This window comes from Rutilus rutilus (genome assembly GCF_951802725.1).
Source record: "Rutilus rutilus genome assembly, chromosome: 16".
NCBI classification, from domain to species: Eukaryota; Metazoa; Chordata; class Actinopteri; order Cypriniformes; family Leuciscidae; genus Rutilus; species Rutilus rutilus.
Window position 1 is genome coordinate 3,370,631 of NC_140224.1, and position 72,089 is coordinate 3,442,719.

At 37.9% G+C, this 72,089-nt stretch overlaps 5 protein-coding genes across 5 annotated transcripts; all 5 read right to left on the minus strand.

Moving 5' to 3' along the window:
• Positions 1 to 5,267: 5,267 nt before the first annotated feature.
• On the minus strand, positions 5,268 to 38,172 carry antxr1c (ANTXR cell adhesion molecule 1c). The gene is made up of 18 exons (XM_084434768.1): positions 37,553 to 38,172; positions 28,380 to 28,451; positions 28,148 to 28,219; positions 27,984 to 28,065; positions 27,858 to 27,888; positions 27,679 to 27,752; positions 27,529 to 27,597; positions 26,395 to 26,475; positions 25,399 to 25,459; positions 24,489 to 24,587; positions 24,301 to 24,370; positions 18,904 to 18,982; positions 16,971 to 17,066; positions 16,654 to 16,692; positions 14,341 to 14,439; positions 11,490 to 11,657; positions 11,302 to 11,382; positions 5,268 to 5,672 (listed from the first exon to the last, which is right to left on the minus strand). Exons 1-18 carry the CDS (start codon positions 37,696 to 37,698, stop codon positions 5,397 to 5,399), a joined length of 1,695 nt encoding a protein of 564 aa, XP_084290894.1. The 5' UTR covers positions 37,699 to 38,172; the 3' UTR covers positions 5,268 to 5,396.
• Positions 38,173 to 41,390: 3,218 nt separating this feature from the next.
• rbp3 (retinol binding protein 3) lies at positions 41,391 to 47,772 on the minus strand. Its single transcript, XM_084435077.1, has 4 exons — positions 43,113 to 47,772; positions 42,824 to 43,014; positions 42,546 to 42,688; positions 41,391 to 42,260 (listed from the first exon to the last, which is right to left on the minus strand). Exons 1-4 carry the CDS (start codon positions 44,298 to 44,300, stop codon positions 41,935 to 41,937), a joined length of 1,848 nt encoding a protein of 615 aa, XP_084291203.1. The 5' UTR covers positions 44,301 to 47,772; the 3' UTR covers positions 41,391 to 41,934.
• On the minus strand, positions 44,942 to 47,766 carry irbpl (interphotoreceptor retinoid-binding protein like; the record flags this gene model as incomplete). The annotated part of the gene is made up of 1 exon (XM_084435076.1): positions 44,942 to 47,766. Exon 1 carries the CDS (start codon positions 47,696 to 47,698, stop codon positions 44,942 to 44,944), a length of 2,757 nt encoding a protein of 918 aa, XP_084291202.1. The 5' UTR covers positions 47,699 to 47,766.
• A 3,429-nt stretch (positions 47,773 to 51,201) lies between the features above and the next one.
• Positions 51,202 to 52,811, minus strand: gdf2 (growth differentiation factor 2). The gene is made up of 2 exons (XM_084433780.1): positions 52,335 to 52,811; positions 51,202 to 52,249 (listed from the first exon to the last, which is right to left on the minus strand). The coding sequence occupies exons 1-2, from the start codon at positions 52,657 to 52,659 to the stop codon at positions 51,402 to 51,404; spliced, it is 1,173 nt and encodes a 390-aa protein (XP_084289906.1). The 5' UTR covers positions 52,660 to 52,811; the 3' UTR covers positions 51,202 to 51,401.
• Positions 52,812 to 53,204: 393 nt separating this feature from the next.
• Positions 53,205 to 58,602, minus strand: gdf10b (growth differentiation factor 10b). Its single transcript, XM_084434825.1, has 3 exons — positions 58,257 to 58,602; positions 56,340 to 57,211; positions 53,205 to 54,680 (listed from the first exon to the last, which is right to left on the minus strand). The coding sequence occupies exons 1-3, from the start codon at positions 58,495 to 58,497 to the stop codon at positions 54,489 to 54,491; spliced, it is 1,305 nt and encodes a 434-aa protein (XP_084290951.1). The 5' UTR covers positions 58,498 to 58,602; the 3' UTR covers positions 53,205 to 54,488.
• Between the last annotated feature and the right edge of the window lie 13,487 nt (positions 58,603 to 72,089).

Sequence of the window (72,089 nt, forward strand, 5' to 3'; positions counted from 1 at the left end):
GGATATATATATGATAAAAGACAGACACCTTCAATATATCCAAAAAAATGTGTTCAGGTTACTTCATATTACTCCTGATTCTCCCATTATATTATGTTTCCATCAGGGAAAAACCTTATTTGATTAACATTCACCCTTAGCTCACTTTTCATTTCCCATGGATTATTCTAAAAGCCACAAGAACAAGATTTGTACAGACCTCGCTGGGAGACCCAAAGTAGCTCCTCTGTAGCTACGGGGGGCAGTGAGAGGTTTATATATTTTATATTATAGGTACACTATAGTAGCAGGATGAAGCCCGTTTTACATTCAGAACTGCCTTCATTCTTCATGGCACAGATTCAACAAAGATGCTGGAATCAGAGATTTTGCTCCGTATTGTCATGAAAGCATCACGCAGTCGCTACAGATTTGTCGGTATGTTTTTTTTTTTTTTGACACTTAGTGCCAATTGAGCGTCATTTAAACACCACAGCCGTCCTGAGTAGTGTTGCTGACCATGTCCATCCCTTTATGATCACAATCTTCTGATGGATACTTCCAGCAGGATAACACACCATGTCACAACGCTCAGATCATCTCAAACTGATTCCTTGATCATGACGGCCTCCACAGTCTTTGTTCTGGTCCCCTCACAGTGATAGGGCTTTCTCAGGTGTGAAACACATCAATATTCATGATGATGTCTTACAAATTTTAAATCAATATATTATATGTGAATGAGTACGCAGGATGATTTTCACATAGGTTTGAAACAAAAACCCTAGGCTACGTGATACAATTTTCAAAAGTCTTGTGAACAAATAGTCAGTATGGGTTTTATGGCCTTATAAATATTTAGTTTTTTTACATACATGCTGCTCACGTATTATTGTAGCAGAGTTTGTGCTGGATAGTGTAATCAGACTTTAGTCACAAGTAACAGGCTTCTCCATTTCGGCTTTATTTTTGTTAAAGTGTGATATGTCATGTGTGGTTGCTCATCCGAGGTTGTATTTACCTCATTTTAAGACCAGATGATTTTTTTTTTTTATTATGTTCTGATACGTAAAACCTTACAATTCTAAAGGATGTCTTTTCTTTTTCACATGACTGTATATAAACACACTTCGGACAACAAAGTCACTGAACTGAGCAGCTTGCATTACAAAAGCAAACTATTTCCAAAGGCCACAAAAGCAGCTTTAGGTGCTTAATTCAATCCTAAGACCCTCGTGAGCCGTTACACGTCACTTTTCACACGTAGACCAACCAATAACCAGACAAATGCAGTAAAAGCTTGAAAGTCGACCTTTATTAATACTGTGAAAAAAGTAAACTTTATGAGCCTTTCAATAGATGCATCAGTATTGTTGTTAATACACTTATTACATCATAACACAATATAATTGTGATTTATAATTCTGGTATCAACTTTTTTGTGTGGAATAGTACAGATCACAATGTTTCAAATGATTGCCACAAGCAAATAAAACAAAACAAATCCAAACAAAAGCACAAACCCATAGCATCAAACTGCAGTTGTCGGCATCAATAGCTTCGGTTTGGACCGCGTTATACCTAATGTGAAGAACCGATGAGGGTGAGGTGAAAGTTTTAGCTTGTTCACAGCTGAACAATGTTTCACTTTTAACGACAAAAAGGGGAAAACAGAAATTCATGCACCAATCTTCTTATTAAAACAAAAGTATAAACAGTGCTACTGTCTCATACTTGAATGACGTAAAAAAAGAAAGGTAATTAAAAAACAATGAAACACACAGAAGGCACTGGCTGTTATCTGAGGCAAAGTGATTTTTTTTCTCCGTTTTAATATTTTTTGGTTTCATGCACAGTGTCCTGCTTGTAACAGAGGACACCTTGTCATATTCAAGTACCTTCCTTCAGGCGTGGGGATAATAAATTAAATGCTGTGAACTGCCCTGCAGTTGCAATATGTTTGACGATGAAATGCAAAGAAAACATGATGAATATCAACATACGTACAGTACAGCTGCGGAATACAGAAAACATGACAAGAACTGACCTGACTTTGCATTCGCTTAGAGCTTCGACCTTTACAATGAACAAACTTGAAACCTGCCAAGAACATGCCTGATCGTAAGAAAACACAGGAAAAAAAAAGAAAAGAAAATGTATTAGTTTGCTTAGAGAAAAAGAAGCCTGCCTTTAGGACCATTTAGGATGCCGCCCTTTTCTCATTACTGTAATGAAAACAAATAATAATAATAATAAAATAAATAAAACTACTCTACTGTATGTTATAATGATAAATTAGTTTAATTCTATTTAGTATTTTTACATAATGGTAATATTGGTTGTGCCTCCTTTAATTTATGCTGATATAAATGAAAAGCAAATATTACTTATTTCTTCAATTTATTACATAGAAAATATAGGAATCATTAGGTGTGTCTAATATAAACTGAAACTTGCATCGTTGCTAATAAAATTGACTAATGATGCAAGTTTTAGTTTTTTGCGGGATTCATACTTTTTTTTATTACGCAACATTACATAACCGTATTGTACTACGATGCTGATCATCTAATGAAGATCGCCACTGGAAATAATGTAAAAAATATATCTTTTTTTATTATTAATTTACAAAAAACTAATCTTGATGCATTATGCTAATGAGAATGTGATGGTGATATGTGCTTAATTGTGATGAAAATAATGTTACAATGCAAAACAAATCTTAATGTTAGAGCTGCACGATTCTGGATAAAGAGATCACGATTCTGAACAGACAATTAAACAAAATAACATGTACTAGAGGTAATGCTAATTGCTGCAGTCTATTTAAAATGTTTAATAAAAAAATGGGTTGAATGAATGATTCAATGACTCACTCATAAATAATTCACTTGTTTCATTACTGGATGAATCAGCATGGTTTTTGTTTTGTTTTTTGTTTTTACAAATCTCTTGAATGAATGATTCAATGACAAATACATTTCTTAGTCATTTGTCGCCACCTACTGGTGTAAAAATGTAATCCATACAATCGTTATTTGAAGCGTCAAGTTACTTTTAAAAAGGTGATTTGCTTTATTTTAATCGCAATCATAAACTTTTATCCCAGTTCTTCTGTGATAATTTGAAGGACTGCAACACAGAAATAATGATACAGTGTGGCTGAGAAGACTGTTAATGAAGCTGTTTCATACCTATCCATCTCTCAGCAGAAGCGCGAACACAGATTTGAATCTTCCAGTGTGATTTTGTCAAAGGTTTAATATTTGTTACGTTGTGATTTAGGAATGAGATCGTGTGGGTGTTTGAATCGAGATCACAAATCTCGTACATTAATCATGCAGCTCTGCTCAATGGTCCTTAAAATAGGTTTCATTTTCTTTATGCAAAAAAATGAAAAAATGTATTTTTCATTTTGTGTTGAAATGTGACCTGTGGCCAGTTGCATAAACTTAGCCACTATAAGACTGTGTCTTACCAACTAGCAGTTTTCCAAGGAGTAATCAGTCTTATTCTACAGAAAAAATGAGATGACTAACATGTAAGAAGACGTCTAACAAGTAGCATTTGATGCAACCGGCCACAGGACATGTTTTCATGAGATTCACCCAGATTAAGATCTGGAATAGAGTTGAAAACATACTTTTGCACCTTCAAGAATCAGTCAAAATTCCAGCAACCGAGTGATTTGAGACAAATCCTGCACACCAGTTTTACCTAAACCAAAGATCTCGTGACATGCTAATGCCGGGTTCAGACTACACAATATTTTTTGTCTGTTACGATAGTCACTGGCTGCGTCTGATAACCGCCTTGTAGGCAAAAACGATGACGGGAAGCACACGTTCAATTATCGTTTGCCGTCTTTAAAGGATCACGACTTTTTGGGACTTTAGCTTATTCACCGTATCCCCCAGAGTTAGATAAGTCCATACATACCCTTTTCATCTCCGTGCGTGCCGTAACTCTGTCTGACGCACCCACCGCTAGCCTAGCTTAGCACAAAGACTGGAGGTAAACGGCTCCAGCTAGCATACTGCTCCCAATAAGTGACTTTGTTGTGATTTGTATAGTCACAGCGTGTACAAATAACAAGGTCACATGAGACACAGTCATCTTCTAACTGTATACATACTGGGAACTACATTAACTATATAGCTATAGTGCTGCGAGAAAATCACTCCGCCCAAGTAGCAGTGCTTCGCCTTCTGAGAATATAGTTCCCAGTATGTATACGGTTAGAAGATGGCTGTGTCTCATGTGACCTTGTTATTCGTACACGCTGTGACTATACAAATCACAACATGTAAATAGGAAAGTGTTGGCGTATGCTTCCAGTATGCTAGCTGGAGCCGTTTACCTCCAGTCTTTGTGCTAAGCTAGGCTAGCGGTGGGTGCGTCAGACAGAGTTACGGCACGCACGGAGATGAGAAGGGTATGTATGGACTTATCTAACTCTGGGGGATACGGTGAATAAGCTAAAGTCCCAAAAAGTCAGCGTGTTCCTTTAACGATGTGAGTGATGTCATCAAGAAGGGGGAACACGTGATTTACTTCACAAGAGTGTAAACAAACAAGGACTGTGGAGGACCAAACAAATTTAAACATGTTAAGTCTTTCCGTCGGGACGTTGCGGACTCAGCATCAGTTCTGTTCCACTATGTCTCACTATTGGAGATGAAACGATTGATTCTCGCGTTCCGGCACCCATTTCTGTACACGAATCACCACGACACCCGTTCATCAAATGGATTGTGCCAAAATCGGGCTGATGTTGTGTAGTCTGAACCCGGAATAAGACATTAATTGTGACACTACAGTAAAAGAAATGCCTTTCCACATTCATCACTTGCATTCATCTTACATTTTGACAGGCTATGATATTTCCCTTTGGCCATATTGACTCAGACCTTCGCACAGGGTCAGAGACTCACCTGAGAGAACCTGCAACTCAACAACTGTAAAATCCGTGACTCAACATAAAAAAATAAAATAAAAACTAATTAAATGGAGAGGCACAGGATGCTGTACAATATAACATAGCATCTAATACTGGTTATTCTGGACATTTTTGGCATGATATGGAAAGCTCATAGGATTCATATGTGCTTTAAACCACTTTTGGTTTAATGGGAATAATTACGACGATTCGTCCAGCCTCAATAAAAAGGAGCACTTCAGTCATTCTAAAGCTAAAAACGGTCCCTCTTAATCTGCGTATGGAAAACTCAGTAGTTGAATTTTTTGTCACGACTTTTTGCTTTTCTTACTTTTTTTTTTTTTTTTTGCTGTCCAGCAACAAACTACACACCGCATCCTAATCGAACCTGACTGATAAATACCACGTGCGTTTTTTGGCGAGAGGAGCATTTAGTTTGGCTGTAGGGATGAATTGCACTGGAGGCTGGATCTTTCTCTCATGGTCTGCCGTCGAGGTTGGGCGGGGCCCGTGACGGCGGGGGACAGGGGGGTCCGGGTGGGACTCGGGCGGGTGGGGGACCCGGTGGACCCGGTGGAGGTTGGGTCAGGGGTGGTCCTCTCGGAGGAGGGCTGTTCGGAGGAGAGGACACTGGACTGGGAACCGGCTGATAGTCTGGTGGAGGTGGAGGTGGGCTTTGAGCTCGTGGACGAGCTTTAGCTGCCGCTGCCGCTGCCGCCTCCTCCTTCACTCGTGTAAAGTTGATACATCGACCCTGAGGAGAGAACAACAAGAGAAACAACGTGAGGTAATCCGCTCTGTTGAAGGTGGCCACTTTCCAATACGCAAGCATTGCTTCGTCCTATTTTCCAGAATGACACCCAGATCTGAGGCGTTCTTGCTTTGGCTCTAAACTGCACACATACAAGATCTCGCAAGCTGGCTGAAGCGCTGTGAAAACCACAGATGAAATCACCCACAGTTGTAAATTATGCATCATGGAAAGTCCTCCATAACCCCCCCAAAAAAGGCCTCTTTAGCCTCTGGACTTCACAACAAAAAAACATATGAAAACCTTTTTTTTTAAACAGAAAAGTCATCTAAATAGTTCAACTTAAATAGCTATATATATAAAAAATTATATATACCAAAATTGCTAAAAATTCAACTAAAATTAACATTTGAAAACTAAAAGTAGAAAACTAAAAGTGAATTCAATATATCAATAAAACTATTTAACATTTGCCCATTTACGTTCTTAATAAATATTCCAAATCTTACTGTGCACAAATCACCAGTTCACATTTTTCTTATATACCTAGTTTTCACCATCCAATCAATTCCTGATGGATAAACTCAACTGTTCTGTTTCATTATACGTCACATTATGAAAGTGAAATGAGTTGACCTTAACGTCAAATCGTCTTTAAGGCTGCATAATGACAGGTGAAGTAGGTGTTTTGAAGGACGTTTGTTGTAATAGTCCTTCCCTCATGGCAAAGCAACAAATATGCCAGAGGAAAATGACCTCCTGACACAACTGCAATTATAGCTGGGTCATAAATCAGTCTGAAGTCAGTCTCAAGACCGTCGTAGATGTTTGATGTGGCCGTTTTATACATGACCTCATCCTCAAACCTCCACCAGAGCGAGGGTGTAAAGTGAGTGCTGCGCAAAACCGAAAGGCAAACTTCAAGGTTTCACGTCAGAGATTCTGGGACAGCCAGTGGAAAGCTGATCCCTGTGCATTATGGGATTGAAGACAGAGGCATGAGGAAGAGAGCTTAACCAGGGCACAAATGAGAAAAACAGACCGAGGAGAGATAATGATACACTATAGACGTCAGACAAACATATGCACACACACACACACACACTCCGAAACGAACCAGAAGAATTCAATCGAAACAACATTAAACCTTGTTTCCACACTAGGTAAAGCCAAAACCTGCGAGGAAAGCACAGAAAGATGAAAAGTGACAGGAATCTGTTTGTTTAAGAAAGAGAAAGATTGCATTAGGCGAGGGGGCGAAACTCGTAAAAGCATTGCCGTGACCTTGTCTTCAACTTATGGCGATGGTGCGAGTTCTTCATGCACAGTAGAGGCACTGCTGGATTCATTTTATGTCCTCTTAATGCAATTGTAGACAGGAAATGATGCCCGTTTCATTTGTTTTCCATACTCCCAAAGAACGAGAGAGAGAAAAGAGTCAGTCTGGGCATTTTTCAGCCCTCTCGTCACAAACCGCAGAGACCCATGCCATTACAGGACGAGGAGGTGAAAACCATTCCTCTGCATCATGCAACCGTTCGCTCGAGGCTATTGAAACCAGTCGGGTCAAAAACTTGACGAGAACCAGTGTATGCACAGAATATTAATCGGTCAACTGGTCTCAGTTACTGTACAGCTTGTAAACGACGTCATGCAACTTTACATTTACCTCAGAAAAGCCAGTCACGATGGAAATATTTACAGACCCATAATGTAAAACATTTGCCTCATCGGAGGATGTGATTGGATAGCTGGACTATCCAGCGGACCAACTGCATCGTACAGCATCTCAAATGTTGGCTTGTGGTTCTGAGCCAAAGTCTGTCATCAGAATTATTTGGTTTAACATGATTGTGTTCCCAAACACCAGCATCCGAACACAATTTTTATTGCGTTTCATATGCGCGCTCTGAAATACAAGTCATTTACGACGGAGGCTAAAAGAGCCACAGCTCACAGCTACTTCCATTTGTGTTACAGATATTTTGCACCAATTTCCTACCCTGGTAATCCAGAGTTCTCACGAGAGCACAAGTTGAATTTGCTCAGCGAGTTACTTTGGTGTCGAGTAATGATGCTCATTAAATATGCCCCTCGATCTGAGCTGCACCAATCACATCCGGTTATCTGATATAGGCGGGCCAGAGGCGAGCTAAACAGAAGACGACAGCGCTGCGACGTCTAAGTCATTAGTAAACATTGCAAGATGGCTATGGAGGAACACCAGTTGTCTGAAATGGCTTTGGCCGCTACAATGAACGAGTTAGACTTGGCTTTTTATCTGAAAGAGGAACAGAAGACGCCGCTCGAATCGTTCCTTTGCAAGAAGGACGTTTTTGCTGTTTTGCCGACCGGATACGGCAAGAGTCTAATCTACCAGTTAGCTCCACTGGTAGCTAAGCAATAACTTGTTGTGATTGGTCGTAGTCAGTGTTTGGAATAACGCCGTTTAAAAGAACGGCGTTAGGTAACGACGTTATTTTTTCAGTAACGGGGTAATCTAACTAATTACTTTTCCCTTCGTTACAACGCCGTTAACATTACTGGACGTTAAATGCGGTGCGTTATGCATTGATTGAATAAACTCTATTAGACATTCTCTGATAAACTGTGTAATCCGAACGCACCCCTGGTTCGCACAGCTAGTGAGGAGGTGGGTTAATAACGAGGTAAACGATTATGATTGGCTAAGGCAGAGTCATGTGTTTCATGGTAGCCAATCAGAGCCAGTGTTTTTACACACATGCCAGCACACGCCTCACACACACACACACACACACACACACACACACACACACACACACACACAAGCTAAACAGAGTTTCGATGAAGCAGCAGAGATGGCGAGTCAGGAGCAATCCGATGAAAAGTTGGCATTTTCAAGGTGGAGATATACTAGGCTACTTCAAATTCATTGAGGTCAGCAAAGGCAAGAACTTGGGGTGGAACGGTACATTCGTACTGAACCGAAACGGTACGGGCGTCACGGTTCGGTGCATAGCCTACATTTACACGGAGAATACACGGTATAAAAATAAATAAAACTCGCATGCAAATTAATTAATGTAATGCGGAACTACTGTTAGATACGCGAGTTCTTTATCTGTATCCCCGCCTTAGCTCTGAACATGGATCTGGAGCAGGCTGCGATGTAAAGATTGGAATGCTGGAATGTGTTGTGTGTGTGTGTGTGTGTGTGTGTTTGTGTGTAAGAGAGAGAGGGAGAGGGAGAGGGAGAGAGGCGCGGGCGCGATCGAAAAGTCGCGCAGTGTTTACATTTGTGTGAGGCGCGGACGCGATCGAACAGTGAAAACATAAAAACATACTCAGTAATTTTGTTTATACGGGACATTCAAACTGCAAAGTGTTTCCAAATTCTTTGACATATAGCAACTTTTTTTTTAACAGTAACGCAAATAGTTACTTTCCCTGATAACGAGTTACTTTTATTATAGAGTAATTCAGTTACTAACTCAGGTACTTTTTGGAACAAGTAGTGAGTAACTATAACTAATTACTTTTTTAAAGTAACATTCCCAACACTGGTCGTAGTGTTATCCAATTGCGTGCAGTGAGATTTTCAAATGCATGCTTGGTGCCGCCCCTCGAGCTGGCCGATTTTCATTAGTCGACGCCAGACCGTTAATCTTTCAGATTTAGGTCTGGATTTCCAGGCTACCAATTTCCCAGGAAGTGACGATTTTGTTCTCTTGAACACTCGGGATGGAAACGGTGCTTTAGCAAACGTTTTATGCAATATTCCAATTTTACACACAAGTTAAATTCGCAACTTTGGATGGAAAGACGGCCCGTGTATCTTCGGATAATTTGTTTTCTCGTTTTTGTCTTCAAAAATGGGAAAACAAAGAAACTATTCTTTTAACTCTTTCCCCGTCATCGTAAAAAAAAAAAAAAGAAAAAAAAAGTTGCCAGTCATCGCCAGGGTTTTTGATCATTTTCACAAAGATTTCATGGCCCCCAGAATATTTAGTTGCATGAATATCTGAACATGCATGGAACATCAAAAGAAAGAACAGAGCCTCTGCTTTTAAACAAAGACCCGTTTTATTCTAGCTTCATGCATTCCTTTTTTTATCAACACTTGAATGTAAAGTAAGTTTCATTTTGAGCAAAAAGCTGAGAAAATTGTGTTTTTGTCAAAGACTACGTCCAGACGGGATTCAGAACGATGATCAAGTAGATCGAGTCCATCAACACACTCAAAGCTTCACACACAGTCCTACAGCTCGTCCTGGTCGACAGTTCATTCAGTAACATGCAGTTTTGATTTATATGCTGTTAAATGTTGTGTTGATGATCGCGTTATTTTACATATGCACCTGCATACATAATATATCGCTTGTTTCTGCTTTTCTTCGACTGTGTTTTGATCAGGAGATTCTGTACTCTTTCAGAAGATGCGTAATAGCGCCCCCTACCTTATAACAGTGAAAACACAGAAAGCCAGAAATTTCAATCAATAATGGGGAAGCGTCTCATAAATGATGGGAATTTCCGTCAATGGCGGGGAAAGAGTTAATAATAAACAGTCCATTTAAATAAAACATTTTTGAAGACAAAAATTTGAAAACAAACTATACAAAGGTACACAGACAAAATGCAACCAATGACCATCTTGATAACTAGCTTGAAAAAAAAAAAACTCTAGAGAGGCGCCCTTTGATAAATATATGCACTATATTCACTATATTCTTACTTAACCTGTTCTTGCATGTTTGAATGAATCCATCATGAAAACAAGCTTTGACAGCCACCACAAACGAATTGGCGTAGAAACACATTTATCTCATTTAAAATGTATTATTAAATTTTTATTTAATTAAATTATTAAATTAAATTTAATATATTTGAACATTATTTTCTTATGTGTAATTTAAATGTTTGCAATTTTTGTTAAATTTAACCTTTAATATTATAGTAATGTACCAACTTACAGGGCTCCCTGTATAAATTACAGCATATTTTCTTTTTTTTACTGTATACATCCAAATGAATCGATATCGAAGTGAATTGAATCGAGATTGGAATTGAATCTGAATTCACAAGCTTGTGATCAGAATCATGAAATGTGTGTCAATACCCAGCTCTAGTTTTTTCCACATGGTTTCACTAGCACCTGAAGATAGTTAATCTCAGCGGGATGAAAACGTCTGTGTGAAAGATGCATTAAGTCTAAATCACGGCGATCCAACAGAGCCGATAACCTGCAATTTGACATTAAAAAGTCAATCCATGTGGCCGCTCTGCATATGTGAGCGTCGGGCCTTTAAAAGTGCAGACTATCTGTCTGGAAAGTGCCTACATTTGTGTTTCATTTCATTTTTATGGCTACTGATTGGATGCAGGAGGCAAGCTGGGCCTATGATGTGTCTTGGCACCCATCAGGCCTCTGTGATGGGGCGTTGCTGGTCTGGGTCGACAAATGAAAGGTAAGGAAACGTCTGGCCAAGGCGAAGAGGAATGAGTCAAAAAACCCACAGGACAAGGATTTATGAGGTCCAAACGCCTTGAAAGCTTTTGCTTGAGACTGTTTGTTGTTGAAGGAGTGTGTATTGACATCATCGTTAATGCTAAGCCACGACTCTTTGATCATCTAGACCTGGTTACTCACGTGATCTCCTGGTTGTGGCCTCATAAGTGACACTTGATCATATCCACGGCGGAAAAGAGCCAGGATCGCATCAAGTTTACCCTGGACAGGAGAAACGTGCCGTTAAAACACTGGACCTAATTAAGCTTACAGCATGCTTTGAACAGACACAAAAATAAACAATGATGAGGATGACAAAGCATCGTTACCCTAATGGGAGAATACCACTTCCTGTCTTGAGCTTGCTTCCTGCTGTCTGATTTCCTGGGTTTGGGTTCAAAGGGTTCAAACTCCTGCTCAGGCATCTTTATAACAGCGTTTTTGGGTTTTTCCAGCTTCGCTCCCTCCTCAGTGGAGCCCTTCCCTCCCCAGCGAACCTGGACCAGCACACACACATTACATCATTTCTTCTGAAACTTGTTACAGATCTTCAGCAAATGCAAAAAAGCGTGTCTTTCAGTTTCCGTTTTATTTTTGAGATGCTTTGATGTGTCACTTCTAGGTCACTTTTAGCAACTTGTATTATTATATAATTAAATATTCTTTTTTTTTATAATTTTTGAAGAATATTATGAATGAATGAGGCATTTCTAAAGCGCTTTCATATGTACTACTGTACATCCAAAGCGCTTTACAGTCATATCAGGGAATCTCTCCTCAACCACCACCAGTGGTTATTAGTATAATTAGTATTATCTTCTTAATTATATAGGCTGGTCAAAGCTTGTAATAATTCAAATTTTCTAATGTCACCAAGGCTGCATTTATTTGATCAAAAATACAATAAAAACTGTAATATTGTGAAATATTATTATTTAAAATAACTGTTTTCTATGTGAATATATAGTAAAGTGTAATTTATTCCTGTGATCAAAGCATCATTACTCCAGTCTTCAGTCACATGATCCTTCAGAAATCATTCTAATATGCGGAAACATTTATGATTATTATCATCACAAATACTGTTGTGCTGCTTCATATTTTTTGTGAAAACTAAAAAAGTTTGTGACACATTAAAATCTATAATAACTATATAAAGGGCCTAAAATTAACACTCGCCAAGCGGTAAATGCGAGTAAAAATGTTTTTAGACGAGTATATGAAACGGTGTCAATCACCAGTTGGCCACTAAAAATTGTATGAATAATAACAATGCAATGCTGTGAGAACATGAACGTGAACAAACATGAACGTCGCTCGGGACAGTTGACGGGCCACTGCTGCATCGGCACGAAAGTTTAAGTCTTGCCAATTTTACTTTTCAAACTCAAGAAGCTGTGAAAGGGAGCTCAATTCGTTACTCGCATTACTAAGCGCACGTCCAGAAATCCATGCGAATACTGAATTGAGCTCTCTTTCACGTCTTCTTACGCTTGAGCAGACATGGTCAAAGAAAATTGTCAAAAGGCCGGTCTTGGCAAATACCCTTATGTCTTAACTGAACGAAAACAGTTGAGAAATAAAATGCATGTGTAACAATATATTCAATGGATCCAAGCGTTAGCTCTTAAAGTGACAGCAGCCTAATATTCCTGCTGCTGTCTGTGTTTTTAATGCTAATCAGTGCTTTAAGTGGGCCGCTCGTTTGCACATCTGTTTTAATCCTTTGTCTGCGCTGCCGCTTTACTTCACAATGCACGCTTCCTCCTTGTTTATACTTTCGCCTGGCTCCGCAGCGCGAGTCTCCGCAGACTGCGCGCGCATTCCGCGCACCTCCCCAAACGGACGAGGTGTTTATACTTGACGCGCTCGCCGTTGTACTATTCTTTGAAACGATAGGGGGCGACTCGAGTAATTGTCCTCTAAACCATCAGGAATCAGCGGTGAGAAGATGAAAGCTATACACACGTGACAATGTTTATTTTAGTACACCACCACCAATAACACACTACAAACAGAATCGTGTAAAACCCAGTAAACCCTGAGATTATTACTCGTGACAATAAAACAAAATATATGGATATGAGAATGTGTATACAAAATAAATTAACAATATCTTACATTTTCTAATTTCACTAAATATTTCATTAAGTTTCGTGAAGATTTTTACTAAACATGGACCTTTATGTTCATTAAAAATACTTTTTATGCTATTGTATGCTCATTTTTTAAATGTAAGCAACTAATTTAGACTTGCAAACTGGGTGCCGGTGTGGTGAGAAGTTCGAGCTCGTTATTTATGTTCAGTAGCTCTTTCTACAGTAGCTCTTTCTACAGTAGCTCTTTCTAAGGGTATTTTTTTAATACCATTTTGCACATTTTATTTATGTTCAGTAGCTCTTTCTAGCTCAAACAAATCCACAAACTAATAAAAGGATTCATTATTTTTTATAAGGTCGTCTGTTGACTGCTGTATATAAAACCCCTTCAGTTGTTGTTACCTCAGGGGAGGAGGGGAGTCAGCAAAAAAAAAAAAAAAAAAAAAATGTTTTAATAGAGTACCGGCACCTCTTTTGGGCCACTTAAAGCACTGATGCTAATCAAACAACAAAAGATAAAGAACAATCACTCACTTCTGCAGACTGAACAACTTTTGTAACTTTATTAAGGATTAAGGCCCGTTCACACCGAGAACGATAACTATAAAGATAACCATAAAGTTATCTAAACTATATATTAGCGTCCGCACCAGTGGATGATATTGTTCTGTTTACTATAAGACTTGTCTGGATTGATTCTGATTGGCTGTCATTGTTTTTATCGCTGGATAAAATCGTTCTACGTATGATTCCAACGATATTGTTCCTCTGTGCCATTATCATTATAGCTGTGGTGTGAACTCTGCTATGCTTTAATATTGAGAACGATTTTAAGTACTATATATTTATTGTTATCTTTATAGTTTTGTCCTTGGTGTGAATGGGCCTTTAATTTTATAACATTTATCTTTATGTAAAATATTGTATGGCCGGTAAGTGTGGCAAAAAATTTGCTTTATTAATCTGACTGAATAAAAACAATTATTCTTCCAAAACCTACACTTTCTTTAGTAAAGTTTACAGCTTCCTATGAATGTTGTTGTTCATCACATGACACATATCCTCTTTTGAGGAAGCCCACCTCCATTCGTTTAATTCCTCCAACCCCTCGTCCGCCATAATATGAAGCGTCTACTGTGGGCCATTTCTTCTTTGGCATGCCGTCCTCATCATCCGACTCCTGAAGAGGAAAAACACGTTACGTACTCGAGCACGAGAGGTACGAAACATCTGCTCGCAGGAATAAACTGCCAGTGCTTTTTTTCACATGTTGATGTTGTTATACTCACAGTCATCTGATGTTTTTCATTAAAGTCTCTTCATGAATCTCACACTAAGAAAATTCAGTTCCTTGTTCTAACCCTGCTGTGGCTTAGATGTTGACATGGGATTTGCTACCGAATACAGATTATGAGACAAGGCCAATTTACATCCATTTCAACATACTTTGAAACTGTAGCTTTCCAGGAGACAAGCTACTCATTATTTATAGCAGTTAAACCACAGTGACATATTTGAAAACATAGTTATACTAAGAAGCTTTTTATAAGTGTTCTAATATATTAGAAATATGTGTCAAATATTTGTACAAGTAGTTACAAAGTACCTTCTATGAAGTACTAACTATGGCTGTCAACAGATTAATCTCATGTATTAGAGCAGAATAATGCCGCTGCCAGGCTGTTCGAAACTTTGATACTTCGCTACACTGGATGCCGGTCAAACTGAGAATTGAGTTCAAAATTGTAGTTTTACACAGCCTAGCACCAGGGTATTTATCTGATTTAATACATTCTCACAACCCTTCCAGGTCACTAAGGTCTAGCAACCTTGGATTGCTTTATGTGCGTAGATCTCGGTTACAACATCGAGGAGACCGAGCTTTTGCGATTGCAGGCCCCAAACTCTGGAGCAGCCTACCAGTACCCGACCCGATCCGAATGGTGTCATCACTTGCCACTTTTAAATCGAAGCTTAAAACACATTTTCTTAATGTGGATCTTTAATGTATTATTCAATTTTGAATCGTAATGTATTTAATGTGTTATTTAACTTTGTGTCTGTAATCTTATAGATTGTAACTTCTGTCTTGTATTGTTATGTTCAGCACTTTGGTCAACCGTGGGTTGGTTTAATATGTGCTCTATAAATAAATAATGAAATGAAATAAAACACTAGGGGCTTTTGCACCGAATAGTTATAGGAACTTAGTTATAGGAACTATCCATCAGGGTGGTTCCCCGAGAAATAATGGTTCCCCAAGGAACGTTTTCCTGGTTGCATTCGCACCACCAGTAGGAACTCAGAAGTGACGTAAGCCGCGATTGTTGTTGGGACTTTTATTTTGACGGCACGGCGGACCTGTCTAATATGTTATTAGATATAAACTGTTATACATAGAAAGTAGACAGTATATGAAAAGGTATTAGCGTGTACTGTATGGTTAATGTGCTGCTAGCTGAGCAGAAATACATAATCATGTTTCTCTTGGTCTCCTCAAAGTTGCGTTGGATTTTCTCCTCAGCGTAAAGGTTAAGAGGCTCATCTATCACTGTTTTCCATGTTCGTAGAGTTAGTTTCTGGAGTAAATATTTAGGCTATAATCTGTGTCTTTTTAAAAATGGCGGGTGCTGGTGTTTCGCGTGCGTCACGGATAGTTCCTATAGTGCTGGTTTAGACCCGACTCTGAAGTAGGAGTAAATTAGTTGCTAAAAAAAGAGTTTAGTTTCTAGAACTACAATCGTTCCTCGTTCCTGCCAACACGCCAAAAAACGGGAACTTCCTCCAATAGTTCTAGGAACTATGAAAAGGTTCCTCCGGTGCGAAAGCCCCTTATAAAAAGTTTTTTTTTGTAATTATTAATTTTAATTTGACTTACCGCTACTACTACTAATAATAATAATAGTAATAACAATTGATAATTAATAATAATAATGAAATTAATTACAATTGTTATTATTTGATACACTGTATATTTTCTATATAGTATATATGGGTAACATTTTATTTTACAGTGTCCTTGTTACATATGTTACATGTACTTACCATAGTAATAACAGTAAATTATGCATAATTACATGCAACTAACCCTCAACCAAACCCTAATCCTATAGTAAGTGCATGTAGTTGCTTAATATTACTCAGTGCTTAAATATGTAATTTCACTGTAACAAATGACACCTTAAAATAAAGTGTAACCGTATATATTTATAATATTTATAAGATTGTACATATACTATTTATACAGTTTTTCTCTGAACTTTTACACAGACCCCCTAACACCCTTGAGATCTCTGGTATGGCCTACTAGAGGACCCATAGATATTCAGCAAAGCCCCCGTCTGTGACATTTAATCCTGTGTATCAGATAAACTGAGGTGTAAGTATAACTCACTGGCTCTGGCGGTGGAGGAGGTGGAGGCTCTTTGATCACCTGTGGAAAGACACACAGATGTTGTGTGAAATACTCAAGTCACATAACCAAAAAGTGATGCATAATATAGAAATCATGTTAAATCATGACCTCTGGTTATACAGTGTGTGCTCATTTGAGATGAATTGACCAATTTTCCACCTTAAATCACTCAACTTCAGTCTTTACCGCAAATCCATAGGCCTTGGCTCCCAGATTTAAAAATACTGGAAGATGTGTCGTGAGAAAGTAGTGTATGAAGGCTGATATTTAAGATGGTAAATGAGGCGATGACTTACTACGGTGCAGCAAAGCGGCCAGAACCACCACATGAACAACAGAGCCAATAATAGAAACAACACCAGCAGAGTGATCAGCAGGATCGTCCCATCAAACTGCAAAGGAAAACACAGAGAACGTGGGAGAGGTTGAGAAAGAGAAGGATAAGCAACCATTTTTATACTTCACTAACGAAAAAATATTGCCATATTGCCATACTTTGTTACTTCAAGAAGAACCAATGTTTTAATTTTGTCAATGAATTTCACTAATGATACGTTGTTGACAAAATAACATAATTTGCTTATGGTGATAAGCCTGTTATTTTTTTGCATTACATTAATAAATTAATAATATTAAATAAATACATTTAAAAAAAGGTTTTAATTGTCAGTAAAACGGTTAATGAATGAATATAACATTATTATATTTTATTATAATTATTATAATTTTTGACAGTAAAATGGTGTAAAATTAATGAATATTCCATGACAAAATAATGTTTAAATAGTATTTAAAAATGACATGTCATTTTTGTCAGTAAAATGTAAAATGGCATCAAATAAATGACCATGACGAAATATTAACTATATCTACAGGATATTTTCATCAAAAGACAAGCTGTGACTACCATAAACTGAGTAATCTCACTGTTAAAAAGTATGTCATGGGAAAAGAATGGGAAGAGCACACTGCTTCTTTTTTCTTTTTTTAAGCATTTAGAGAAGAAATGCTTCATGAAAAGTTATTTTTGTGGTTGTGGGCAAGAAGCCCGCTCAGTAAGAGTCAGAGACAGGATCTTTTTGGGGCTCTTGTCTGGGGACGTGCTGAACCCCTGCGGTTTGGCCCTTGATCTGTGTGTTATTGGGGGGATGGTGTGTGTTGTGAAGAGAAAATGATGATGGGGGACGACCTGAACGTGAGGAGGGGAGAATGCAATAAAAATAAGGGGTTACGACGTAAAAGACCACCCATTAATTGTACATAAACTTTCCAATGATTACAATGCAACATAATTACGATCATATATAATAGCCATATTTAGATTTAATTAAAGGGGACCTATTATACACTTTTACAAAGTCTTGATTTAGTTTTTTGGCTGTACTAGAATGCTTGAATGCATAAAAAACACATCATTTTTTCCCTGAATACTCCATTGTTGCAGCTCCTCTCTTCCCAGTCTGTCAGTAACGCTCTGTTTAGTTCCTGTCTCTATGAAGCCCCGCCTTCTGAAAAGCACACTGTGCTCTGATTGGTCGGCTGGAGCAGTGTGTTGTGATTGGCCGAGAGCTTCGAGTGTGTTTGGGAATGTCCCGCCCCTTACCATAAGTTTCAACACACTACTAACTAACTCAACCAGGCCCCGCCCCTTTATTCTGCGTATTAATTATTTAAATGAGGAATATTGTGACGTGTTCGTTCCCGGAAGAAACTCAGGACTACAATGGAGGCGTTTCAGGGAGTTCAGACCCTAAAACACCCAAAAACATTCACTAATGCCATAATTGTATGAGGTGATTTGGGTTTGGGACAGCTCACAACATTTAAAGAAGATCATTTATTATGTGAAGAGCTAAAGGGATGAGTATAAATGGACCTATTAGAACAAAAAAGGTTATAAATTCTGATTAGATGAGAGGTTTGGAAGAATTGTTATTAATAAATTAAACTAGGGATGGATGCACAACATACCGATATCAGCCAATACAAAGAAAATGTATCAGTATCAATCAACATTGACAGCTATTTAATTGTAATTGTAATTTCTTTTACATTAAAAATACGTTTTTGCCACCATTTAATACTAATTTAAAGGTAATATTTTATAACTGATCATTTATTAGCACTTTTATTTGTAATCTTAAGCAAATCTCAAAACGATTTTCCATTTTGTAGATTGTAGTTTGTCTGGATGTGATGTTGTGTTGGTGTGTTTGCAGTCAGACTTACACACTCTGTTGTGGTTATGTGCACGGAGCTGGTGATAAACGACAGACCCTCGTTCATGCTGACTTGCAGGTACACCACCCTGGAGCGCAAAGACCAAAACATACATTTTCATACCCATATTTGTCACTTCGAAAGCTGGCAAACCCTTTAACGTTGCACAGAAATATCCATAAAAGTAGAAAGAAAAAACACACAAGACCAACAGGATTTAGAGAGACATCAGACATGTGTGCCAAAAACAACATTTTTGTGACATTTTTGAGAAGTATTTGCAGATCTTTAGTTTTGTGTGAAATGCCTTCCAGACCATAATTGGCACCCTTACAGCGCTTTGGAGGGTGTGCTGGTTAACTTTTGTTGTAGTCAGCTGTCTAGTGTCTCAAACATTTGATCAAAACAGCATTCCAAATGTTCAGCATTCCCGCCGAGGTTTGTGTCTGAACAGACAGAGGTTAAGTCTGCTCTTCTGACAGATAAAGTCATTTCTCCCTGATGAAGAGCATCTACTTTAGCTTAGGTTCACATTCCTCCGTGCAAAAACACTGATAAACAGCCAGAGAATTATTACTGAAATTCTTTTCGTAAAAAGTTTGAAAAAAGCGACGTTTAGATGATTGTGTAAATATGTGCTGCACGCTTTCCTCTCAATAACAAAATGACAACGGTGATAAAACAGCAGATAAAGGAATAGTTCACTTCTTTCAAGTTGTTTCAAACCTGTATGAATTTCTTTCTTCTGCTGAACACAAAGAAAGATATTTTGAAGAATATGGGTAACCAGCCAGCTGATGGACCGCATTGACTTCCATAGTAGGAAAAAAATTACAATGAAAGTCAATGGGGTCCATCAACTCTCTGGTTAGCCACATTCTTCAAAATATCTTCTTTTGTGTTCAGCAGAGGAAAGAAATTCATTCAGGTTTGAAACAACTTGAGGGTGAGTAAATGATGAACTATTTCTTTAAGAAAGCATCTGATGAGCTCTGAAATTCGGCTCTCCAGTCAAGTCACGTTTATTTAAAAAAACATTTTATTCAGTGTATTGCTTTAAGGCGAGACACTACAGGTGAATAGGGTAAAATTTTTAACTAGCAGATATCACCATGAAACTTTCCCAGTTTATTACCTACATTAAGATGAGAAAAAAATGTATTACAAGTTTTCTGTAATTTAATGTTTAAATATGCAAATCAGGCAATATCTAATCAAATATGCACTAATTTGCATATGTTTTAAAAAACGATATCTGAGTATTGGATAAAGCCAGGTTAAAAATAATTTTTTCATTGTGTTCACATATTAGATGGGAAAAAATTACAGAGGGATTTATGGATATCTACTTTTGTTATCCTGTAAATCAGAAAATACTGTCAATAGCCTTAAAAAAAAGATTTTCGCCATGTTTTTTGGAATAAAATGTTATATAAATCAGGCTAGGAATAATATATTTACAAATCCCTCTGTAAATGTCTTCAAAATATAACTGGGTACAAGTCTGGAAAGTTTGGTGTATATAGGTGCTACTGAAGTGGAGATTTCGGACTCTGAGAATGAGAGAAAAGTCATTTTGAGAAAACGGGCTTTAAAGATTTTTCATCAGCCAATGAGATTGCGCATTCAGCCCTTTTACTTTCACGATTGGTTGCTGATAAAAAGGAAATGACCATATTTGGATCCGACAGGATTGTACACAAGAGAGAGAGCTTCCTAATGGTGCTTCTGTTGACAGGCTGACGGCAGAGATCGCGGAGCAGAACGTTGATTAAGAACGCGAAATTTTGTTGAATTTATGAGAAATCTACAGACGCAAACAGACAAAGTGTAATAAAATAAAGACCTAAATGTGTATTTCGGACTTTTTTTCAACACAAGTCTGAAAGAAGACATGTTATTGAAGACAAATATCCCCAAATCTCAAAATTGACCAGTAAAAAAAACGATGTTTTTGCCTGCGTGTCTCGCCTTAAAGCAAGCCGTTTTACAATATTAAACATGAAAAAACGGTGTCAGTGTCACTTTCAATTAGAATTACAACTTCAGTTTCTACTATAAAGCGGCTCTCAAGTGTGTTCATGTTTTTACTTGCGTTCGACCTCGACGGACTGAACAGGAGAAATTAACCGGAGAGGATTTCCACGTCAAAGAAGGCGGAGCCTCAGAGCCACACCCACCTATTAGGTCATCACCACGAACCAATGGTAGTTCAACATTTTTCTGGAAACTCCAAACGCATCAATTTTGGCCTGATTTTGTTCGAAACAACGTCGCACCAGTTTGTTCTTCTAAGTATATCGGGGCCTTGAGAGGCAAAGTAAAGTTTAGGTGTTTTTTTCACACTGTTCAACTACTTGGTGCAAACCTGAGTGCTTTCACACCGAACTTTGATGTCAAAAGGACCCAGTCCGCACCAAAAGCTTTAGTGTGAAAGTGTCACTCTTTAAAGATGTCGTGGGACGGTCCGGCATGTATAAGGTGGGATGACGGTTCGAGGTAGGATGGGAAAGAAGACAAGATGAGTGCGAGAAGAGAAAAGAAATGGACTGGCGATATGGGATTAGGACAGTTCACTACATTCAAAGTATTTAGAGCTAAAGGGAACATGACAGTATGAGATTTAGGGCATAGATTTATACACGCGGCGCAATGCAGCACCAAGCGCGACGCAAGTGTTTTTTGCTAGTTTCAGTCCGACGCAGTTATCATTTTCACGTCCTGCGCCACGTCGTTTAAATAGCAAATGCATTTGCGCCCATGGGCTGCTGGTCTGAGAACGAGGTGTGTGTTCTGGCGAATTGTTGGTGCGTTGCTATTTTGAGGAACAGAAATAGACTGCACCATTGACCAACTGAAACCTGGTCTAAAGTCAACGGCAACTGCCATTTAAAGGGAATGGGAGATGGGACTCTGATTGGTTTAACGCACGTAAATCCAAAAATACACCCATTACTCAATAAGAGAATAGGGACAACCCTTTTAGACCATGCGCCGGGAGCGCCGACCATTTTTCCCGTCGTTAAACTAGCAAAAGTGGATTCGGACACCCTAAGAGAACTTGCGCCGTGTGCTTTAGACCATGCGCTTAGATCGTTAAAATAGGGCCCTCAGTCTTAAAAATACAGGTTTCTATGAGAACAAAAAAATAAAGGGACATTATGATGAAAAAAATTATGAGAAATTAATGCTTTTGTATTCTCTCGCAAATGTTTGCTGTTCCCCCGAGAAACTTTGCGTTCACTCACAAAACATCATCATTAATATTGTTTATATTTTGGTTGATAGTGGATACTTAATTGCGTGTGCTCATTTCCTCTATTTTTACATTAACATTATTTCTGCCACCATATAATACTAATTTAAATGTAATATTTAATAGCATTAATAATTAGTAATTATCATTTATATTAATAATTTATTATTGATAATCAATTATAACACTTTTAATTGTAATCTTTAGCAAATCTCAAAATGAATTTCCACTTTGTATATTGTAGATTATATTATGATGGCTAAATGAACTAAGAAATTCGCTAGATTTTAATATTTAGTGGTTTTTTTTTTCGACAATTTTTTGCATTTTCTGCATATCAGCTATAAAATTTAAATATTTATCAATATCAGCCAGAATTTAAATTTCAGTGCATCCCTGCATCAAACATTGACAACAAACTCGGAGAACTAGAGCAGAACTAGATAACTACATTGTATTGTATTTTATGTCCTTGTATAACTATATTTCCTTAGAAAACCTTGTCTATGAAGAATAGAAATATATGTAACATCAAGAATCTAAAAACTCAAGAACACTGTCGTTCTTGACAACAAGAGGGTTCTGAACATAATATGCTGTATCAGAAGCGGGAGAGACGATCTGGAGGTTTATGGGAGCAGTAAGGAAATAATGGAGATGAAGAGGAACAAAGAACAGGGTTCCTGCAGGTTTCAGTTAGTAAAATTTAAGACCTTTTTAAGACATTTTAAGACCATAAAGATTGAAATTTAAGACCTACACGACGCATTGCCAAAAAATATTCAAATCAAAGAATTCATTTTATTTCAATGAATTCAGTAACTGAAAAAGCATTAGCTTAATTTACAGATAAAGCAATCACATTAGTAACCTTCCAGACACAACAACGCGTGTCAGAGAAAAGAACAGAATCAGATATAATTTTTTTATAGAAAATTGTACTTTGCATATTATAGGCCTACTGTAAAAACACATAATTATTAGTTGATTTTAGTTGATCATAGTTGATCATAACTAGAGATGAAATGGCATGAACATTTAATTTAATTATTATAGCGCCAAAAATTATCACGGTTATCACAGAATCCTGTTCAAAAAGTACTAATACTACACAATGAAATCAATTCACCAAGTTTTATGTCGAAAAACATAAATCATCAATACGCACAAACATAAACATTAAAATAATACGATTAAAAATGATAGCCAGATTTTAAAAGTGTCTTGCAACATGTTATATACTAACATGTACAAGTTCAAATAAAGTTGACAAAAAAAGGTTTTTATACAAAGATAAACCTCACATATTTCAGACTTTAATTTATCTTTTTTGACTCATTCTTTTTATAAAAAATGATTTAGTGATATTTACAATACACTATTAGCTATATATATTAGCTTATCTTTTATTATTAATAGTAAAATTCGGTCCGATTTTCCCGTGGCGTCTGTCGTTGCTATGCAACTCCACAATGACAAAAAAGTTTTAGTGGCTAATGGATTTCCACCGCCAAAAAACACTTGCTGTAGCTCTGTTACAAGATTTATTTACGGAGAAGAGAAAAACACCCGTAGTGTTTGGGTGCACCCGCATCCTTCATGTCTTTCATGTTGCTGCGCCTGGAAAAAAACGAGCGCGTCGCTTACCGCGCACCTACATTTGAATGAACTTGAGCGCGAAAAAGACGCGATATGTGAACTGCCTCTTGGCGAGCGACTTCGATACTTTTTTTCCTACTTTGTAATAACTGGAAATGAACGAGGGTAGAATCTTTTTTAAGACCTGACTAAATGAAATTTAAGACCGCGGATGAAAATCTGGCTGTTTTTAAGACGTTTTAAGGCCTTAAATTTAAAGTTCAGAATTTAAGACATTTTAAGACTTTTTAAGACCCCGCGGGAACCCTGAAAGAAAAGCAGAGAGTGGGAGTGATTTCTGAAAACTATCTGCTTTAACAGCTCCTCAGAGCCTCTGACATCATCTGAAGCTCAGGCTTTGATTCTGAGGCTATGAACTCATGAAATCAGGCAGTTCTGGAAAAAAACAGGATAAAACAGCGAGCTGTGTAAGGAAGAGGAATGTGACCTCTGACTGGGACCATAAACACGAGCTAATGCATGGCAGACCTGTCCATCAGCCTCTCACTTACTTTCCCACTTCATCTATAACAGGCGCAGGGCACAGCAAGAACGTGTCTTCAACAATCGCAGGCTTCTCATCTGTCACAGGAAGAAGAAAAGCTTAGTAAAGCAGATTAAATCAACTATATACAGTATGTTCATGAGAAATGAGAAAGTACTCCGACTCTGTGGGAATATTCGCAGGGAAAACACTCACTGAGCGTGACCGTGTCGTTAATTTTGAAGCTGCACAGGACCTGGTCTATGTTTCTGGCGTGCCGAAAGCCATTACCTCTCACCACCACTTGAAAAGACTCTGAAACACAGATTCCCACAGTTGCTGCTCAAAAAATAGTGATAAATCCTCACAAAAGACATTTCATTACACCATTTCCCAACAAAAATATCAACTTCTCTGTGTTTCCAGCATGGGTCAAGTAGCTCAAGTAATGCTGGGTAATATAAAACCACAATGATATAATTGCTCTCTTGGGTAAATGCATCTCAACAGACTGTCAAGTTCAACGCTCATTCAGTAATTTTTTTATTTGATGATACATACAGTAAATGTGTGCAACATTAATGTTTAAATGGAAATCTAGTCCAAAAGAGTGATATGTTTTATGCAAGTATGGAAATTACAGATTAAAAGACAGTTCATACCAAGAAAGATTAGATCTGCCGCTTTAAATGCTCATGCTCGTTACAGCAGGATTGATTCTGATTGGCTGTCAATGTTTTTATCACTCATTTGCTGGAAAAAATAGTTCTGAAAGTGATTCCAGTTGTTTCTCTGTGCCGTTATCGTTTATAGTTGTGGTGTGAACTATGCTATTCTCTTACATCTGGAATGATTTTTAAAACAATACCTTTAGTTTTACCATTACAGTTTTAGTCCTTGGTGTGAACAGGCCTTTACTGAGTTAAATTCTCTTTGACTTGCAATATAACATAAAGTTTTATGGCACTTACACATGTACAGTGAGTTAACAAGAATCCATATTTCCTACAGCTAAAATCCATGATGAGATCTTATTAATTGAATGTGGAAGGAACATAGCTATTAGCAAATGAAGTCAAGGGCATTATTATTATTTTATGTAAATATATATAGAATTTTTTCATACCTCCTGCACATACGCTGGATGGCTCCGCTGCCAAGATCTCGATACAAGATTTTTTGATGATCTAAAAAAGAAAATATTTCATTCATATCATATGATAAAACAATTTAATAATTTGTTCAAAATGCATTTATCAATTATTATTAAAGCTAAAGTGTGTCATTTCTGCATTGGTGCCAATGGTTTCTGCGATAAGCTTTATCTTCCGATGGTCTTGGGAAACGCAGACTTGATTGATGTTTTGAAAATGCCACAGTGTTACAGTGTAAAACTTTCAGGTGAATCGGTTTACAAATGGATGTTGCAAACAAACGATTTCTTACCATATTATTTAAATGTCTTGTTGTAATTATAAACACACTGGGGGTTTGTCGTGCAAATAGTTTTGCCATTTATTGCACTTTATTCTTCTTCTAGTTATTTACCCATAGTAGCTAATGACTGGAAGTCTCACACATTCACAGAAAATATAAATTGAAAAATAAGGTGGATATTAAGCTTGGATTTAAAAAAAAAATTACCATTGAAAAAATTCCACACTTTAGCTTTAAAGGGAAAGTTCACCCAAAAAATGAAAATATCATCATCATTTATTCACCCTCATTTCTTTCCAAATCCATAAGACTTTCATTCATCTTCGGAACACAAATTAAGATTTCTGTCCCTCCATTAAAAATCTGTTCACCAAAAACTCATATAGAGATCATAAAACTAATCCATATGAATCGAGCTGTTTACTGAGACACGATGGCTTTATATGATTAACATATTTAATTGATGCTTTTATTCAAATTTAAACATTGATCAGCAAACATAAACAAAAGCAATGGATGGACAGAAATAATTTGCGTTATAAAAGTCTTATAGGTTTGGAACGACATGAATAATTAAATGCAGAATTTTCATTTTTGGATGAACTAACCCCTTGAGTAACGAAAATGCATCTTAGAAGATTCACAAAATGCATTCTTAATGAATCTTCCACAAGCTTCAGTTTACCGAGTCAATCATTCCTCTCAGTGCCTGGAATCCTCCCAAGACCGGAAACACATGCTTACTGGTGTCCGCTATGGTAGCCAGCTAGAACAGGAAAAACAGATGTTTATTTAGTTTCGACTGGTTGATTTCAACTGGTTTTCACTATATAAAGTGCATGGTTTATATTGAAGTACATTCTCTGGTAAGTATACTTGAGGGTTTAGGAAGAGTCTCCAACATTGTTTGTTAGATGGAAGAACGTATTGATGCTTTGATACTAGTTTAATCTGTTAGCTGTCACCCCCCTTTTTGAGCATAGACTTTAATATTTGTAATTCATGAATGATCTGGTAAGATTTATCTTTATTTAAAGAAGACTCTCGGATTATTGCAGCAGCTTCAAATAATGAAAGTGTAAAAAAGTTATAGAAGTTTAAGTTTACTGTAAAGCAAACATTTGTTTATCCAATTATCCAAATAATCTGGACTGTAAAATATATGTCTAACCAAGTTTGAAGTTAATATCACAAAAATCGAGCCCGCTAAAAGGTTTCCATGATAGCACAATGTTTCATTTCGAAACAGTTTTCGCTGGAATTTTGAAAATTGTAAACTTTTGAATGATTTAGTAAATTATGATGATTTCTAAAATATGAGATAGGGCCAGATTCACTTGCAACTTGCACCAGCGTTTAAAAAACTACTGTCAGGATTTACTAAAGACACGCAGTGATAAATTAGCAATTTTTTTTTGGCGGCTGACCTTTTTGCATATGCATATGTAGGAGTTTCCCTTTCAGACGCAACATTTATGGTAGGAGAGTATTTAAATGAATCATGCAAGGTTATTTATTAAGGTTTGTGCTCGTCAATTTACTGGTATTTACTATTTGCGCCATTATTTACCGCCCCAAAAAAGCACGTCTTAAACCAGACGCTAACTGGTAGATTGTGTTGGTCATTATGGAAATGATCCAGTTGCGTCTGTGTTCTTTAATTTGCACGTCGTCAGTAGATCACACGCAGAACCTTCCACTTCCATCGCCGCTTTTAAGGAATTACGTTCTCACGCTAATTTGCCCTGTTTGATAAATCTGACCCCATGTGTACAAGTTTAGGAAACCATCAACAAAAGATCATCACTGTCATCATCACCTGTGTTTCATTGAAGTCCTTAACTCCAACACAATACACGATCGCACCCAATCCCCGAGCTCGTGCTGCCTGGTGAAATATCAAAGCATTCTCAATTAGAAACCACGAGCCTTTAGATTCATAAATGTCTGCAGACTGAACGCTTGTTACCTCCTGTTGAGCCGCTATCAGCTGATGTTCCTGAAGTTCACCGTCCGTCAATGCAATTATGACACTCGCAGTTCCTACAAAGTGGAGTGAAGATCGTCATTGTTGGTAAGAACAAACTTTAATAACAACAGCAATACTCTATTCAGTGGTGACATCGGGCGTCTTTAATGGAAGCCTACCAAAGTTTTCCTGGTGTATTTGCTCGTTTGCCTGTGAATGAAGATTCGATAATATTGTTAAAAAGAAGCGAAGCACATTCAAATAGCTAATTTGAATGAAAAACAGCATTAATTTGAACATTTTACCCTTTCCAGACCAAGATGCATAAACGTATCTCCACCTGGGATCTCTCGTCTTAGAACATTTAGGCCTTTTCTTATGGTCTCCCTTTGAAAAATGCAAATAAAAATGAGAAGAATGAACTCAAATTCTACAAATGTGAAGCACTCGAGACCGTGTCTTTCTGCACCTATTTTCGGTGAGTTTCATGATTGTGGTTCCTCTGGTTGAGAAGACGATGAAGGACATTCGCAGCATTGGGCTGTAAAACGATGAAAAACAGACCAGAAACGGTTACAAATTCGTGAAATCATCCATAACACACATTAAGAAATCTTATGCAACTGGAACATGCCATTCATTCAGTTGGGTCCTATATAGTTTGATTCATTTGTTTTTCTCAGGAGACGTCGGTTTAGTACCTGGTGAATTTCTCTGCCAAATGTTCAACAAAAGTGTAGATTTCGTCCCAGTGGTGTTTGACACTTCCTGACCTGAGGAGACGAGAGGTGGAAAAAAAAAATCAATACATGGGATGCTCCTGCTTTGACCCTTTAAATGCATTAGATCAATACAACTGAGAATCCTTCAAATTAATTATCAATGCTTTTAACTGCGGAAAGGATGAAGCCATCAAATGTTGACCCCTTCGGTTTTCCCCTTGAGGCGCGGCTGTAAACGCTCAATGACAGCTGGTCATTTCCTGTCCCAGTCCCAACCAGTGCTAATTCATTAGTGCTGGATGACAAATGGGAAATGACCTAATTGAGTCTACTGATCTGAGCTTGAGTCAGTTTGACTTAATTAAATGAAACATGCAGCAGGAATTGGCTCTGTGTCGTGTAAATCTGTTTCATTGGCCTGTGCAACACGTTTAGTCTGGAAGCCAGACATAACAGTAACTGGGTCACTTGATGAAACCGGGCCCTGTGCTAGTCTGACAAGGTGATTTTAAAGGCACACTATGCAAGATTTGTACCTTAATATAACAGCTTTGAAATAATTTTGATGGTAAACAAACTCGTAGTAGGGCCAATCATCCCGATAGCAATGCGCCGCTGGCAAAACCAGCAATGCAGGTTTGAGAATCACGGCTTGCTTTACGGCACGACGTCCCATACATCAACAACATATGAAGCAGCCTCTGTGGAAGACGCTAGCACGCATTTCAGACGTGAATCATGGCAGAGTCGACGAAGAAAAGAGTGCAGAGACGGCTCTGCGCGAGTGGTATTTACGACAGTAACGTTAAATACAAGTACAAGTACTCCACAGCGACTCTAGGGGTCGCTGTTTGAGAAAAACGGAAACTGTGTGCAGAGTGTGCCTTTAACCCAACATAAACATGTTCTAAGTACAATTTGCTAAAATTCTTATTAAGTTTTGAAAACGTTATTTCTGAATGTTCTCTGAACGTTCTAAACGACCATGTTAAGGGAAGAGTGAAAGGTCATCATTTGCATGTGTTTTGTCTTGCTAGTTTACACATTCAATAGATTTTAAAACCATTCCAGCGCTAGAAGAGGCAAAAGAGAATTTAATTTGGTTAATTCTGTTATCTTGCACACGTTTCAGATACTCCGAATTGATTCCTCTTTCGAGTCCCCGTGCACTTGGATGGACACATACACACAAAGTATGTAGTCAAAATACCCGTCTCGGCAAGTATTCACGCAAGCACATTCGGTTATGTCTTAAGTGAATGAGAAATTGGATGTTTATCATTATCGGATCTGTGCGTGAATGGGGTCTTAAAGTGACAGCAACCTATAAATACCTGCTGTTTGTCATGTTAATCAAACACAGCTTTAACAAAGAGCAATCTATATTAAATTTATACAGTGACCAGTGTTTTTTATTTATTTATTACATTTCTGTACCCGAAATTAATACTACAGTTAGACTTTATTTGTAACTTTGTTATGTTGTATTTATGTAATTGGTGTACAGCACTTGTTCTTTTTACTGTCTGTTCACTTGCCTTTCATAATGATTTCATTTTATAAGTTAGGCTAGTAGTTTATGCTGTGGTATCGGAGTACTTAAAGTGAGCTTTCAGTAATAAATGGAAAGCAAAGTTACCTCCCATTTGTAAAATGATATGATGATAACTTTGAAAAAACATTCTATTAATGTTACTGGAAGAATGTTTGTTCATAACTTTGAGAAAACCTTCAAACCTCCAAAAAGTACATTTCTGTAGATTTCAAATATTCTATCACCATAAATAAAGTGATTATGGTGTTAATAAATTGCAGCACGCTAAATGAATCAATTTTCATACATGTTGAGTCATATTTTACTCAACATGTATGAATATATAATACATACGTTGCCTTAAGAATTGAATTTAAATTCATTTCAAAACAGAATTCAATTTCATTTCTAAGCCTTTTGCGCTCAAGATTGTGAAACTAAGAAAGAGATTTTAATTTATAACAATTATGATCATCCCCTACTGAAAAACATAACAAAACGTGATATAAATGAGTGCACTTTAACCTTTCCATTGAGAGTTCAATTCCTGAAGCTATAATGAAATAAATTTTTTGAGTTTTTAATAATAAATATCAACTAAAATCTAAAAGAGCATAGAGAATGTAGTTTGTGTCCATCAAATGTGCATATTTTCTAATATTTTAAGAAGTGACAGACGAAATCTTCATAAAGAAATCTAAAAACATCCAAATAAAGTTTTTAGCTAGATTTTTGCTGATGTGTTTAGAAAAACTACTACTGTATATTAAGATATAGTACAAGTCGGTAATAATTTTTAAACATATTTATGAGGGACACAAATCTTTTCATTATGACCCAACTCAACTGGATTGATTTTATAGTTGTTGGTGTTCCTCTAGAGAAATGCTAAGCAAATGGCTTTATCCCGAAGTAGAGTGATGAATGCTCCCGAAAACCTCTTTCTGGACCGGCGTGGGAGGAAGATGTTTTTATAACACAGTCAACAAAAGACGGGCCAGCACAAAGCCAGCAAGCTCTGAAACGGCAAAACAGACCGGGAGGTGCATGTTGGCAAGAATATGCAGGTCATGCTAAGGCCTTGCCACAGTTTTCAACTTCACATTTTCGAACATCACAATGGCCACTGTTTGTGTTGGACGCATGACTTTCTTGAGGTAACGGCAATCATGGGATTGGTGCCTAGCTTGCAGTTTTCTCACCTGTGCAAACAGCATTAGGAAAGGAAGCGGTCTATTCTCAAGTGAGATCCTTGATGAAATATGTTGCGGTGCCCCTCTTTGATCTAATTTGAATGGGTTATACTGAACCATATAAAGCCAGAAATGTCATCCAGCAAGATTTCAACTGAACAAATCCACTCTGAAGATGATCCTAACCCACAGAGAAAGGAATTACCAGCGATCAGCTAAAGCAAACGTCATCTTTTAAATGACCCTCAAAACTCGTGTTTTCTACGGTTACACAACTCTTCGTATACATGGACTATTGCACATATGTTAAGACATGTGAAAGTCATTGCGGTTTGATGCAACAAGAGCCAAGACAGGAAGACTTACTGGAGCAATATTTGGGAGAGGGATAATTAGAAAAGTGTGTTGCTCTTACAGGTCTCATCTGTTCGGAGATCAGTCTTCCAATCTCTTCCCTTGAGATCGAATCCTAAACTGACTTTTCAGATCCGCATTTCTGCCAGAACCAGAAACCAAAACATGGTTTCTCCATGCTGTCCAGTGTAGTTACCTGTTGGCACGTCAGATTAAAGGGCTTTTGTAAAATGCTAATAATTGAGAGGACCGGGAAACGTGACTGTGTCGGTTTAGGTTTATGTGAAGTCAGCGTTACCTCCCTTTCCTCCTGCTTTGTGAGACATGGTAAGAATATTATGGTGACATTTCCCTGACACTGCTGTTTTAACTGCTCCTCTGGGTCCTCAAACGTCTTCTAGGCCTAGAGCAGTTTAACAGAACAAGTCTGGATGACCTCCTCCATGTTTATAAACAGCCTTAAAGGGGCCGTAAGTATTTTTTGGGATAGCAGACAAAGGGCCAGATTTATTAAACAGGGCAAATTAGTTCCAAAAAAGTGCAGATGGGAGAGGAAAGTTCTGCGCGTGATCTACTGACGACGTGCAAATTAAAAAACACAGACGCATTTCCATATTGACCAACACAATCTACCAGTTAGCGTCTGGTTTAACGCGTTTTAATGAATAATGGTGCAACCACCAGTAAATTGATGAGCGCAAACCTTAGTGTGTGATTCATTTAAATACTCTCCTCCCATAAATATTGCGTCTGAAAGGGAAACTCCTACATATGCATGTGCAATAAGATCAGTCGCAAAAATAACCCTGTCCACACTTTTCAGCGGAATATTTTCACTGCGTGTCTTTAGTAAATCCTGACAGTACTTTTTTAACGCCAAAAGAGGGTTTGCGCTGGATCAAGCTGTTAGTAAATCTGGCCCATAAAATATTCAAATAAATAGGTGTTGTGAGGTATCCCAACTGTCTCTCTGACACTCCTAGACTCTGTAAACGACAACAAAAACACAAAAAGTAGGACCCTGGAAACCATGCAACACTCCAAAAACGTACCTAGACATGCGATTCACTACTATTTCCAGCTGAAATCAACACTAGTGGCAGTGAATCACAGACAACTTTCATTCCTTTTCAGGTCAATTATGATTACAAGGGCAGATTATTGATTTATAATATTATAAATTATTATTATAATATATATTTATACTATTTTATGACCTCAATACACTTTTACCACATGCATGATTTGTAAACTAATACATTTAGGCATTTGCATCACATAATCAGCTCCATATGTGTGTCTTTTCTGATGTACAGTAGTACATCAGCTGGTACCGCATTGCACTCGGGTGCGAGTCCCGTGAAACACAAGTCGTGATAAAAGAGCTCAAAGACTTGGCATGGTTGCCAAGATAAAATGGCATGGTTGCTTCAGCAAATGCCTTTTTACCTCACTTTTGCTTTCGTTAACACTATCGGTTATGTCTAGAGATGGTACGTTATTTTCAAAAGCAATAGAGCATTAACCTTTTAGCACCACTTGCCAGACATTTTATTTCCGAACTGCTTCAATACATACAACAACCAACATAAAACGCAGCCAGATTCACATTCATCTGTTTTGGATGAAACTGAACCCTCTTTTAGTGCAACTCGCATTTTCATTGAAAGTGCCGCGAAACAATATTTTGCAGAAATGTCGCTACAAGCTCTTTTTCCAATGGAAAATCAAAAATGGCATCACCCTGAAAGAGGAAAGAAAAATTTACTGGAGATACTGAACTGAAGATTCATTTACCCATACTTTGCTATGCATTAATTTACAGAAGCACTCTCTGCCCATCAATAATTTTATACTCATTCATGTTTGCAGACATTGGATTGGCTGACATGACTTTGGAAGGCGGGGTTTTGGAAAGGGGGCATGTAGTTGAGAGAATAGGGGTGGGTCTAATTCACTGGCCAAATATCATCAGCCAAATCGTTTTTTTTTTTCCAGTTTTTAAACGTTTTTTTTCAAGAGGAAAAACCCATCGAAAGATTTAAATTGTCATATTTGAGTAGTGCACCCCATCCTAGGACGATCAATGACTGCCCTCCAGTTCAACTGACTGGGCTTTGAAAACCACTAACCTACACTTAGCTTCGGATCTGCGCTGGGCATGTGAGCCTACGCTTCTCCTACGATTTTAGTCTTTCAGTTTTCTGTGTTCTGGTCTGAAAACACAAGCCCTTTGCATATCCCAATACTTTTTACGCCCTGTGTAAACTTCACAGCAGTTTCTGGTCTGCATCCAGAAAGCATATTTGTGGTGTGTGATAACATTTAACTAGGAATGCATGTCTCTTAAAACTGTTCCAGGACCTTTACCGGCAGGTAAAGCTGAATTTGAGTGTATTGGGAAAACTCGACATGGCTCTCAGAGAAGGGACTGACATTAATGAATCATTGTCATCCTATACAGCTGTTCTCCTGGCTGTTTCAAAACAGATGACTCAATGCCTGGGTTATCTTAAGCTAAACAGCAGTTACTGGGACCCAAAACTATGATTAACACAGTGTTGTTTCAAAACATTTATGAAGATGAAGTAAATCAGACCAGGATGTGTGTTCAGACATTGTTGATGGACGATTGGGACAATGCAATAAATAATCTCAATCTCAAGGGTCATATAAGCAATGGCTTAAAACCTATATGACTTATTTTCCTCTGTGGAACACAACAAACATATTTTGAAAAATGTCTCAGTATTTTTTTGTATACACAATGAAAGCCAATGTTATGTCGTTAAGCACTTTATTGGCTTTCTTTCATTCATGCATTTGGCAGACGCTTTTGTCCAAAGCAACTTACATTGCATTCAAAGGATACATTTTATTAGTTCAAGCATTTCCTTCGGAATCAAAACCATAACCCTGTTTAAGCTACGTGAATGCATTATATGGACAAGAAGTTTTGTCCATTATAAAGATTTTCGAAATATCTTTTGTGCTTCACAGAAGAAAGAAAGTCAGGTTTGGATAGACAATAGGGTGAGCATGATGAAGGAACTATCTCTTTAAGAAACCTCTAAAGTTGCACCAGCAAAAATCTCCAGAGTTCAGTTCTCCTAAGGACGGGCTGCAGTGCAAATATCATGCTAAGCATTCCCACGGACAACTTCTTTGTTTTATTCCACTTGTTAAACAGCAGGCCACGGGCTGGTAGACTGATTCTGAATCACTACCCAAGGCAGCCACTTCCAAGAAAGCCTTTGTGCCACATGAAAGCAGAAGTGGAAGCAAAGATGCCAGACTTAAAGGACAATCCAGGGGGTGATTTCTGTATCTGGTCCTTTTTTTAGACCCACATTTGCTATTTGTGTAACCAATATTCCATTGATATATATATAGCGGGACTTTCCACAATGATTCACATTACATAGGAAAAAGGAATGGAGCAATCTTTTAGTCAGTTTACCATCAGTCATTTTGGCCAATAGTGTTTAAAAAAAAGTTTAAGATTACAAAATATTTGAGTGTCAATGACCACCACAAAGTTTAAGATCGTGACTTTTGGGGTAAGATGTCAAAATAAAACTTTTTTAAAAATCAGATTAACATGCAGATTCCTCAAAAACAGATCCAGGAAGCCCAAAAATGGTGCACCTGAAGCCAAAAACTCTTGTGCAATACAGATGTTGTTTGTGATGCTTTGATACTTCAACTTCCCCTCATTCGGTGATGAAGCACATACAGAAAAATTACCTTTATGCACGCAATGGCAGAGTGATTAAAAATACTGATTAATGCATGCAAATAAAATTGCTTAAATTGTTGAAGGCTTGTAATGTTCTCAGAGGGCTGCAGATGTTCATGTGCATGTGATTTTACTAAATGTCAGTTTTTCCGAAGTCTGTAAAGAGGAAAAGCGGGGTGTTGGGGTTGGCTATGTCTTCTGCCATCACATCATGGGAAAAACTGGGACCTCGTATGAGATGTTTTTGCTCGCTCTCAGCTGAACACTTCCAGAGCATGTTGTATGACACATGAAAAAGGATTTATGATGCATTTAACATATCTAACATATTTGATAGTAGTATATTCATTTAATATACCCTAAATGCTTCCTGACACATGGTCAAAGAATATCACTATCCTTTCATTACAGTGCCGTCAACTCTATGTTCATAGGTTAAGCAATAAAGGAATATTAAACTGAACTAAAACATCCTAAAAACCAATCAATGGGAGTCTTGTGAGACTCATATTTGGCAGCATAACTTACATTTACATTGTAAGTCACACGTACAAAAAAATCTGAGGAGGACAAAGTACACAACTTCCTGACTTGAGTGAAAGTACAGATACTACCGTTCAAATATTACTCCGTTACAAGTAAAAGTTGTAAAGACCGATTTTTACTTAAGTAAAAGTACAGAAGTACTCATTTTTAAAAGTATCAAAAGTAAAAAGTAAATGTCAATGCATTGTTTTATTATTGTTGCATTGTTGTTTGTAATACTTACAGTACCTTATGCCTCTGAAGCAACCTAGTAAATACACCTACCAGTTAGTAAGAGCTTTTAGAATGTTATAAAACCTATAGAATTTTTTTTTTAACACCCTAGCACCCCAACAAATGAAGTACACATCTATGTGTATCCATTCATGCACATTTGAATAAAGTGGTCTATAAAAATCCAACCTGCTTTAAAAGCCAGCTTCACAACCATAGCTGTATGACTGCCCAACAGCAACACTGCTTTAACAAACAGCAAAACAGAAAGACCTGTTTGCCATGGATGCGCGCACCTCGCCGAGGATCTGTCTTCGTCCATTTTGCCACCAGTTGATTAGTGTTCAAAGACAATGATGGGAAATCGCTGAACTTCACGACACGTGACCCTACAAGAATGATTACTGATAGGCTGTCTCTCACCTGCAAAAGTACAATCACGAACTTTGAAAAAAAAATCATCCCCTGACTGACGTTACTACTTTCTACTCAAGGACCTTGAAAAAAGTACGATATTTATCTTTCAAATGTAGTGAAGTTAATGTAAAAAGTTTCCAGAATAATTAATACTCAAGTTAAGTACAGATACTCAAAAGGTGTACTTAAGTACAGTACTCAAGTAAATGTACTTTGTTACTGTCCACCTCTGAAAAAAAGGTGTTTAATATAAATAAATGTGCAATTGGATTAAACATCCTGTAAAGAATCTTCCCAGACCGACACAGATCATGGGAAAGGATGTTGTCTGTTAAACAATGGTGAAGGACAAGAGACAGGAAAAGAGAACCACAGAGGAATGAAGTTGTGACCGACTGAAGCGCTTATTCAGCAAACTTCACATGTACCACCCCTTTGCTCATCATTACACACACACACAAAACAACAAGTTGGCACAATACAAAAATAAACCGGATGACTTCTGCAAACTGTCACTGTCTACACTCATTAATGCCATAGAAGATCCATTTTAGGTTCCACTTTATTAATCTGAAAAATCTTTTTCCACTATACAGAATCTTTTGTGGAATGGAAAGGTTCCATGGATTTTATATTGAACCACTGATACCATTCAATAAAAAATAACTTTTTTTAGTGTAATACTGCAATGCATAGCATTTTCTCCCTGAACTTTAATTGAACCCAGCCAACTGATACCAAACAACGGACATCTGGTGAATATCTATTTTGGTGATGCGGAATGTGAGAAATTTGGGGAAAATACAGAGGATGTGAGTGGAAATGTACTGGCCTACTTTATCCAGGCAGTATGTGGAAAACATCAGGCCAACAGACCGCAAAAGCATCCCTAACATCTACAGTACACTTCATATAGATCATGTTGCCTTTAAATGTGATTGACTGACGGGTTTATGTTGGAGAGCAGACAGTTTACCAGCTGCAAGACCAAAGAGATTAAAGATATAACTTACAGATATCTTTCCTTTAAGTTTGAGAGAGAGAGAGAGAGAGAGAGAGAGAGAGAGAGAGAGAGAGAGAGAGAGAGAGAGAGAGAGAGAGAGATTCTTTGTTTCAAAACAATGAGCAAAACGATTGAATTATAACTGTTACTTACTTGTCAAGGACAAAATACAAGTCGAATGCGCCTTGACATGATCTCTCCTCCTCCACATCTTCTTCGGCTCCCGCAGATGAAAGCGTGAACAACAAAAGTCCAAAGAAAAGCACGCCGAGACACATTTTTACTACAGAACGTGCCATCGTTTCTTATTGCAAAAACATCAATCCTCAGTCAAGCAAATGGCCATTCACATTATCTTTAATATCGAGCTTGAAATGAGCCTCTGCTGAGATCCTGGGGGAAGGATGCACACAAAGAAGAGGAGTTCTTGCGGATGTTGACGCAGTCCTTACTCACATCAGTCTGAAAACTCTCAAAACTTTAGATAAAACACGCTATTCCCAATATGCACTGCACAGAAAGCCGATGTCCAGGGAAAAACACCACAGAAAAAAAAAAAAAAAAAAAAAAAAAACTGTTTCCAAATTTGTGATTAGTGTTTTTGATATAAAACACGGGCCACTTTGCTGTTTTTGGGGAACTTTGAAGAACTGTTGCCGCACGAAATCCACGTGTAAAAAAGGCTAGATGTATTTTCCCCCAAGCGCTTGAAAGCTATTTAATGTAAATGTGCAAAGCAAAGACTGAGTCGTTTGAGAAAAGAGCCCAGGCTCAGAGTTGGCAGAAGAGGATCTGGTGTCAAATTTCTACCCTTGTAGGAAAAAATTGGGGCAGTTTCTTCTCCTGCTCCTTGAAGGTTTCCTCCCTTCTTTTGGATATGCAAAACACGTGTTTTTGCGATGTCTTTTCGCTGTTTTGTCATGTCTGCTTTTGACGATAATAAAATAAAACAAAAAAATTTAAACTAGAGTAGAAAAATATTTTATTATTTTCCAAAAGGGTTTACCAGTATATATGACTTTATTTCTTATTCTAGTCTAAACCACAATTATCTAAGTGCAATTTCCATGTATTGGGTTAATTAATTAACAAATTAATGTTTCTATTTTATTTACTTTCCCCTTTCTGCCCTGTCAGCAGTTTACATCGATACACCAGTAGGTGGCGTTAAGCATGAGTGCCTTTTTATGCCAGATCTCCAAGGCTGCATCTGAAATCGCACATATACTACAAGTATGTGACAAAAGAAGTATGTCTGAATTCACAGTACTCATTAAAGTGTAGGCAAAAAGTCCCCAAATTACTTCTTCTGGTGACATCTTGTTATTGAACTATATTGATCACATAACGAACTAAACGAACGTATTTCTAATACAGTGTGTGTCATATCCCCTACATGAGGAAGGAGTGAACAAAAATGAGTGAACAAATTCGGACAATCTGGATATATATAAATATTGTGCTTCGCAGGGGGCTGTGGATTTCTTGCATAAACATCTTCATCCTATAGGCCAATATTACATCATTTTACAAGGCCGTATCAGTGCATTATGGTTATCTATAGCAAATAAGGGTCATGCACTTCTTATTGTGGTGCATTATAGAATTTAATAAAGGCAGTTTTCTACATCATAGCTTCAAACACCATTACATCAGTACATTACATTACCATACAGCAGTAAATAAAAGAGCAGAGTGATTGGTCTACTGAGTCATTCAGTGAAAGGGGCTGTATTTCTTCTGAATATCAACCAATGAAGTGATCCTTTCTAAGCCTGCCCTCGAATGTCATTTGCTTGTGCTGCAGTCAGTCTTTAAACGCTGGAGACACACGCTCTCAGAAAAAGCGATTAGTTAGTTCACTTAAAAGATTTGTTAAAGGTCCACTGAAGTGCCTTGAAACACGCAGCATTATTCAATGTGTTTACATAATTTCCACTGAAACAGGACAACAGGGCAGGGCATATCGAACCAGCTCCTCCCCCTTTTTAAAATAGCCAATAGTGTTTCCTTTATATCACAGCTGGTCAGAGCTGTTGATCTTGGTAAAGTCGCATTTGACAGCTTATGAAAGCCACAGTCCAATAGAATCCCCTTTTAGATTGAATATGAAACTGTTACTAAAGATGTTGTTACTAAACAGTGATCATATTCATGCTGAGGATGTGTAGATTGAAAAGTGTGTAATTTATGTTGGTGCATGGCACTCTTCTACTCATCAGTGCAGTTTCTAATACTGAGTCTGTCTAACTGTTTCTCCTCCTAATCTCCTCAATCACTTTAAAATATGTCATTCTGTGTAGAATTCAAATGAGTCCGATACGTTTTGTGGTCAGCACCGACTCGATTATATGATACGCTCTGTGTATCGTGTCTCTGCGTTGGTTCACGTGACACTAAGCCAGACCTCATTCGCCCCAATGGAAAGCATATTTACATTGTCTGAATCGTTCCCTATCCCCTATATAGTGCACTATGTGCCATTCACCATGTTGAAATTAGTAAATGTGTGAACAAGTGACCGATTTCAGCCGCAGCTTCAGCTTCTATTTATAATGTAGAGGGAGGAGCTTCAGATTCTATAGAGCATTTGATTGGACAGAAAATCTGATGAGAATCTGAAGTGCAGAGTGATGTCATCAAAATCACTGATCTATATCGGCAGACTGTAAGTTTTGATTGCTTATATCTTCTAAATGCGAATTTTGTCATTGTTTTGGAGCACACTAGCTTATCTAGATAACAATAAGGCTATATTCATTCTAAAAGCCAAAAAACGTAAAGTTTGATTTCATGGGGACTTTAATAAAACACCAAACACACTCCGCAACATGTGACCTGCTGAAGCTAATATAAAACTGAAGTGCAAGGTAGCCTAATACTGGACATAACAGCAGACTGAATGATGAACTCATGTGAACTCAAATTCCTCAGATGAACTTGATGTCGTAATTGTTGAGCTGCTTAGACCAGTCCCAGTAAACAAGTAAACAGAAAAAAAAATAATCGTTGAAATATGGTTGAAAATAAGTCGGTCCGCCTTGGACTGGTTTACGACGTGATTTCAACTAAGTAGTTTCGGCCGGACTGTTTGACTACGTGTTTTCAACTGATCATCTAAGACAGGATAAGTCTGTTATACATGCTAAAATAACGGAGAAAAACAAACTACCAAACCATGTTCATTATTATCTCAAAAACATTTTTAAAGAGTTTTACATAGGCTATTCCATCAAGACATTGAAGACCGACCTGTTTTCAACGTTGAAAATTCGTAATTAGACACTGAAGATTTACGTCTATTCAACCTCTAATATACGACTTTTTGCTAGCTGGGGTGGAGCAGGTTAAATTGTGAAATATTTTTGTTTTATTTATCTGATTTTAGATGATTGTATATTACTGCCATTGGTTCTGCTGGGTGTTGTAGCAGGTAAACCACCATGACCAGTGTAGTCAAGTATAACTAACCAGCCAAAACCAACATGACCGTGCCCAAAACATACCTAACTGATAACGAGCAATAAGTTAACACAAAACTTCATACAGAAATCAGTTTTTATTGTTGACCTCTAACTATAGTGCCATTACACTATAGTGTATTGAAGGTCATTTATTCTTGTTAAAGTCCTGTTGACAAAAGGTGCTGCATAATTGAAACTTTAGTATGGCAGTGGATGTATTTGACAGCATGCTTTGGTCTAATGCTGGATGAAGAAGATATGCTGCCATCTTCTGGTTCTTGATGATAATTTCTAAAAGAAAAGGTGCAGTGAATAGATGTATATATCATATAGTTTATCAGTATCAATATCAGTATCAATATCAGTACAGCAAAAAGTGCATTGTGGACTTGAAATATGAACAGTGTTTTTGCTTATATTCTGTGTGGTTAAGAGTGTTTGTGTTATAACTGTGATTTAAAAAATTTGTTGAGATTGCAAGTAGTTATTTTAAGTAGAGGTAAATAATCGTAAAACTTCACGCGAATGAATATGTCTGTTTGCTAAACTAATTTTAGCTCAGCTGTAAGGAATTTTCTATTTATTATTTAAAACACATTACAACTTGAACAGTTTCCATGTGGTACAGTATTTATTAAGTTTTATCATTTGGTTTCAATCGCGATTTCCCCCCAAATATATTTAAGTTGCATTTCACACAAGACAATTTTCATCGTTTTTTTTTTTTATATGCATGAGTAGATGTTTACAATACAAGCATATACAAGCATAAACACATTTTAATGTGTACAAAGTAAACTAGTACACAAAGTACCCAACACTTACATTCAAGTTCAGACCAGGCCTAATCTGAATATCACTTGGAGAATATTACTTTTAGAGATCGCAAGCTTTAGATTGGATGGGTTAGAAATAATACAGAAAAATAGAAAAAGATTTGAACTAGCAACAGAAGGCTTAACTTTGTACTCTCTAAACATTACCTTAATGATCTACACACAAAAATGTCATCCTTCTAAATAACTAATTTGCTATATAATTTGGCTTCCATAACAGGCCCAGATGAACAACTTATTTTTGGCCGGAAAAATGCTTATAGAGCATGCCCTTGGCTGTGTCGAGGGCAGCGTCAGCGGGCACTGGAATGTGTGGGGCAATGCCAGCACCCTCCCAGGCCGGACCCTGAGCAGCGTCTGAGTGCTTGATGGGAATAGACAGGAACATATCGCTTTCGCCCACACGGAAGGCCTCTGGGGGGTGACAACCTCCACGGGTTGTCTCACCGATAATCATTGCACGTCCCAGCCTTTTCATGATAAAAACAAACTCCTCAGCAGCTCCAGCGGTCACACCACTGGTGAGGATTATTAAACTCTTTTTGCTGCCATATCTCTTGCCTAGATAGAGAAGAATTGCACACTTAATTTTTTAGTATGAAATATGCATAAAACAATATGCAACCCAGACAGCAACAAAGTGTCTGCCCAGATCTGGTACATGTGGATTCAACGCATACCGGATGTGGGCCGGATCTGGGCCGAAACTATGTTGCTGTCTGGGAACACATAATCTACTTCAGGACACTGCATTTTTTATGTTTAGATAAAAAAAGCTAGACCAATTTTGAAATCGGTCTTCACAAAGAGTAAAATAATAAATGAAACGTCAGTGTAGTAATGTACCTGTAAGTTGTGTAAGGGTCAGAAGATCGCTTGTGGTATTGGAGGGTCTGTCATAAACGTGGTCCAGCGCAATCTGCTTGTCACCATCAAAGAAGTATGAGCAAAAGCCAGCGATAGAAGAGGTAGCTCCACCAACATTGTTCCTTGAAAGAAAATTATAATAACAAAATTGATCGTAATATCAAATTATTACAAACATTATTGAATTTCATTCAGAACTGGCTATTTATTTGGCTGGATTTGTAGCGCGAGAAACAATTATGCAATACAATAATCACCTCAGATCAATGATCAGCGCGTCAGTGTCAATCACTTTTTTCCAGACATGTTCCACAATGATCTGAGCAATGGCAGCAACATGTTCAAAATCTCCAAACATGTCAAAGCGAAGGTAACCAATGTTGTTTTCAAATACATCAGTCTGGAATGAAACTTTGATGAGCTCAATGAACATCTCGGGTGTGGGATTCTGGAAGTTAAAGGAAAATTGTCATTCATAATTTTGCCTCAACAACCAACACATCTATGAATTGTTATATCTATATATATATATATACAATGATTTACCATTGGAGGAAGTGCAGGAATATTGCTGGTGGTCTTCAGGCATTTGTCCCCTGACAGTTTTAGGAGGTCCGCTGAGAGCTTTACCTCCAGTTCTTCTTTTGTGGAGATCAGTTTGTATTCCCCACTGGATGCAACAGCTCCCAGCTTCTCAGCGACATCTTCCCCAACACTTGGAAATGCATAGTTGTCTGCAACCAGTGTGGCTGCCGCCTGAACCAACCCTGGGATTTCAGTACGAAGTTTAATGATTGCAATGGCAGCGTCAAGGGCATCTTCTGCTGCAACTTCAACATCTGGTGCCACTCCAGTGATTTCCCAGCTCTTGCCAGTGATGGGGTTAATAGACTTAGCAACTGGCACAGACACATAGAAGTCGGTGTCACCCACCTTGATTTTGGCCATTTTCATAGTTCCCCCAGCTGTTTTCTCCCCAACGATTGTGGCCCTTTTAAGGTGTTTAAGGCAATAAGCAACATCTTCTGCAACCCCAAGAGTATCCTTGCTTGTCAGAATGATCAAGGGTTTGGAGGTTCCATATCTTTTTCCCAACAGGGTCGGCATGGACCACAACTCTATGGTGAGGTCGGACGTGCGATCGTACACCGAATCAATGTGGATTAATGGCTCAGGATCAGTGTAGTAAGACACAATATATGGGATTCCGGATGTCTCACCACTGACAGCATTGCGGAAGTCAAGAATCATGCCAGATGTTGGGAGCACTTTGTCCCAGATGTACTCCAGCAAAAGAGGCCCAACTTTCTGAGCCATCTCTTCACCAATGATGTGCTGAATCTTCAGGTAGCCAATGTCGCCATCCAGGATCTCAACTTTGACCGTGTCTTTGATCATTGCGGCCAGATGCTCCGGTGGGATGTTAGGCATGGCTGGTGGTGCCACAGGAACGAAGCCTGGCTCGTATGTGACGTCCACTCTGGAATCACTAACTGTTTTTTTAACCCCATCAGCCAGAACACTGGCAAGGGTGGTAGGATCTGAAATGCCAAGGATCTCCGTGTTACTACTTGCAGCGTCAATTGCCTCTTCCAAGCCGGCGAGTTTTTCTGGTGAGCAGTAGTTGTCTATGAGTATTTTTGCCATATCCACAATAAGTGTTGGGGAGAAAGCACAGTGAGCCACATTACTGAAGATCAACAACGACGCTAGTAGAACTACAGCTTGAGCCATTTTGGCAGGTTTCGGATTCCTGCTAATGCGGCGCAACTGAACTCTCCTTCTGCAGAGAGGTTTGTCAACTGAGTCTGCTTCGACAGTCAGGTTTCTGTTAACACATGCATAAGAAGCTTTTCCTCACAATAAAACCTTAATCTCATTAGCCAAAGTTCCTCAGTTAGAAAATAGCAAGCTAAAATGTACGTTACATATATGTTACAATAATATGAAGCACTTGTAGTTAAATGAATGGTATTTATTTATATTTACCTTTGTAAGAGTGTTTCTTAAATACAGTATTGTAGTAAGGAAATGAAATTCATGTGTATCAAATAACATTTTGTTGTAATTTCAGTGGCTAAAAGGTATACAAAGGAAACATTTACTGATGTCCTCTTTTTTATTTTATTCTATAGCATGTCCATTTTTTACATTAGTATGAGTATACAAAAGCACACCATCAAAAGAGCATTCCGGTGAAAGTTATGCTAAACAATTTCAGAAATATGTCAGAAATTAATTTCTACTACGTACACATAAAACATTAAAATAACTTAAAGTTTAAATCCTTTCGACAATGTTTCGACAGTTTTACTGTAAAATAAAAAAGAAGAAGAAGAAGAAGAAGAAGAAAAAGAATAATGAAGCCCCTAGTTCTATTTCCCTGAATTTTTCTTTTGTTGTTTTTTGCCAATTATTTTCAGGGCAACATTAAGTGCATCATTTGCTTGAACTGCTACATGTGGTTCAACCCCTGACACACTCCATGCTTTTCCAGTAACTGCACTCAAAATCGCCTGGTTGGGAATGGAAGCATATAGGAGGCTATTCCCAATTTGGTATGTTCCACTTGAGAGGGCGCCTCCGATAGTGGGCTCTCCAATTACAGTGGCCCTTTTCAGGTCTTTCATTGTTCTAGCGAATGCCTCAGCGGCTGATCCAGTTATGTGACTTGTCAGGATATAAATGTCTTTCTGAGAGCCGTACCTCTGTCCTAGCACTTCTGGAAGGGTCATAACCTTTGTCGCAGTTGTTGTGGAGCGATCAAAAACAGTGTAAAGGTGTTTCAAGGGTCGTGCATCAAAAAAATAGGTGCAAATTAGTGGAATCGCTGTGGAATAGCCACCCGTGTTATACCTCATGTCAATTATGAGCGTGTCTGTGTTCACCAGCTTGCTCCATACAGCTTTGATGAGCTGGGGACCAATTGCTCGCACAACCTTTATGTCTTCCATCATGTCGAATCTCAAATAGCCAATATTTCCAGACATTACCTCTACTTTGAATAGGGCATCAATGATGAACCCTACCTCTTCAAGGGAAGGGATTTTGGGGATGTCATGAAAGGATTCCGGTTCAATTTCACAGTAGAAAATGTGCAGTCTGTGGTCACCCGAGGTCTCTTGGAGATCTGCAGTGAGTTGAGATGCAAGAGATTCATAGTCAACAACTGACCGGTACAGCCCCTCGGTTAGTTTGGACTGTAACAGTCTACTCACTTTAGCTTCAACCTCAGGTACAGTGTAATATTTTTCCAAGAGATCTCCAACTTCTTGCACCAAAGCCTGAATATCCTTGTGAAACGCAATGATTTCATGAGCTCGCTCAACTGCATCTTCAGCAAGTACGATGGCATCGGGAACTACACCGCCTCCAAGCCAACATTCCCCATTTATATCAATGAAATTTATGACGGGGACAGTAATGGCAAGGCTTGTTTCTTCAACTTGAAAAGTCTTGGAGTGAAGGAGTGTTCCAGAGGTGATTTCCCCAATAACAGTGCCTCGGTGCAGGGACTGCATCAGGTAAGCGAACTCTTCTCCAGCTTCTGCTGTGTAATAGCTTGTCAAAATATAAATACCCTTTCTGGAACCATAGGACGGTCCGCTGATGTTACGGAGAGTGTGGAAATCAGCAGTCAGGTTTCGGATGCTGTCGTAGATTGAAAAGAGGTGAGTGTTTGATGAGATGTCGAACATGTAGGAAAGCAGAATTGGCAAGGCCTCGGTGGATCCGCCGGTGTTATATCGCAGATCGATAATCAGATTCTCAGTGTCTTTGACAGGTTGCCAAACCTTCTCTTTGATTCGATCCTCTAGTCCTATCAAAATGGTGGGTGTTGGGAACCTGTCAAAACGCAGATATCCATTGTTTCCTGAGAGAATTTCCAACTTGAATAACGGATCAATAGGATTATCAAAAGATGAATGGTCTTCTGGTGTTGCATCCAGGCCATTGTCAGGCAATTCTTGCATTGTCTTGATATTTAAACGAGGGTCTTCAAAGACCGACTGCAGCTCATAATTAAGTTTCGCCGCCAAGTCCTCCTCAGAAACCACTGTGAAAAAGTCTGTTTTAGCGAGCTGATTTAGCAAAGCAGGGATTTTATCTTTAAACGAATAAAATCGTTTAATGATGTCTGACACTCTTTTAACTGTTTTCGGTAGTGATTTCCTGACGGCAATGAGGGACTTGGCTTTGGCAACTCCTTCCTTCGGGTTGACTGTGACGGATGGCGAAACCCCGTTCACTTCCCAGCTCTGTCCTGTCACAGGATTCACAGATCTAGCAACCGGGACCGTGATATAAAACCCAGAGTCCCCAACGCTCAACTTTTCAACCTTAACAGAGCCTCCGGCCGACCTTTCTCCAACAATGACAGCTCTTTTGAGATGTTTTAAGATGTAGGCAACCGCTTCAGCCGCGCCCATGGTGCGCTTGCTGATTAAAACGATCACTTCTTTTCTTTTCCCATATCGTTCCCCCAGGAGGGTCGGCATCGTCCACAGCTCCTTCGTAGTGTTAGTGGGTCGCTCATAGATTGTGTCGATGTGCAAAAGTGGTTCAGAGTCGGAAAAATAGGAAACAATGTATGGCACACCGGAGAGCTCTCCCGCTGTGCTGAAACGGAGATCAAAGATCATTGCTGACGTATGCGCAACCTTCTTCCAGATGTTGTCGTGAAGGAGGCGTCCCAGTTTTGACACAGTCTCCTGACCTATAATACGGTCAATCCTCAGGTAGCCAACATTGTTATCCATCACCTCCAGTTTAACCGTGTTCCTGATTAGCCGTATCAGCTGTTCAGTAGGCAGCGACTGAAGTGCAGGTGGCGTGATCGGAGTATAATTAGGCTCATAAGACACACTCAGTCTGGGATCATTGAGTGCACCCTGAACGCCCGCAGTCAGGACTGATGCCAGTGTTTTCCGATCAGAGATGTGTAGGATCTCTCCGCTGCTTATGGCTTGTTGGATTGCCTCCTGCATACCGACTAGATTCTCTGGGAAGCAATAGTTGTCAAGCAGAATTTTAGCCATATCCAAGACAAGCGCAGACTGAAATGATGCGCCGACGAACAGAACCCGACAAGCGACTATGATCAGGGCAAAAACTCTTACAGTCCCTGCCATCTTTTGCCGTTGGTTGTTGAATTTTGTCTAAGCCAGAGGTTTTCATCCATTCATTTGGTGGTCCTTTGGTAGATAGAACAGGTTTTTGACAACAGCAACCACATAAGAGGCTTTTGCTCTGAATAAACCTTTAATCGCATTATCTGCAGTGCATCAGCAAGACATTGACAGATCAAAATCAATAAATATGGAAAAAATACTCTCTAAATATATATAGATATATCTCTCTAAATACACAGCTTCATCATAACTTAAAGGGACAGTTAACCAAAAAATTTACTTACATTTGTGGAACACACAAACACATTTTTTTTTATGTCTTGGGATTTTTTTTAAACAAACAGATTATTTTTCAAAATATCTGTTGTTTCACAGAAGAAAGAAAGTCATACAGGTTTAGAATAACATGAGGGTGAATGAGGAAGATGTTTGTCTGGAAGAAAAGTAAATCATATTATGGAAGGCAAAATGTTCAAGTACTGTGTATTTATTGGTTCATCTGTCTTTTTTTGTATTTGGTCTCAATGGTGGCACTTTATTTTACAGTCCTGTTCCCCATGTACATACTATGTACTTATTATAGTAATTACAATAACTGGGTTAATAACTAGGTACTAACCCTGAACCTAACCTTTACCCATGTAGTTACCTTATAATACCTAGTACTTTACGTATAATACACATAAGTGCATGTAATATAAAATAAAGTGCAATCATCTCAATGTTTTTGACCATGACAGGGGTCCTGGAAACATTTTAAGCATTAGAACATTAAAAATATTTGAGTGAAATTTTGGGAATTATTTTCCAGTAAATGTGTCTCTTTACACATTTGCTTTTGGATTATAATCCAGTCAGCCCTGTCGTCATGAGGAAAATAAGGTCAAGCTTTCAAAGGTGACGTCTGGGTCAGGCTAATGATGTGATTACACTGCTGAACAGGTGACTGTTAAATAAACACCAAGATAGAAATGCATTTGTATATGCAACACCACAAACCATAACATATATTTCTCACCAGGCAATTTAGACAATGGCTTTGATTGTATAACATCAGAGCATTACTCTTTTTCTGAAAGAGGCTCATTTATTAACTCTTTGGCAACAACTGTAAGTTATTCACATACCGAATAGTTATTGGGTTTTTTTTAATCTTCTTATAGATTTCACCGCTTCATTCTTTTCTATTATTTGTCTAAATATCAGAGCATTATTGTGAATTTAGAGGCCCTTGCCACTTTTACAGGATGAAATTATGTAACCCCACATTCACTCAACACTAATTGGTGCTGCACTGTTAATCTTGCTTTATCTTTTAATGCTCAGAGTCTTATGCAATTCTATCTGATGATTTCATGTGGCCAATCAGAGATTGGGAATCTCATTTTAAGATGACTGGAGTTTTGTCCAGTGTATCTGATGGGAGAAAATGTTTCTCAGCTGGAGATAGAAACAGGTTCGCATGAATATCTGTCTCTGAAACCCTGAAAAGTATTGCAACGCTGACCTTTTTTGAATTTTTTTTAAATATATTATTCCACAAACACGCCCTCCTCACTATGTCTGAAATTTACCAGAACCATGCAAATCCTATGAAGTTTGTGCCTTTATAAATTCCATTATGTTGTTTATCATTTGATGATCATGCAACTACAGTATTTGTTAAGATCTAATGAATTTTAAGCTATTACAAAACAGTGCACCAGTTCTAACCAACAATTGCTTACCTGACTGAAAAGCTCCACCAACAGCAGAAAAAAGCACTCACCACACACACCACAATGAGCTTGGCTTGCTAAAAATGTATTAGGAAAGCCCAAACTGGAATTACTTTGATGCATGATTTCTTGCAATCAAATAATTTTTGGACTTTATTGATAAAATGTGAATCAAATTACATCATTGTAAAACAAAATATTTTGTATGTAAATATATATGCTGGACATACAATGGATTATATACAAATCTTTTTGTGGGGGGAGAAAAATAATAAAATTAATGAAAAAAAAAAAGAAAAAAATATTAGAGACCCGGTTGTACAACAGGAAGAAAGAATACAATTGTAAGTTATATCCACGAGCGTCAATAGTGCTCAAGCCCTGAATGTTTCGGTCTGGAACTCTAGTGGGAGGTATTGCGTAAGTTTTGTTTATTGTATATGAGCATTTCCCTGATTATTTTTGTCTGGAACAACCCAGAATAGGTCAATCTTGAAGCCAAGAGGGACCACAGGGGCATTGGCCCTAGCTAAATTCTCATTATGCCCCATCCATATATATATATTTTTTAATTCATTCCTAAAGAACTAGATATAGGTTTAAAATGCTTTGAAACTTTGCAGATGTAGACCTGAAACAAACACAAAGTACGTGCAAGTACACGTCACACTGAGAGCACTGTCAGTGCACTATTACTCTTACTGTTTTGAGCAGGGTAGATCTTACAAACATGTTTACAGCTTCATACATCATTTGGGGGTGTTACTCTATCGCCACCTTGAGGTTTCTTAGTAGTATGTACAGCTGGACCGCATGCATGCAGTGCACTGGGCAAGCATTGACATCTGTTTTTGCATACTTGTGTAGAGTGTGTTGCTGTATTAAAATGTAAAACAAAAATCTCTAAGGGGGAATATCGCCCCTGATGTTTTGGTCTATGCTGCCAAATCCTAGAAATGCCCCATGGGTATGTCGGCATAAGTGAAATGAAAACAGAATTATGGAGTCAATATAATGCCACAGTTGTTTGCAAAAGAATAAAGCATTGCAAAAGAGAATCAAGTTTTGCAAAAGAAAATTAAAGTATTGAGCAAAAAAAAAAAAAAAAAAAAGGAATTGCAAAAGAAATAAAGTATTGAGAGAAAAAAGTTGTATTGCATTCAAAAATAAAGAATTGCAAAAGAAAAAGTATTGAGAGAAAAAAAAAGTTTTGCAAACAAAAATAAAGAATTGTGAGAAATAAAGTGTAAAAATAATGTGGTGTTTTTAATATGCTTTAAGACAAACCATGTGTAAATTCATAAGTTAACATAAAACGTGATTTGAAATCGCGCTGGTGTTTCTGACATCACAAACTACCTTGTAACCAATCAGATCAACGTGTGATCGTCAACGAGTGGATCTCTGAGCTGCTGTGAGTGAGTGGAGGCGGGGCTCATTTGCATATTCGCAAGAGTGTCGAGTTACATTCAAGCTATTTTAAGGCATGAAGAAATGTGTTTGAAGGAAAACACTTTTAAATACGTCATTTTGAGTTTTAAGGTATACAATAATTCACTACAGGGGAACTATAAGCTTCTTTTACAGCTGTCATTGATTTTTGCAATTAATTATATCTTACTAGTGTTTGCAAAACTTATTTTTTCTCTCTCAATACTTTTATTTTGCAATAGGCTACTTTATTCTTTTGCAAATATATGTGGCATTATACTGACTTTATAATGGAAGCTGACTTTAACCTCAAGAATCTCTTTTATATTAAAAGTCATTTTTAATTATGCTACACTCTTAAAAAAGGTTCTTTATTGACATGTATGGTTCCACGAAGAACCTTTAACAGGTTCTTTATATAAAAAATGTTCTTCACTTTTAAGAACTGTTCATTGCAAGGTTCTTTGGGGAGCCCAAAATGGCAGCGCTGTGACAAATGGGAATGATAAAACGAATGCTGTCATTTTCCAGATGAATGGGTAAGCAGCCAAACACTACCTACATCCACACTTTGCTACTTTCATCTCCTCGTACAGGTTTCGGACCGTGAGGACGCCCCTTTCCTGGTACATGATGGCGATTGGGTCCAGCTTGGTCGGGACGCAACATGCCTTGTTTGCCTTTTTGGGATTGCTCAGGTTAACCAGTGTTTGGATGATTGCATGTTTGGAGGGGCTTACGTCATCTGTCAGGGGGAAGTAACACACCCCTTTGCACTCATAAGCGTCATATTCAGGTGGAGCCACGATCCATTTATCCCATCCGATGTCTTTGAAGTTCACCTTCAGCGAAGTTCTCCGACAGTTATTGTTCTTCGCTTTCCTCTTCTTCCTGGGGTGCTTGTCCACAGGATCATGATTTTCCACAAATATCGGCTCCTTCTCATGAAGAAGCATCTCTTTGACCTCATTTATCGACTCTACCTTTCTGTTCCCGAGATCATCCGAAAAAACTATTAACACTGCCGAGCCGTTGTCCTCTAAACCCACGCTTATGTCAAGAGATTGACAGTTTTGTTGGATTTCCACCTGGAGTTCACCCGCCCCGCGTCCAGAATCCTGCCAAATCCTGACGGCGCTGGTCACGTCGAAAGCCTCCCATGTGTTTCTGGCCTCAGTGACGTCTCTCCCATCCAGAAGCTGTAAAATGTTTGTATCCTGCTTGTATTCTACGCCGTAAACATGAATGGATGTGAATTGGTCAGCGCAGGTGCTTTTACTTCTTTCCCAGAGAGTGAACAGCCTTAGCTGGACTGACGTGATCTCTTCGTGATTTGGGATGGAAACGTTGAATAGGAGCCTGTGTTGAGTTTTGTTGCCGTGTCTGATGGAATAAATAACATCTGTAAAGAACAGAAAATAGAGATTAATGAACCTTTTCACTCATATACAAATCATCAGAATTGCATCTACCTTAGAGATACTTACCCTGAATGATGAAGCTTCGGATGACATCCGACCGAGGGATGGAAGTCTTATCAGACGCATATTTATTATAGAGATCCATCATGAACTGAGGAGGTTGAACCTTTCTGTGTTCTTGTGGCATGCCTGATAAATTCAGCTTCCTCAAAAAGTCTTCCTTCCTGAAGCCCAAAAAGCTCTTGAAGACATCTTCTTCCTCAAGGTTTTGCTCTTCTCCCTGAATGAACATGGTGTCTTCCAGACTTCCTAAAGATTTCCCCTCGCAAAGCCCAACTGAAGTAGCAAAATTGATGGACATCAGAAGAAGCAGATATCGTAAACCCCGCATCTTTTTCGTTTGGTTCCCAAAGCGGATAGGTGACCGTCTGCGGCAAGTTTTACATCTGACTTTGGTTTGTGGAAGATCCTTTGAAATCGGGGTTCCTCAAGCGAACCTCAGGTTCACTCCCACGTCCCACGCTAAGCAGCACTCTCTCCGGAAACCAAAATAGTAGCATAGCTATTCTTATCTTTGACACCAAAGTCGTGGTTTGAGCGTTGTTATCTTGAGGAAGCTTGTAGTTAATGAGGGCTCTGTAAACACTTCGGGAACAGACTTTGAAAACTAATGAGAGTGATTTTGACAAACCCTTATTTACAGGGTCAGACTTCTGGCTATTTTTACTGAAGCAACTCCATCACTTCTGAATGTGTTTGTGTCTGCACATGTAAGATGCTTCAACTAATCAGCTTCAGCTATGATAAATATTAACATTATAGATTCCTTTCATTTTAATTTGGATTCAGTTTCATTCAGCTGGAATCTGGCTGTGTAAGAGTTAATGGGTCTGAGTTGACCTTTGCCCCTTTGTTGCAAACAATCTATGTCCCTAATACAACTCATTAGGTCTTTATTCACAAAAATTCCTCCAGGATTTCAGTAAAAAAAAAAAAAAACATACCAGTTTATATACCAGAAGAGCACTGAAGAATCTGGTTTAAGAAATGTTTGCATAAAAAGTCAATACAGTACAGTTTTGAAAAAAATAAATAATTATAAATGACATGACATTGCTATAAAAATACAAAACTCTCCTTTGATAAAGTTTCACAAAACCTCTGAGATGTTATTATTTTATTTTAAAATCCATAATCTGTCGACTTTTCTAGAGCTATGGCTAATCAATCCATCTGTTCTAACTTATGGGGTCCGTCCTCGTAGCGGAAAAACAATATTATGCCAAATCACACAGCACTAGATGGCAGCATTATGCTGCATTTTCTTCATTTCGTCTGTCTCCTCACAAATGACCAAAAATGATCTGCAGTTTTCTTTTCATGCAAGATTCCAGGTGTTTAAATCCTATAGGTTACACTTTATCTAACAAGCTTACAAATCAAATCAAATGCTTATAATGATTTATGGCAACACTTTACAATAACGTTTCATTTGTTAACATTAGTTAACTTCTACAGCATCTCTTAATCAATGGTAAAATAATACATTTATTAATAGATTTTTTACAAATAAAACATTAATTAATGAATTACATAAACAATTTGATTTTTATTAACTAACATTAACAAAGGTTAACAAATGCTGTAAAAATATATTGCTCATAGTTGTGCATTAAAACTAATGTTAAAAAATTAGACCTCATGTAAAGTGTTACCAGATTTGGTTACGCTTTATTTTAAGGTGATGTCGTTACATTGTACTTACTCAAATAAGTACTGAGTAATATTAATTAACTACATGTACTTACTATAGAGTTACGGTTTAGTTTAGGGTTAGTTACTTTTAATTCTGCCTAATTGACTGCTATTGCTATAGTAAGCACATGTTGTAACGTGTAACTACACCACCTTAAAATAAAGTGTTACCCTGGATTTATTTACAGAAATCCATTTAAATCGCTATGTTCTTTTAAATTTGTTATGTACTTGTTTCAAAACAAAAACAGTTTGGCTTACTATATGTTAAGGATTATATACAATTCATCAAAAAAAAGAGAGTGGAAAGAGGATACAATGTTTGTGTGCAAAGATCCAATATTATTTGAGGTGTCGAGGTCTTATTTGCAGAGATAAAAAGTAGATTTTCGGCAGTCCCTTGAGCTGAGTTCATTGTTTTGCAGGTTGTGTTTATCTAGATGTCCATTATTGACCTTGCTCTCCTTACCGACAGGCACAGGTCTCCACAGACATGCTGGGATAGACCTTCACTAGCATGTTCCTGCTGGAGTCGAGGAACAGCACAGCCAGAGAGCTCATCGTGTCGGGAACGCAGCACGGCTGTGGGACGCCAGGCACGATCCCCACGGCTCTCACTATACTCTGGATGGTCGCATGATTGGATGGATGAACAACCTGCATTAAGAGAAGTAAAGGTTGGTCTTTTAACAAGGTTAACGTGACAATGCCCAAATGCATTTCTTAGTCCTATCCACCCTCCTTATTTTTAAAGTAATATATATTGCAGTATTTATTATAAATGACGTATCAGTGCACACCATTATTTCTTGAATCAGAATAACATCCCCTCTCTCTTACAGCATCTCTTCTCTGATGACGAGGGCGGGGCAACCTGTCACTCACATGAGATCAGCCAATAGCAAATCACAACCAAAATTCAATCAATTCCCCCGTCCACAAGAAGTGATTCTATTCGGATATCACAACCTTCATTTCATGCCGACTTTAAGTATTTTTTTGTCACAATTGTTTTGCACATTGTAATGGACTATTTTTAACTGTAAGATAGGGCTTATTAAACTGGTAAAATTATAAAACGATTTAAGCTCAATATTGAAATGAATCTTTCATGTCCACATATTAATTTTATTTTGTTGAGCTGCCGTGCAATAATGAGATAATGTACACTGCCCAGCCAAAAAAAAAGTTGTTGTTTGGATTTAAATAGGCCTATGATTGGATCATTATTGCTGTGATTATTATGTTTCTTGGATGTTATATGTTTGGCAACAGTTCCTCTAGTGTGTAGCTTTTCATTTCTTAAACACCCATGTAGGAAGACACATATTGTCCATATATCAGGATGTCAAGATTCATCAGGCTCAAATTGTGAAAGAATGGTTGTGAGGAACATGAAGAATCATTTTCACACATGAATCGGCTCCTCTGAGTCCAGACCTTAAATTCACTGAAAGTCTTTGGGATGTGCTGGAGGAGACTTCACAGAGTGCTGGACTCTTGCATTGACAAAACAAGATCTTGAGCAAACATTGATGGAAATAACATCACAACATTTATTGCCAATTCATGTGTGAAAATGATTCTTCATTGTCCCTCCCAACCATTCCTTCACAGTCTGAGCCTGATGAATCTTGACATTGTCATTCTGGAATATGGCCATGATGTGTCTTCCTACACGGGTGTCTAAGAAATGAAAAGTTATACACTCTATCAATTAGGGTTAGAAGAACTGTTGCCAAACATATAACATGCTAGAAACCTAATAATCACTGTAATCAGGGAAGCACCGATACGAAAATGATGGCAGATACGATAACCGTTAATTCTTTATATTTGAATGCTGATTTATATAGTTTTTGAGAGCCTGATTACAATAACAAAAGTCTCACCATTAAAATACATGTCCCAAGCATACAATAATAATGATGTTCTCATTATAATTTTATATAGCCTATATGTCAGACTTGTGTTGCACTTAACTAGCCTATATTTTCTTTTTTTGAAGTGATTCCAATCATATTTCAAGCAATTCAAAACCATCATGTTGAACAGTGCACATCTTAAGTGTCTCAGCTGAAGGAAATAATCCATTATTAATCGGATTTAATATATTTTTTCATTGGGCCGATAACGATAACATTAAAAATGAACATTTATCGGCCGATACCGATATGGTGGCCGATATATCGTGCATCCCTAACTGTAATAATGATCCAAACAGCGACTTTTTTTTAAGGCCGGGCAGTGTGCATTCAGACGGTCATCATAAACAAAACGAACTAAAATATACAACGTAAACTTGTATTCCCTTACCTTTGGAATCGGGAATCCACAGGTTCCTGCACAATAGTAGGCATCAAATGCTTTCGGCGCTAATATCCATTCGCTCCAACCGATGTCGGCGAAGTCCACCCTCAGGTAACGGCGCGCGCACACTCGCGGTTCACTCCACTGCTTGCGTCTCGCTTTTTTCATGGTCTTCTCGTCAAAGGTGAGCTCCTGCGACCCTCTCAATCCCTCGTGATAGTCCTGGCCTTTTGACAACGGTTTGGGCTTTTTCGCAAAAAAGCCGCTGTCCCATAGCTCCCTGCTCTTCAGGTCGTTGTGCTGGACGTCAGGAAGGTAGTTAGTCTCCAAGTGATCCAGTTCCCTTCTGATTCTAGAGCTTAAAGAAGCTGTGGGCGCTTTGGTCCTGGTCTCCTCAACCGCAGGAGACGGACTGTATCTCTGTAAACTCATAGCAATGCTGTTTGGTTCGGTTATGGCAACGTCATCAGCGTATACAAGAATGAACGGCAGACTGTGAGGAGACAAACGATCATGACGTCTGTGGTGACCAAAGTCAAACTCAACGGTAATCGATAGTTCGCCAGTCACATGGGCTTGTTTGATGGCTGATGACACGTCTGTAATCTGCCAAAGCCCCTTCCTGTTTGTGGACAGTGTGATGTTGCACAGCTGAGAGGGGATGGCAGCGTTTGGCGATGTTCCTTTAATGATGAGATGTGTTGTGGTGAGTGACTGAAGGTTCTGGAGACGGCATGCGGATCCGCGGGAACGACGGCAGGCCCAAGGACGCTGACGAACTTGCTGGTCAAGAAAGTGTAGAGTTGACGTCAGTATCGCCTCTGAATCTGGGATGGAGGTCAGGTTGAAGCGGAAAACTACTTTGTGATGGGAGAGCTCTGAAATAAGGCGTGAAAACGTCACAAGTCATTAATTGCTGCTTGACGATTTGGCGTGGGTTTTACGCTCATGCATGCATGTGATTGACCAGTAAAGTTTCCAGACAACATCCTCATAAACAACACATTTTTCACATTTTAGATTTAACATCCGACCACATTCTATGGTTTACGAGGTAGTTTAATAAAAAGATAAACACGGCTCCTGAATCGGTCTCTGGCCATATGGTAGTGTTTAGTGAGCCGCTCTCAAGGTTTTTTCTGTTTCCACTAATACCCTCTCTGTGTTTTAATAGCACACCTCCAGTGGAAACTTAGCAGCTCTGAAAAACTGAAATAATGGGAAAAATGCTATCTGTGCATGATTTCACATATGCATATAATTCATTTGAATCCAAGTGCATGTGGATTTTTTATGTAATGAATATTCAAAAGATGGATCATTGGTCTTTTTTTCCCCCTTGTATTTCCTCAAGGGTTTCCAACAAATAAAATACTATAATTAACAGTGGTCACACTTTAGTTTAGGGTCTAATTCTCACTATTAATTATTAACTCAATAAACCTCAATAAACTCCTTTTTTTTTTTTTTTTTTTGGCCTCAATAAACTCCTAATTACGGTTTATTAATAGTTAGTAAGGTAGTTGTTAAGTTTAGGTATTGGGTGATTAAGGGATGTAGAATATGGTCATGCAGAATAACGCATTAATATGTGCTTTATAAGTAATAAACATCCAATATCCTAGTAATATGCATGCTAATAAGCAACAAGTTAATAGTGAGAACTGGACCCTAAACTAAAGCATAAACACTTAATGAATGCATAAAACAAAATTATATTGTATTTTATGAATTATTTAAATGTAATGTCTTGTATTTTGAAAGGCATATTGTATTTTTGGAAATATAATGTAGTTTATTAAATATAATTTAAAAAATCTTTAAAGTTAAAATACAGCCTAGATACATTTTGGAAGCACAAACACAGCGTGATATTAAATATGAACTATAAACATGCATTGCTGTATTTTAAATTTCACTCACCTTGGACTCCTCTAAAGCTTCGGATTGTATTGACGTTCTGTCGATGTTGATGATGATGCTTCTTGCTGTATTTATCATAAACTCTGTACATATTAACAGTCATCATGTCTCGAGCAGGATTGTGGAATGACGGTTCTGTTACAGGAATATCTCCGTTCAGCTCCGACGAGTTTACTAAGCAAACTTTGACGATGTTTAGACAGAGAAAAATGTGAGCAACCACCGCACAAATTGATGCCATATTCACAACTGATCCCTTTATAATCGAGTAAACTAGACGAAAGTGGAAGACTGATGGAAAGCTCGGCGAGAGAAGGACTGACAGAGTCGGTGGAGGATGATGATGATGTCTCGCGCTCATACACTTGTTTCTCACTGCTGAAGCGATGATGACAGATGATGACGTGCAGCCTACGAGAAGCTTAAAGCATCTTTCTGAACACACACACACACACACAGACACCTCTGCAGCTCATACTTGTATACGCAATTTGTGGGACTTTTAATCAATTAATTTATTTATTAAATGAAGCGTTATAAGTTAAAGATAAATTGTAGCTATACCTTTAAAATGTAAATAGCCTACCGGTATCTTATATTTCGTAGTGACGGACAAGCAACCAACAAAGAATGAGACAGTTTAGCTTTCTAAGAGGTTTTATTGTTTTGTCTTTCACTTGGCATTATAATTCCCATAGTCTATAGGCTATTTCAAAGTTTTGATTGTTTTTATTCAAAAATGTTGAAAATAGTCATAACAAAGACTTTTGACTGGTATGCACTATATTTCACAAGTTTTTAGAGCATATATGGTGACAAAAACAAATAATCTATTATTTATTCATTTATTTTACAGTAAAGTAGCCTACATCAAGAAGTCATGTTAAAGAAAATCATAGGCTACTCGGCTTTGAAAGTTCGCTGATGTTAATTGTACAAACTTTTGTATGAGGAACAAACAAAAACTTTTGTGCAAACTTTGTATAAAATGTACAAACTTTTTTATGAGGAAAAGAAAAACAATTAATAACTGTAAAAAAAAAAATACTGTTCCTCTTTCCATTTATTGTTTTAATGACGATGTTGATGACTTTTGCAAATGTCAGAAATCTCAGAAAAATCCCAGGATGTGGCATGTGTGAACAAATTCACCAAAAAACAAATGTTCTCTTGAGAAGATAAAATGAATTTGCATCACAGAGAATTAAAGGTAGGGTAGGCATTTATTTTCAGAGCGGCTAGCAACAGCAAGTTAGCTTTGATATCCCACCATCCCTTCAGAGCGTCTCCAAAGCCACACCTCCTCCAAAACACATGAACGCGTAGAGCAGAGTCTGCAAAGCGTCAGGAGACGGTGTTAAACTACTTCATGTCTCAAAGCACATAAAATTACAATAATAATGAACATAAACTGCTTAAAGATCTCTGACCTGTACCACCTGACTGCTGCAGATTCATTTCAGCGTTGATAGTGTTGCCATTGAAATGCATAAATTCGACCGCTCTGAGTATAATGTCCTCCGCTCTTCCAAATGACAGTAGTTATGGTGTGAACGCAGCATAAGCTCGCTGTTTTGATTCAAGAGGAACTGTAAAAGGCGGCTGCTGTTTCGTTTGCGGTGCTCAGTGACTGACGTCTGTCTAACTCTGAATAGCATGAAACGCGCTGATGACATGTGATGTTGACAGGCAGGTTTGGACATCGTATTTGATCCTATATTTGGTCCTATGCCTCACACAGACTATATATATATACTGTATATATATATATATATATATATATATATATGTACATATAGACCACTTAACTTAGTGATTGCTATCAGGTTGTGAAGAGACTTTCAACCAGCCTAACAAAAAAAAATTCTGAAAACAAATCTGCCTTTAAGCAGTCACACTGTTAGTAAAGTACATCATAAATGTTTGTAAAATGCACTGCATTTCTTTGATTTTGTGAGGAAAACAGAAAACGTGGGACATCCATAAATGTAACCTCTTCAGTCTGTTTCTTTGGATTCGAACAGTTTGGTTGCTCACAGTGCTATAGGCCTGTGAAAGAGGTGGTGACAAGCCATTAAAATACTTCCAGCTGAACTGTTCAGCACAGTTAGGGATTTCTTTTCACACTGGGCTTTACATGAACCTCAGTTTGTTCTCAACTTTGCCCTATAATGAATGATGAAGCAAAAAGGTTTGTGATTATATGCAACATCTTACAACGCCACATTCATTTCTGTCTGCACGCCTTCACTCAAGATAAAACAGGACTTTAGATGCAGAGTTTGACCCTTAATTCACCCGAACAGAGCAAATAATCATAAAGTCTTTATAATGATAAATCTGTGTGATTCTAAACATTGTACAGCCATACTAATCCATCTTACAGGGGCAGAAAATTGTTTGCAAACTCAACTGAAAGGTTGAATAATATTGAGGAAGATATAATAATTTGCCATTCGTTAACTTTTCATGGAGAAAAAAAAAGAAAGAAAAAAGAAAACCGTCCAGGTGTCAGGCATTTACAGTAGAGTTTCAGAGTTATAAATGGCTGCTAAAATAAGGTAAACCAATCAAATCTTTCCAGTGTTTTAGTCTGAAGAGGACAAATATGTCCCTATAATAAATCTCAACAAACCCTTTGCAGCCTCTCTAAAACCGAAAGCCCTCTCTCATTCTCAAGCTTTTTGCACCGAGTGCTCATCTAAACCAAAAGACAGTGTAAGCGATGTTGTTTTTGGACCCTCACCAACCTCCTACTTTTTTTTCCCAGATTGCTGGCTCCAGCTAAATAACCATTTTGACTGATTCGGTCATGGATGTCCGTGGGCCATGAAAACCTCTGTCAACCGCCTCATCTGTGCCAAGATTCATCAGTGGCTTGCCTTTTGACAGCTCTAGTCTCTCAGAAATATCCGGCATATAGAGACCGGTCGTGCAAAACGGGTTATGAACAGAGCTAAATGAACTATATTTGCATTTCCTGAAGGAAAGCTGCCTGAAAACTTACCATTGCACTTGCACGCTTTTGTTTTCTGCATAACAGTAGTTCAACCCATCATCGAGAATCAACTCATAATTCGGCAAATTATATGCAAATATATGAAAGAAATGCATATATTTCAATGACATCACTGTAATCAGTCATTTTTGAATGGAGAACATTCTCTTTTTTTTTTTTGAAAATTACATTAAATTAAATGAAAATGTCTCATTTGTTGGCTGGAGCATGACTTCCAGAAGCGGTTGCGACTTTGACTGTATTCTACACAACATCCGGAGACATAAAATAGATCATCAATCATTAGGAATATCCTAATGAGCGCAGAGACCACTGGAACGTCGACCACAAAGGAGGAACAACCAGGAACGTTGTCTTTTTTTGAGTGACACCCCTTCACCAGACGCACGTTCTGTCTACAAGAATCCACCACAATTATCCAGCGTTTATCTTCAGGAACCATCTTCTAACCCATACACTTCTAAAATCACGTTTCCGTGCAATTCTCCCCACCAAAGCAAACGGCATAATTTATTGCAATTTTCCTGTCAGAATCACAGTTTATTCACCATCAGTACAATGCAAAGCAGGTTTACTGTGTCAAAGGACAAGTCGGATCATGGTTTGAAGTTATGAAGTTTGACATGATCTATATGCTGTACAGATGGCAGTTTAACTAGGGTTGCTTTGCAAAAGGTATTTTTTTAAGTGATATCTATGAACAGTAATCCTTTAAGATAAGAGTTGAAGTGCACAAAAAATATGAATAGACAAATAAATCAAACCTTGTGCAAATTAAATTCAAATGAATGTGTATTTTTTATATATATATATATATAGATAATATAAAATGTGCCAGACCATTTTTTCAGGAAGGTGTCTCTGTATTTTAATAAAACAAGGTAAGACTCTTATAGCTTGGGGTCAATGTCAGTTTAAAATTACAAACCACATTTTTGTAAAAGTAAAGGATCCAAAAGGGTTTTATTTTCACAGCGATGCCATAGAAGAACCATTGGTTCCCCAAATAACTTTTCAGTGATCAGTTCCTTAAAGAACTATTTTTTTTCTGAGTGAAGAACATTTAAAAAATCGAAATGAACCTTTTTCCACTTTACAGAACCATTTGTTGAATGGAAAAGTAAAAGTTCTTTATGGAACCACAGTATGTGATGAAATAAAACAATGGCTCAAGTAAATGACCCTTTTGAGGAGGAAAAGAGAAATAAGCTACTTGAGTGCAAACCCTTTTTGGCTAATGGATCAGCCACTCTGTTCAATAACAGATAGTTTTGATATGTTTTCTGCTGAAAGTCAACATAAAGTTCTGTGAATGATCATTATCACTTATCACCATTTGTGGTCTGTGGATGTGGTGATATAACAGCTGTTCCAATGTCTTGTGGGACAGCTAGTCAAAGAAGAGGCCAAGGCGTTCCTCCCTCCTCGTTTGTGTATACATACGCTGACTAAAGGAGAGTGTGACTGGTCATAGGCCGTTGTTTTCTCTCCTCACCGTTATCAATCACTTCAAGGGCTCCTGAACAGGAAGGCCATTTTCCCATCATCACTCCGTCGGCAAGACCATTACACTCCACATTAATGCAGCGCATGGCCTGACCATTGGCACTGTTCTCTGCACCTCGCTATATCTGCTTGTTTCATTCTCCATAAATCACCCTCACTCACTGCCTGGGCTGGATTTCGCAGAACTGTGAAATGATTTTCCATTTTTTGTTCCCAGCATGTTTTTGTTAGCACAGTATGGTGCGTGAGCTGTATAACTTCACAGGTCAGATGAAACCATTTGGTAATGTAAAAAAGATGCTGCTTTTTTTTTTCTTCTTTTCCTTTGCATGAAATTACTCTTACAGGTGAGGCATAGGATAGATCTATCTATCTATATTGATTGTACTTGATATCTTAATTCTGCTTTACTTTTTCTATTATTTTATGAATTTCAGCAAAACTTTTTTGATATTTTTTCATTTGGCTGGAACAATTCTTACTTGTGATATATATACAACATATCATGCTTATGGGTTAACTTGCATTAAACTTGTTAAAAGTGTTTTAACAGTTAAATGACTTTAAAGTTCATTAAGAATTATTGAAGGACTAGAATTGTCAATAAAAATGATCACATGGCTGCATCAAATGGTAGTTTTTCTCTCTCCGAAGTGACTTCATCCCACAGAAGCACACAGTCTGCTCGCAGCATCAGGACTTTGAACTCTGCACTGCTGTCAGTCATGATTAGTTCTGCTTTAATATGGCTGCCCTGAACCTTATGCTTCTGTGGCTGCATGTGTAGATCACTCAAGCCATAATATATTAAATAAACTTAGGTGGTGTGGTGTGCAACTATTTGAAACTATTTTTGTAATCATTTAAATTAAAGGGTTAGTTCACCCAAAAATGAAAATTTACTCATCTCATCTTCATGTTGTTCCAACCCCGTAAGACTTTCGTTCATCTTCGGCGCAGCGCTTCTGGGTTGTACGTCAGAACGTAGGCTCACTATTGGCTAGCATCACACACATGACCAGCGTCAGCCAATAGTGAGCCTCCGTTCTGACGTAGAAGTGCTGCGCTGTTACATTACGTGAACTCACTCAGAGGAACACACAGAAGGAAATGAAGGGTTGAATAAAGTCGTTGTTTTTTTGTTTTTGCGCACAAAAAGTATTCTCGTCGCTTGATAAACTTAAGGTTGAGCCACTGTAGTCACTTGGACTATTTTAACCGTGTCTTTACTAACTTTCTGGGCCGACAAGTTTCAATTACATAGTAGCCTATGGAGGAGTGAGACAGCTCTCAGATTTAATAAAAAATAACTTAATTTGTGTTCCGAAGATGAACGAAAGTCTTACAGGGCTGGAACAACATGAGGGTGAGTAATAACTGACAGAATTTTCATTTTTGGGTGACCTAACCCTTTAAATGTTGCTACGCTATGTTATGTAACTTTTTTATTTGGAATTAATGAAATTTAAATAATGAGTCTATACATTATCAATCCTTCTTCCAAAACGTGTTTTTGTCTTATCCTGATTGGCTGATTCACTATGGTAAGCCTATAGAGCTGGTAAGTCCGCCCATCTGTAAAACCCCAAGTGGACCTCTAGGTTGAAAAATCGTCAATGCAAGTGAATGTGAGAAAAGAATTATTTTCTGGTCCCGTTTGAATTGTGCCATGAATGTGAACATATGTTGTCTGTGAATTTTTTATATAATTTTTCATGTTACGAGTTTGACAGTATATTGTATGATTCTTTGGCTAGCAGTTGTGGAAAAGGCATAACGAGAAAGACTACATGTCGCCTATGTGACGTCACCCCATAACACATTTTCCCTCCACTTTTTTACAGTCTATGGTCAAATCACGGTGCTAATGCTGCGATAATCTATGGAGACAGATCGAGATGCCTGTGTGTTTTGTACCCAAATGTCACGATTCAAACAAAATGGGCTGTTCTTTCTTCAGATTCCCGTCTGAAGTAAAAACTAGTTGTTGTCCACAAAGTGCTCTCACACAAAGTCTAACCGTATCAAACTTCTACCCGCTAAATTGTAGCATTCTTCACACGAAAAATTATATTAAAAATTCACAGACAACATATGTTCACATTCATGACAAAATTCAAATGGGACCAGAACATAATTATTTTCTCACATTCACTTGCATTGACGATTTTTCAACCTAGAGGTCCAGTGGGGTTAGCGGAAGGGGCGGGACTTACCAGCTCTATTGTCCGGTCGGAATGGTTATCGCGGGAAATTGCGCATCTGCTTGTCACTCACAGACAGTGCGTGAGGTCTCTGTAAATAGATGTGTAGTGTGGGTGTAGGTTCGTTGTCACAATGAGCGAAAAATATTGACATTGGGCAGCTAAATCTCAAACTTCAAAGGAATCACCCTTTTTAAAAAACGAGGAGAGTCTGCAAGAGAACGCGACAGAGAACACAGTAAAGCGAGAATCAAGATTGGCTCTGGCTTCTCAGAGATGGCTAGAAATGAGGGATTTGAAATGTTGTAAAAGCGACAAGGATATGCCGTTTTTATTAGGCTACTCAACAGGTGAGTAAGGTATTTTTATTTTAAAGCATTATCTATTATGGAGGGTCGTTTTGTGCTGGAATTTATTTTCAAGGAAGTAACGTTATAGGCCTACCGTCTTCAGTCAGCTTGAGATCCTTTCCAGCTAAACTGGTTATTTCTCTTAAAGGGATAGTTATCCCAAAAATGAAATTTCTGTCAGTAATTACTCACCCTCATGTCGTTCCAAACCCGTAAGACTTTCGTTCATCTTTGGAACACAAATGAAGATCTTTTTGATGAAATCTGAGAGATTTCTGTCCCTCAAGTGATATGGGCAACTGAAACTTTTGATGCTTCAAAAAGTTGACAAAGAGATTGTAATAATAAATATGAATTGAGCGGTTTAGTCCAACATTTTCTGTAGAGACTTATTCACTTTATATGATGAACAGATTGAATTTAGGCTTTTATTCATAATATATTCATCAAGTCACATCAGTTGTGGTTAACAGAAGCTTGTGATGTTCATTCTCGTGTTACGCAGCACGTTTGAGCTTCCTCAAAAGGTTTGTTGGTTGAGCTTCTGTCTATGTTTGCTGATCAATGTTTATATGTGAATAAAAGCCTAAATCAGTTCATATGGATTAGTTTTATGAACTCTTTATGAACTTTTTAAAGTGTCAAAGTGTCAGTTGCATAGCTGTCAATAGAGGGGCCGACAGCTCTCAGATTTCATCAAAAAGATCCTCATTTGTGTTTCGAAGATGAACCAAAGTCTTTCGGGTTTGTAAAGACATGAGTGTGAGTAATTTTCATTTTTGGTGAACTATCCCTTTAAACCTTGTAGTGAAAGTTTTATGCACAGTCACGCAGAGCCTAAGCCCAACCAAAACATTTTCTCCTGAAAAATACAGGCAGTTTTGTTTTTTTAAACCATGCCAAAAGTTAAATAGTGTACTTTTAAGACACAAATGAATTAGTCAGTCAAGAGTAAATGTAAAAGTCATGTAAAACTAGAACCAAAAGGACTATGTAAAATACATGTATTAGGCTATGCTTTTTAAAAGATAAATTTAAAATAAAAATGTCTCAGAATTGACTTCAAAGTGTTTTTTAAAATGTTATTTTTTTAAATACTTCTTTATGGTCCAAAAAAGCATCTGCTTATTTTTATTAGCTTTACCTCTCATCAACTTGGCTAGGCATTTCACAATGGAAAATAAATAATTTGCACATGTACACATTTTACATTTTTATCTTTGACCTCAGATTTTAAAAGGAAGTTGCTGTGTGCTGAATTTTCAAGGTCTGGTGCGTAATTTGATTTAAATTAAGATATTACTATGAGACTGTTTTGCACCTGTCTTTGGTAACTCATTGTAAAACATCATGGGAGAAAACCAAATCTTCAATTAAATTTGTCTAAGCACTCCAGTTATGATATACAGAGCTCTCTTTTCTCAGGGCTCAACAATCACCGCGGTATCTTGTTTTACCTGAATTATTTCCCTATTATCCTATATGGTATGTGATATTGCTGTGGGCCTTTGCTGATTTCCAAGAATTATTGTCCGACCCTTGGATGAACTCTCAGCATCGAATCATTGAAAAATACGAGCGCGCTGTGGCCACTGCTGCATTTGTCATTAAGCTGAAAGGTGCCTCATAGATTTAGCGCGGTCATACTGCATGCATGTTCCTGTTCCCTTGTGTCAAGTATACGTTCAAGGTTTAATCTCCAGATAAAGTCACAATTCTCGGTAGCTGATCTCTTAATTAAAGAGAAACCATAGAATGCCAGAAAGGGATTTTCACAATTGATTTATCAATTAATCCAGCCACAATGTACTCTTAAACATTTAAAGGTTTTTTTATTTTTTATTAAAAAAGGTTTTATTATTAAAGAATAGTACTTTCAATAATGTTTTTAAATAGGCAGACAGACAGACAAAATGATACCTAGATAAACAGATAGACAGAGAGAGATAGATAGATTGATAGATAGATAGATTGATAGATAGATAGATAGACGGATGGACAGATAGATAGATAGATAGATAGGCAGACAGGCAGATAGATAGATAGATAGATAGATAGATAGATAGATAGATAGATAGATAGATAGATAGATAGATAGATAGATAGATAGATTGATTGATTGATTGATTGATTGATTGATTGATTGATTGATTGATAGATAGATAGGCGGACATGTGGACAGGCAGATAGATAGATAGATTGATTGATAGATAGATAGATAGATAGATAGATAGATAGATAGATAGATAGATAGATAGATAGATAGGCGGACATGTGGACAGGCAGATAGATAGATAGATAGATAGATAGATAGATAGATAGATAGATAGATAGATAGATAGATAGATAGATAGATAGATAGATAGATAAATAGAAAGGCAGATAGATATAGATAGATAGATAGGCAGATAGATAGGCGGACGTACAGATAGATAGATAGATAGATAGATAGATAGATAGATTGATAGATTGATAGATTGATTGATTGATAGATAGGCGGACATGCGGACAGGCAGATAGATAGATAGATAGATAGATAGATAGATAGATAGATAGATAGATAGATAGATAGATAGATAGATAGATAGATAGATAGATAGATAGATAGATAGATAGATAGATAGATAGATAGATAGGCAGATAGATAGGCGGACGTGCAGACAGACAGGCAGATAGATAGATAGATAGATAGATAGATAGATAGATAGATAGATAGATAGATAGATAGATAGGCGTATCATATGTACGAAAAAGCAAATTTCTGCATATAAATTGCACAATAAATACAATGTGTGCTATAGAGACGCATTTCATGAGATCAGGCATGTAGACATTCATCACTGCTCCTCCACCTCATTCTCTCTTTCTCCACCTGCTCTTTCTCGCTTTCCTCAATGAAGAATTTGAATCGGAGGCCATCAAAAGCAAAGGTCCAGCCAGCATATGTGAAGCTGATCAGACATTTGGGCAGAGATGATGTGGCCTGTTGCTATTCCCATCCAGCAGCTCTGTGAAATACAGCCCGCAGCAGGATGAATAGAAACACAGCAGTTGATATATTTGATTATCGTTACTTTTTGAGATTCCCCAGACATCAGGGTCGGGTTCCCAAAGACTGAGTCAGTAATTTATTTGTCTGGGGATGGATAACATTCCAGTTCTTCATTTCCATATGGACGTCTATTTCACTTTTCTTTTCCTTTCTGGTTCCGTCTCGATAAACATCTAATGTTCAAACATTTCTGCGAGGACGTTTCCTTTCCTTCACATCTCTTGTTCTCCGCGAATGCCTATATGGCTGCGTGGGTTGTGTGTGTCTGTGTGTGAAACAGTGTACTACTTCAGTAAGATAAGTGATTGTTTAAACAGCGCTCACGCTCCATCAGAGCGATGACATTGTTTGTGCAACGGCCATCAGTCAAGTGCACTGACCAATTGAGTAAACCAGTAAGTCGTCCATCTCCCCACCTTATGCACGAACTGCTTTATTTCATCATGAAATTTTTATGTGCAGAAAAAAAAACAAGATGGAAACTTGAGCACGTTTTTTTTTTTTTTTTTTTTTTTCGGGAGAGGTATTTAAACAAAAGGCTTCTGTTGTTACTAAATCAATGTTAATTTGCGACTTGGCAAACATTCGTTCAGAGGAAGCTTGTGGTTAAAGGATATTTTTTCACATAGATATCTTGTGGCTTTTTGTAGCGCAAATTCTATACTTACACTCAAAGTGACCTTGTAGATATGAGAGGAAACCAAAAAGACTTGCTTGAAACGTACGTCATGACATCTCAAGAGCTAGGTTTTATTAGATCGTGTTTCAAAGCAAACAGTGAAGCACAGCTACACCTTTGTCCAGACATCATAACATCCGACAGTCCCTTCTGAACCTTGAGGAACTGCTAAAGATTACATGAGTCCTGCTGCCAAAGAAGGGTAGACAATACTGTGAAACTCCAGAACACTGTTACCAAAATAATAATAATAAAATGAAATAATGAACTACAAAATCCTGACCACAGGCAGTCATAAATACGTTGTTGTTCCAAGACTTACACCACATGGGCAGCTTTTGGTGCGGTGGAGACTTGCCCAGTTTATCAAAGGGAGATATTTGAACCAGATGAGGAATCTGAGCCTCAAGTTAACAGCTGAGACTGGGGTTAACATGCTTTCATCAGCTGGTACAGTTGAGAATATATTTGGGTGGCTGAAAAGATTTAGTTTCAAACCTCTAAATAAGGGATGATGAAAGAAGTATCACAATCAAATCCTTGGACCTTTAGCTTCGTACTTAAACTGAAGTTGATCGAGGGGAACTGGCTGCAATACTCTTTAAATCGCATGCATAAAAGTATGAAAGCTTGTTTCTGCCACAGAATTAAACCTCATTCAATCCCACAATGCACCGCAATAACAACCGATGTATGCTCAACGGCTAGAGAATACCCATAATGCACTGTGAGAGTCGCACGCACGTGAAATGATTTCCTGCGTGTCGCCAGAAGATGGCGCCCGCAGCTGAATCCTCCATCCATCCATTTTCCAAACACAGCGTAATATCATACAGGTATAAATTCCGTTTTAATTATTAAATTGTTTAGTTAAGGTTCATACATGCTAGTTTCCATGACAGAGTTCAAGATAAATCTTTTAATTACTGCTGGAGCTGCCAGTTTGTTAAGTTTCATGATTATTAAACAGCAAGCTGAAACTATGCAAAAGTGGCAGCCCTCAATTCACTCACTCGTTTTCATTCACTCCTTCAAGTGGACCATATTGGTGGAGTAATGTAGGGAAGACAGCAACATAGTATTGGCCCAGATCTGGCCCACATCTGGAACACGTGGATTCCACAAGGCCCAGATGTGAGCCGGATCTGGGCCGAAACTATGTTGCTGTCTGGGAAATTATAGTATAGTGGGTGATTTGAACACAGCCATATAGTGAGATTCTGAAGTGGATGGACACTTACTATCCCGGTCACTGTGATTTTGCCAAGCAAGATATGCTCCTGGAACAATATATTTTGTTGATCCTGGAACAACATTCCTGTCTGAAAATTTAGGCCTAACCATATCCTTACCCCTAAACCGAACCCTACCCATAAAGAAATGATAGGTGAATAACACTGATGTAGACGCACCTAGCCCTGGTTGTAAGCCTAAACTTGACATTAACTGTAAATATGTCCCTCAAATCTGATTGGTTGATTGGAATGTTGTTTCAGAATCAACAAATTTGTTGATCCAGGAACGTGAATTGGTAAAATCACCTTACTGTCCCATGAGGCCACAGGAGAGAATCTGTGAATGGAGGTGAAGCGACGGAACTGATGGTCACATGATAATAACAACATGGCGGATGTATTATGTCACATTCATGCTATACAGAACATACTTTTATACTGGTCGCAAAGTAAGTTTCAAACCAAATGTAGTACCTATACTAAATGCAGTTTTTTGGATGCTGCGTACAAATACGAAATAAATAATTCTTAATTATTTAATGAGATTCTCATTAATTCTGAATAGTTAATGAGACCCAATGTTCTGATGCCAGCTAATCTCCCAATTTGGCTTGCTGACAAGTCTGCAAACCCAATGTAAAGTCAGAACCAGAACACGGTTTTTAGTAGGGTGGCTAAATTGTTGCCTTGGAAATTTTATTTAAAATATCATGACTGAGTTCTTTTATTCTTGAAGCAGGATCATATTAGGTGAGTGCAGCGAATCTGTTTTTTAAATAACCTGCATTTATTTTCAAAACCATCAATACTTATATTTCCTCTTATGGTCATGCATTCCATAGAGCTGCATTCAATCAGCTTCTCCGTAAAGAAGAGAGTCCAAAACTCTTTTGTTTCCCAGATTTTGATTTTTGTGCTTTGACACAAAATGATAGAGTCACAGTTCACTTTCCCAGTGATCACGATCCATTTGGAATCGGGACATTGGCACATCTTTTCCCTCGGCTGTCTCACATCTGTCTCTGTCTTTATCCAACCGATTTACTGCGGCAGAATGTTAACATCTGTAGATCCCATACAAATGAATCTACCGTTTCATCACAGAAACAAAAATCAATCATTCTCAAAACTCATTGAAATGAGATTCTTCAAAGCTCTAGACTGTGTATTGTGAGAAAGAATTCTGCTGTAAATGAATGACTTCACTTATAGGTGATTGATGGAGGGAGTTGTGTTATACAGTGGTCTGTATTTTGAGTTTTAGAAATGGTTTAGAAGTGGTCAGTCAATCTGCACACATCTGGCGAGACACAAGTTTTTCAATAGCTCCGCAACAATTACTGGCAGTAAATAACAGTGTGAGTTTTTTATGATGTGTCTCAGGCTGATATCCATGCTTAAGACATAAAACAGCTCCTTAAAGTAAAATTCAGTCAGAAAAGTTGATGGGCAAGCTTGTAATCAAATCAGCCTAATTACAACCATTCTTTGCCATTTTAAATCCATAACTGTCATATGATTTCTATAAAAAAAGCTCTTTCCTTTTCCTTTGCAATAGAGTTTTATGAGTTACCAGTACTTGAACAAATGTTTCTTTGTTTGCAGGAAATGTCAACCATACAGGCTATTCTCTGGCATTGTAAAACCGAAATGAATTTTGGCAACCCGTGCAACAAAATTATTTCTGTAGGTGTTTAGCCCAGTATGATTGCAGGCGTCTAATGAGGGAAAGGTCACAGCAGTGTTGGATGTGAATGAACTCAACATGAGGCTGTGGTTTTCAGAAAG

What these genes read in the sequence shown, in the direction of transcription:
- rbp3 (XM_084435077.1), bottom strand. Translation starts at nt 44,300, where the DNA reads ATGGCTCAAGCTGTAGTTCTACTAGCGTCGTTGTTGATCTTCAGTAAT. An exon ending in TTCCTGCACTTCCTCCAATG is followed by an intron (nt 43,015 to 43,112) that starts GTAAATCATTGT and finishes TTTAACTTCCAG; the next exon opens with AATCCCACACCCGAGATGTT. An exon ending in GACCCTTACACAACTTACAG is followed by an intron (nt 42,261 to 42,545) that starts GTACATTACTAC and finishes TTCTCTATCTAG; the next exon opens with GCAAGAGATATGGCAGCAAA.
- gdf10b (XM_084434825.1), bottom strand. Translation starts at nt 58,497, where the DNA reads ATGGCATCAATTTGTGCGGTGGTTGCTCACATTTTTCTCTGTCTAAAC. An exon ending in AAGCTTTAGAGGAGTCCAAG is followed by an intron (nt 57,212 to 58,256) that starts GTGAGTGAAATT and finishes GCCTTATTTCAG; the next exon opens with AGCTCTCCCATCACAAAGTA. An exon ending in GTGGATTCCCGATTCCAAAG is followed by an intron (nt 54,681 to 56,339) that starts GTAAGGGAATAC and finishes CTCTTAATGCAG; the next exon opens with GTTGTTCATCCATCCAATCA.
- gdf2 (XM_084433780.1), bottom strand. Translation starts at nt 52,659, where the DNA reads ATGCGGGGTTTACGATATCTGCTTCTTCTGATGTCCATCAATTTTGCT. An exon ending in CCGAAGCTTCATCATTCAGG is followed by an intron (nt 52,250 to 52,334) that starts GTAAGTATCTCT and finishes TGTTCTTTACAG; the next exon opens with ATGTTATTTATTCCATCAGA.
- antxr1c (XM_084434768.1), bottom strand. Translation starts at nt 37,698, where the DNA reads ATGGCACGTTCTGTAGTAAAAATGTGTCTCGGCGTGCTTTTCTTTGGA. An exon ending in TTGGCAGAGAAATTCACCAG is followed by an intron (nt 28,220 to 28,379) that starts GTACTAAACCGA and finishes ATCGTTTTACAG; the next exon opens with CCCAATGCTGCGAATGTCCT. An exon ending in GTTATAGATGAAGTGGGAAA is followed by an intron (nt 18,983 to 24,300) that starts GTAAGTGAGAGG and finishes TTTGCGCTCCAG; the next exon opens with GGTGGTGTACCTGCAAGTCA.